General features: G+C 38.6%; 2 protein-coding genes across 2 annotated transcripts; one reads left to right on the top strand and one right to left on the bottom strand.

Moving 5' to 3' along the window:
- The first annotated feature begins 1,637 nt into the window (after positions 1-1,637).
- On the top strand, positions 1,638-6,659 carry LOC121523668 (kelch-like protein 10). Its single transcript, XM_041808600.1, has 5 exons — positions 1,638-1,774; positions 2,669-3,152; positions 4,459-5,064; positions 6,031-6,180; positions 6,300-6,659. The coding sequence occupies exons 1-5, from the start codon at positions 1,638-1,640 to the stop codon at positions 6,657-6,659; spliced, it is 1,737 nt and encodes a 578-aa protein (XP_041664534.1).
- A 27,535-nt stretch (positions 6,660-34,194) lies between these two features.
- LOC121524417 (transcriptional repressor scratch 1-like) lies at positions 34,195-45,628 on the bottom strand. The gene is made up of 2 exons (XM_041809792.1): positions 45,436-45,628; positions 34,195-35,610 (listed from the first exon to the last, which is right to left on the bottom strand). Exons 1-2 carry the CDS (start codon positions 45,557-45,559, stop codon positions 34,835-34,837), a joined length of 900 nt encoding a protein of 299 aa, XP_041665726.1. The 5' UTR covers positions 45,560-45,628; the 3' UTR covers positions 34,195-34,834.
- Positions 45,629-72,089: the final 26,461 nt, after the last annotated feature.

Below are 72,089 nucleotides of genomic sequence, written 5' to 3'. Positions count from 1 at the left end.
TGAATCTAGCTTTCCGAGGTAGAATCTGTAACATTGTTTTGAAATTGCTCTTTGTGTTTCACATTTTTAAGGAAATATCGCACAGAAGACATGCAGGAGATGTAAAGGAGTCCTGTCCTGACACAGGCAGCAGCTGCAGACCTGAAAACCACCCAAGAAAAAAAAGAAACACAAGTCAGATCGGCTTCTCCTCCGCTATTGTCAGAAGTCCCGCCCCTTCTTGATTTTGATTGGCAAGTGAGGGGAGAAGTGACATTGACGAGAGCATTGTGTTGAACAAGTTGAACAGTTGAATGCTTTAAGTGTGAAACAAAAACAGCTAGCTATGGACATAGGGCCTAAACTGACCTTTTTTTTTAGTAATTCATAGGTCAAGGTCATTATGACTCTTGTTCATCCCTTGCACAAGATTCCTTGTGGGAGTTTCTTCAAACTTTGCACAGATGCTCATCCTTGCTTAACGATAAACTGGTTAAATTTTGAAGGCCATAGGTCAAAGGTCATTATGACTCTTGTTCATCCCTTGCACAAGATTCCTTGTGGGAGTTTCTTCAAACTTTGCACAGATCCTCATCCTAGCTTAACGATGAACTGGTTAAATTTTGAAGGCCATGGGTCAAAGGTCAAGGTTGCTGGGATTGCATTCATCTCTTGCTTGTGATCATGATATTGTCACTGCCAATAAAAAGTTTTCACCCTCTGGATGCTTTACCCTTTTATTGATTTTATAGATCAATCATGGCCGATTTGACTTGGCTTGATTTGACAAAATAATAGAATAAGTGGCCCTTAGAGTCACCTTTGTTTATAAAATTTGTACTTTTTCTTGGCCTACCAATGTACCTTTACTATCTGGCAAATAAAAACTTGCAGATTATTGCCAGGTGGTAGTTTCCCTCTAACTGCACATCAGTAAGAGCACCAGCGTTTAGGAATGACATTTTTTTTTTTTTTTTTTTGCATTGAGTCTGATTTGCATTGAAAAAGGAAAACTTGCTCTGGATGAATGCTTGGCAGATCATTTTCTTGTGTCCAATCTGCAGAGCTCTCACAGAAAACGTTAGCTCTCCAGCACTGTTTGGGGACTGTTTATTAAATCTTTGTGTTTGTTTTATGAATAATATGGTGTATTTCGGCTCATTTGCATAGATTTATTGGGCGCAAAAAAGGTTCACAAACCTTCTGGAAATCAGACCCTCCTTTTTAATTTTAAAGAGGATATAAATATTCAGAACATTTGTAGAGGTTTAATTTTCAGTAGTGTTTACAAGAACTAAGATATCTATAATATGTCAGTTACACTTACAAACCACTTCATTAGGTATATCTGTTCAACCACTCATTGGTACAAATCTAATCAGCCAATCACGTGGCAGCAACCAATGACTTTAGACAAGTAGACATGATGAAGATGATTGGCTGAAGTTCAAAGTGGGGAAGAATTTGGAACGTAGAATGTGATGCTATGATCTCTGTTAGGTCATAGTAGTGAGTTCTAGAATCCTTACAAAGCCTGAGAACTCATATATCTTGACTAAAATTACACTCTAGAGACATTTGAGCCAAGACCAGCAACCCAAAAATACAGGGACACGGACTTAAAGATTTTGCAAGAAAAACAAAAGAAAGACATCAAGATGAGTGATAACAGTAAACTATCTTACTTTAATGATCTCCGTCTGGGGGGAGATTTCTGTGACGCAGTCATCAGAGTTGAAGATGTGGAGTTTAAAGTCCACAAAGTTATCCTCTGTAACTGCAGCCCATACTTCAGGTGAGTTTGTAGTTTGATATCAGAGAAATTAGAGAATTGTTTTTATTACTTAAATTGAGCAAAAAAACTCAAAACCAAGAAACAGCACAATCAAGTTAAATTGTTTGGGATAAAACAGCTTTGGCTTTTCAAAGATCGTAAAACAAAACTGAGTTTCACATTACAAAAAAAGTACGACTGTTTTGATGACATTTCAGCACCTAAAAGTCAACTAGTAGGGCTTTTTTTCCCCTTTAGATGTGTATAACCCCAAAATAAGAAAAAACAACTTCAAAGATGTTCAAATTTGGAGCAAGATGACTTATGATGGGTTTTAAAAGTTGGAAATACTTACAAATTAGTTATTCATTAAATGCATATTTTATTTCCATGCAACCTATGGATATGTCACTAGTATACTGTCCACTACGGAAACCCTGACAGGACTTGCATTCATATTTTTATTCACTCCATTTTACCAAGATCAGGAGTACATTTTTAATGTTCTCTATGGATTTTGGCCTAAACATGTTATTATCTCAGGATGATAATACAAGTTTTCCTATGATTACAAGTCAGTTTGAGAAATTATCTTAAGATCTCTACAAATACCCCATTTAACAGCAAACCAACATTGTTATCTCAGGATAATGGCATACAGTCATCTAGATGTAGCAGTAACAACTTGAAATGACTCGTAATCATGAGAAAATAGAATGAAATAAAGCTTGTGTCTGCTAAAAGCTTACGTAGAAATTTTTGCAAATTTATTAAAAATGTAAAAAACCTGAACCATCAAGTATCAAAAGTATCAGGCTGCAACATAAAGTTTTAAAAAAGTGAAGAAGGTCTGAATACTTTCTGAATGATCTATATCTATGCTGAACTGATACTATGTTTTTGGATGGTCCACAGAGCTCTGTTCTTACGCTGGTCGACCCCAGATAAAAAGATCTTCAACATACCTGACCTGTCTCCTGGCATGATGGAGCTCATAATTGACTTTGCCTACACCGGCTCTGTTTCTGTAACTGAGGAAAATGTGCAGGAGCTTTTCCTAGCAGCCGATCAATTCATTGTGATGGACATCGTCCAAACCTGCTGCGACTTCCTTGAGGAGCGACTCTGCCCAGAGAACTGTATCGACATCTGGCACTTCACTAACGTAGTCTTCCACATGGGGCTGCATTCCAAGGTGTACCGCTACATCATCGATCACTTTGATGAGGTCATTTCCTGTGAAGAATTCCTGCAGCTCTCCGTGGAGGAACTGGTTGACTTCCTCGAGAAAGATGACCTGAATGTGAAGCTTGAAAGATCCGTGTTTGATGCCATTATCCGTTGGATTGGCCACATACCGGAGGAACGAGGAGGACACATCAGTTTGCTCTTCTCTAAGGTAAAGAGATGTAGCTAAGGAGTTCTTATGAATACAGAATGAAACACTGCAGAGACATATTAAATCATATCTACACTACTCATACTAGGTCCTACCACTCCCTAAACATAGATTATAAGAGGGGGGGGCTGCTTTAGAAGGAAATGTAATGCAATCAGATGCACCACAAGCTCCCATCTAACACAGTCACACAGATGCAGAGTTTGCACACACCAAATAACATTTGAATGAACATATTCTCCTGTCTTTCATGTTGGTGTATTGATGTGGTTATACTGTATAGAGCGGCCAGCCAGTCTGTCCCAAAGCATTAGTTTCTCATAGATCTTTTCCTTACCTCTGTGTACATCTCTGGTAGAAGGGGCTTAGCTCCATGAAAAAAACCAATATGTTGTGTGCAATTGTAGCACACCTATGGTCACAATCAACCAAGATGGCTGCTACTTTGCAAATGTGGTTTGTCCAAAAGGTATTGCAAGATTTACTCAACCCTGGCACATGCTACAACAATGGTGCCTTTTCTTGGCCTGATTCCCCTCTTTTTAACCAAAGTCAGCAAACCTTGATGGTTAAAACTATTATCTAGACAGTTTTTCCGGTGGTGTGTGGTGTAGTAGTTTGATTTTTCTCCCTCCAATCTTCTTGTTACTTGTTATAAACATGTTTAGTATTTACCATGAAAAATTCTGTTGTGTGGGGGAACACCACAACCTTGCAAACTGGATGGATTTGCCATCAAGCAGCGTCCGTCATCAAGCAAATCCATCTTGCAAAGCTCAAATTTTCATTTTTTGGACCAATCAGCAGCGATGTGGTAGCTGGAGGTGGGGTTAAGTTGTACGGTGAGTAGATAGCAATGGCTGGCATCAGTAGAGCAGTTAGCTCAGATGTAGCTATAGTATAGTGGCAGTTTTATCAGAACTGGATCCCATTTCTATATTTAAGTGCCTGAAAAGTATTTTAGGTTTGTTGTATCACAGGGCACTGTGTCATGAACCACCAGGCCAAATTTAAGTCATGAAAAACATTTCTAAGTTTTCAAAATTAAGCTTAAAATCATAAAATGAGGTAGTAATATCTGTTCTGGTTATCTTTTGGTTATCTTTTGGTTAGTGCCAGGCTTAACATTTTTTGATTTAAAGCTTTTGCCAGTATTTGTTGACTTGATCAAATACACTCAATATAACCTCTTTTATGTAGTTGAGAACTGAAATGATTGAAACCAATATCAAACTCAGCTGAGGTCTGAACCTTGAACTAAGGTCAGTTAGCTTTGTTTAAGACATGTCCTCTTGTTGATGTCTAGGTGCGGCTGGCAATGATGAGCCAAGAAAGCATCATGCTTCATATCATGTCCAATGACCTGGTGAGAAACAACGCTCAGTGCATGGAGACTATTCAAGCCTTACTTTCCGCTATGATAGACGGGTCCACAATAAATAGTCTCTCCCAACCTTTCATGCGCCTCCGCCTTCCTTCTGCCATCCTTTTGGCAATTGGAGGGTGGAGTGGAGGTAATCCCACTAACGGCATTGAGGCGTACGACTATCGAGCCGACCAGTGGCTCACTGTGACAAACAATGCAGAGCGCCCTCGAGCCTACCACGGCACTGCATTTCTCAACGGGTACGTGTACTGCGTTGGTGGCTTTGACCGCTTAGAGCATTTCAACAGCATGCGCCGGTTGGACCTCAGCACATTTATCTGGCATGAGGTGGCACCAATGTACCATCGCCGCTGCTATGTTAGTGTCACCGTACTGGATGGATGCATTTATGCCCTGGGAGGTTATGATGGACATGCACGACTCAGCGCTGCTGAGCGCTACAAACCTGAGACCAACCAGTGGACTCTTATTGCACAAATGAATGAGCAGAGGAGCGACGCCAGCTGTACAACCCTCAACAGCAAGGTAAGTGAAGGGAAAGCAGCTTTGACCAATAGAAAGGAGTGTTACTGAGTTTGAAATATCGCCATCTGATATTCAGTTCCATTAAGAGCCTGTAAACAGTGCATTATAGTTTGTTTATCATGTTAGGTTGTATGAGGTACTTGTCGGTAGTAAGTTTAATAGTCAAAGGAGATGCTGGTTATTGTGGCCTCTTTGAGAAAGGACCAGCCGCAGTGCCAGCGAGGCAAAGCAAAGCTATTGATTGATGCAGACAGGGGCATTTGTACTTTGTAATTTACCTTATTTTTCTGTTCTTCCACTTGAACCAAACTGATCAGCTGTTTTGGTCTTTGGGCATGGGAACCTTTGGTGTTAAAACACTGAACATTTTCTCCAGAAAAAAGCCAATACATACCTTCAAATTGTAGAACCCCAATTCCAGAGAAGTTGGGCCCCTGTGTGAAATGTAAATGAAAACAGACTGCATTCATTTGCAAATCTGAAGGCTAAGGCTAAGAGTCACGGGAACTGAACTGTTAGATGAGGTTGAGGTTCACATGCATTTTTATGACCCTGTGAGTATTAGTTTAATAGGTAGGAATACTCACAGGGTCAGAAAGCATTGACTTTTTATTCAGCTGTACCAAAGTGAAGCCAAAAGTATCCTTCAACAAATGCTAACATACTGCACTGGTAACATAATTTGGAACAACGGCATGCATAGAAGGGAGTTAGCTGTTTGAATCAATATATTGGCTTCACTACCAGACAGCTCACACCCTGTTCATCTTAATTCATGGTACGGTCTGTGGGTTAGAGTCAGACTAGAGGCCCTATATGTAAATAATGATATACTATGCATTGAGATATTAAGCCATGTGAGTTGCAGATACTGTTGTGTGTGTTTTATGATTGTTTCTTAACATAATTATCTGTAAATGCTAAGAATGTAATAAAATATCATAATAACTTTCTTGTTCTTTGCAGATTTATATCTGTGGTGGCTTTAATGGAAATGAGTGCCTGCAGACTTGCGAATACTACACACCCGAAGCTGACCAATGGACGATGATCAGACCCATGCTCAGCCAACGAAGTGGAATCGGCGTCATTGCCTATGCAGGCAGAGTCTATGCAGTAAGTTCATACAATCTTTCATCCACTATATTTGATTTTTGCTGGAGTGACAGTCAGAATTTTGCATATCAATCCTTTAAACAACCAGTATGACTGATTATCTGACTTTCCTCCTGCAGGTTGGTGGCTTCGATGGCACCTCCCGTCTGCACAGCGCTGAATCCTACAACCCCCACACCAACACCTGGCATGAGGTGCCCTCCATGTTGAACCCTCGCAGCAACTTCGGAATCGAAGTGATTGATGACCATCTCTTTGCTGTCGGGGGCTTCAATGGCTTCACCACCTCGTATAACGTTGAATACTACGACGTATCAACCAACGTGTGGACTGTGGCCGCAGACATGGACATTTTCCGCAGCGCTGTAAGCTGCTGTGTGGTGTATGGGGTCCCCAACATCGACAGGTTCACTGTCTCTAGAGACAGCCTGCTTTCAGACTTAGAGTTTGAGACTGCTGAGTCAGATAACTCAGAATAGTCCTGAACTCCAGTCTTTAGTGCAGGCTTGCCTTTACCACCACCTGGCAAAGTCTCTAAATAAATTTTTGAGCATTAGCTTGTTGTTGTACCCAAGACTTTTTTTTAACTTTTCAGCTTAAAATCAAATGTGCAAGTTTTATATCCTATGAGAAGGTCGATGTGGTCAAGACTCAGACTCAGGGTCTGATTTAAATACTAATGCAGGATTAATCTGCATAAACTGACATCAGTATATTACTAGCCTCTCATTTCAATGCCTTATCTGATTTTATTGCTGCTTTTTAACACAAAATGAATTCAGATCAGGTTTCACCCCAGAGTCATTTTTAGGTTGAAAAAGCTGGTACACTATTCACTGAATTTTGGTAAACAAAAAAAACGTTTGTCTTTTATCATACTTATAATCAAGCCTGTATAAAAAAGAAATATCATGAGCATACCGTGAGCTCAACACTAAGCGGCGTTGGGCAATGTAGTATTCAGCAAGAAAAAGCCCCTTTTGCCAGGCAGCAACACCAGATTAAAAGAGATGCAGAAAGAGAGAGGAGCGAGATGCAGGACATGGGTGGGCTGGGTTGGTCTCAGACAGAACGTGTGCAGGCTTAGGGGTCAGGCTGGAAATTTTGGGCCCAATCTAAGCTCCAAGAGCAGTAGCAGATATGTGAACTGAGCTGCTGCTGCTCAAATCAAGCTGACAGAGTTTCCTTTGATTCAACTTGTAAAGTAGACATTGGCTAGTATTAGAAAAAATAAAGCTTGTTGTGTGTTTTCACAGCCATTCAGCACCTCAGCACCTTATTGTCAGTGCAAGACAGTCTGTCTGCAGACCATAGATCTCAGACGCCCCTTCACAGGCCGTGTCAGTTTTTTTATTCCACTTTATTCACAAACTAAATCTGTCAATTACATCAATGAATTAACTACATGGTGGCTAGTTCAGCTTTATTAGCCGTAGCTAAAGCTAATATTGCTATTAGAGCTACATAGTTAACATTACCAAGTCAGCCATTGTAGCTAAGTTCATTTTGGTAATGTGAGCTTTAGCAAACATCACTAAAGCAGATATAGCTAAATAAGCTATGTAGATATGTAGCTATGTAGCTTATGTAGCTAACATTAGCTTCATAACTTTCTTCGTATGGCTATCTGGAAGCTGTTTGGGTGTTAGCTTTAGTTATAATAGCTACAGAGCTCCACCAGTGTTAATTTTGGCAGCTATTTTTAATTTTAGTCTTAGTTTTAGTCTTTTGATTAAATTTATTTTAGTGTAGTCACATTTTAGTAATTTCTACCCTTTTTAGTTTTAGTCTAGTTTTGGTCGATGAAAACTCAAAAACGTTTTAGTCTAGTTTTAGTCCATAAAAAGTCCTCTCACTTTAGTCTTTACGTTTAGTCAAGGCATTTATTCTCTCATTTATTCTAGTGTGGTCTATGCACTCTGCCAAACCAAGGGTCCCTGCTTTCTACAGCTGAGAGGCTGAATAGCTATAGATGGTTCGATTTACCCACAGTGGAGAAATATCATGGATTTTGAATGTCCGACCAAAAACTAAATTACGTTTTTGTCTAGTTTTAGTCATCTTGACAAAAACGTAGCTTACTTTTTGTCAGTTTTAGTCATCGTAGATTTTTCTTTGGTTAGTTTTGGTCTAGTTTTCGTAGTGGAAAAAAAGGCTGTCGACAAATAGTTTATGTCATAGTTTTAGTCTCCAAAATCAACACTGAGCTCCACTAGCTACTCGGCTTTGGCAGATAACAGAGCTACATAAGCTAAATTTGCTATGTTAAAATTTTTCCATAGAGGACAAGCTTTTTTCCTATAAGCAGACAGCTTACTCTGTTTTATTAAATGTTTTGTTATTAGTTCAGCTTTTAAGCTTTTAACTTCTGGTATCCTAACTTTTACCTTAATCCTTATCAATCAATCAATCAATCAAACTTTATTTATAAAGCGCTTTTCATACATGACATGTAACTCAAAGTGCTGTACATGGACAAATTAAAAACATTCCCTCAAACCCACCCACCCCCACCTTTTGCGTAATATAGACAATTAGAGTACCCTAACATTACCTAGCCTAACTGAATATTTTACACAACATTTTACTGCTTCAGAAATATACTTTTCTGCTGTTAAGTGCAAAAAAAAAATGCTCAGGCTTTAACCAGTAAAATGTGATTGAGTATCTGCAGCCTCAAACTAACAGCAAAAAACAACATCAGCCCCTTAGCTGGTTTTGTTGATGCACCCACGGATGACTGAGGTCATCCTCTTATCTTCCTCAGTTTTAATTTTATCTGGCAAAAGCAGATTTGACATTGTAGCGAGTAACTCATCATCAATGTTCACAATCATATCAGACACAGTAACTTATATTCAACTATGACAGACCAAGAAGAAAAATACTTTGAGGCCTGTTTGACTTCAACACACCCTGTTTAACCACACACATTACAATAACTCATTATATCAAATCAATGACTTACAGCTAACACAGTAAGAAAAGTGAAGACAGGCCTGCTGACAGAAAGGGAGATTGACAAAAAATTGAGGGACTTGGTCAGAAGAAAAAGTTGGTGCTGTTACATGACTTTCTGTCTGATGTCAAGGACTGAATGTTCCACAATCTCCTCCAACTAAATTTGGACAAAACTGGGATTATTCAGGGGGAAGAAAAGCTTGAATGACTTCAGCCTGTCCTTCTCTGTTTTTACCGCATGCACCCTCCTCTCTCTCTCTCTCTTTTTCTTAATCTCCTTCTTCTTCTCTTTCCCTCCTCTCTGCTCTATCTTTTTTGTCTTCCTCTTCATCTCACAGACAAAGCATTGGTTGTTCATATTTTGGGCAGAGTCACCTTGAGGCAGAGAGTTTTCTTTCTCTTTCTCTACATCTGCACTGGAGTTGATGGGATGAATGTGTAAAGACTGGACATTTCAGGGGAACAGGGGAACCAAACATATTTTCTCTCTTTATTCTCCACAGGCCAAACTGGACTCTGCAATTTGCTCAGATTTCTGTCTTCTAAAAACATTTTAAAGTTTAAAGAGACCTGGTGAAAGGATGTAGTCACTCAATTATGCATTTGGCCCCATGTCGTCTTCAGCAAAAACTAAAGTATTACACAATTTGCTGCTTCACAAACAGACTTTTCTGCTGTAAAGAGTTGCTGTTTTCACAGGATGGTGTAGTCTAGGATAACTTTGATATACAGCGTTAATTAATTGTGGTGTTTATGGGGAGAATTGTATGTATCACTTAAAGCAACTCAACCCATGAAGTGCCGTTTGTAGCCGTTTGTTGCACCGTCATGACTCAGCAGTATTCACTCATATGAGCCTTACAGTCAAAGCAGAGGGATGGCACTGTCACAGACTTAAGATGTTTAAAGTGGCCATAGCATACCCATTTAAAGTGTATATTTTCACGCTGTGAAACTTTTGGCATAGAATTGAGTGACTTACAAAGACAACCGTCTACTAGTCCAAAGACTACTTATTTACAATCCTTTCTCCCTGCTGTCCCTAATCAGCCACATCATCTTTCAGTCATGCGGCTTTATCAGATTTGATTATTCATAATTCCATAACCATTTAGGGCAGACTTACCTCGGTGTGAAATGTTCATATGTGGCTATTTAGAAGATAAGGTCATGTGTTATTGAACTAATTTTGAGAAAAGTTTATTGGTTTAATCGTGTGCAACAGCACTACATTACCCACAATCCTGGTGTGTCACATTGACTTCACTGAATGGTTAATCCTGCCTTTGCACATAAAACTTCTATATTCTGCCACTACTAGTAAATTTAACTGTCTTTTTTTCCAACAAAAGATGGTTTAAATGGGGTAGTAAAAATCTTTGATCATGTAGAAGACAAGAGTTTGTGTATCATCCAATTACTTTTAAGAAAAACATGAATTATTCACCACCTCTTTGATTAGCTGATCCTGCCTTTGCCTGCAAACTTCAGTGTTCTGCCACTACTAATGAATTTAATGGTTGTTTTTCACCAAAAGAGGGTCTAAATAGAGAAATGAAGCTATGGTCATGCAGAGGACACAAGTAAGCATATGAATGACCTTTTTTAAGGAAAGACACAGCTCAAATGTGATAATGGGCTACATTACCCACTATCCTAGAGTGTCACAGCTACATCTCTGTTCCCCTCTCACGGACCAATCATGAGAGACGCTGTCTTAGTCAAAATGGAAATAAGTGCAAAAACTTCGCCAGTAAAATAAGAATAAATTTACTTTAGGGCTAGGGTAAAGGTCACGGTAAGGATCAGGATACCAATAGTTAAAAGTTATAAACATGACCCCCAAAACCTGATTACAAAACATTTAGTATAGCAGAGTCTGTCTACAGGAAAAAAGCTCATAAATGAAAACATCCTAATGCACCATTTTAGAAAAGAAGTGTTACGTTCATTCATTTACCTACTGAAATTTTGTATGAAAAATGTATGTCTGATAATGTGGAACAGCATACTTTTGAGTAGATATTCAGTGGACGCCAGGAAAAAAAAACAGGCCGCTTACCCTACTCCCCCACCCCTCTCTAAGTATTCTTGCAGCCATTTGTGTGACTGATCTCCCTTCAGAGTGGTTTTACATTACATACAGGGGCCTGATCCAAGCTCTCTTGATCCCAAAATTTGGTTAATTTCATCTAGGGTAGCATAAGGGTACCAGACTCAGGCACCGTTCCCGAGCTGGCTAGAGGAGGTAGTCTTTAAACAGACTTGTATACTCAAGCATGATACAAACACAGCTGTGCTCGAGTACAAAGCACTCATCAGCCAGTAGGGCTGTGATGATGTTTCTAAACCTCTCCTGTATCTTCAAAAAATGCAGCGACACTCAACCATTATGCCTTGTTTTTTTATAAAACGTTTTGACATAGAAATAATATTTCTTATTCATCTGTTTAACTCATGGTCTGCTTTCTTTAAAGAGGAAAAAAATATGTTCTGCATCCACTGGTACAATTTTTGTTCTTTTGGCACTTAGGATTTGTAGCATTTGTATTCAATCATACATAGACATAATGAGAAAAGAAAACAACGATAATAGTGATTATGCTGAATTATAATCCCTCAAATGTTGATGCTGCTGGTAATACGTGAAGGACAGAGGCTAATTATCTGTCTTCTTGTCTTTGGCTGGTGACAAGTCCCAATCCAGGAAGATTTCAAATCCAGTGTCTAATTGAACAACATGGCTTCAATTAGTCCTTAGTTCATACATACAAAAGCATTACTTGTAAACAACCCTAAGAAAGTGAATACTGTATTTCAGCAAACCCTGGCTGTGTTCAGTCCAACCATTTTTTAAACATCCATTTGACTGGATCAAGATTAGGGAAAGAGCTTGGTTACACTTCATAACAGATAACATTAATTTCAGGTTTGAGAGCTGATGCAAACTCTGGTCTCCTGCATGAAAGTCAGGCTTGAGCAGAGCTAAAACATCCCTGCTGTGGACATAAATATCAGAACTGGATGGATACCTTGGTCATGTACAATCTCAGTGTTTTTAAAACTCATTTTGAATCCTTTTTAGCTTTTAATGAAATAAATTGAAATAAAAATCCTTGCCTTTTATATCCACCTACAGCAGCACTGATTATACAGGGATTTTATTTGCAGTCAGAGTTGGTGTGGCAAGTAGTTACCATCACACTACCAAAACAACCTCCGAAAACTTTTTGCAAGATCAGGTCTGTGAATTGTACTTTGAAATTATTTTATAAAAAATAATGAGATTCTGGAAGAAAACACTACTTTTACATTAAAGGCCTGTTTTAGATGTACAACCATGACTTCTGGCTTTCTTTAGCTTCATTAGCTTTGGCTAAAGCTACAGTCGTGGAAACAAAAGGATTGGCACCCCTGGAATTTTTCCAGAAAACACACCATTTCTCCCAGAAATTGTTGCAATTACAAATGTTTTTGGTTTACACATGTCTATTTCCTTTATGTGCATTGGAACAACACAAAAAAGCAGAAGAGAAAAGCCAAAATTGACATAATTTTACACAAAACTCAAAAAATGGGCTGTCCATGATGAAAGTATTGGCACCCCATAACATTGCTACATAAACCAAATGTAGCAAGGTTAGCTTAAGCTAATATAGCTGCATAGCTTTTGTTGCCAATGTTACCTTTGTAGCTTAGCTAGTATAGATATCCATGATTTTCATGAGCTTAAGCTACGTTAGCTATGCTTCCATACCCATGTACACACCACTGATGGAACAGTGGGAGCAAATTGGGGTGAAGTGAATTAGCATTATTTACCTTTTTATGTACTTTTCCTTATTTCCCATAGTTTCCCATAGCCCATAGTTTTGGGGCCACCCCGGCATTTTCCCAGATTATAGCTGGCCAACCTGTCACTGTTTCTTGTACACAAGCATGCAGTAAATTTGGTGGCAGGACCGGGAACTGACATAAAAATCACACTGCTGACTAGCCCTAAAACGGACTCATAATGGTGCACGTCACTATGATGTAGATCCAACACAGAGGTCTTCACCAAGGATAATAGAGCAGGGCTTTTCCCCAAATACCTAATGCTGCAAGCATGCTAATTTCCCAAAGCATTCACCCACTGCATTGCATATCTTGAAGTGACATGTGTGCATGCATGTGTTCCCCAGAAGACGTGGAGAAAAGGTCTTATACAAACGCAGGCCGACAATCCCAACTGTTACACCGCCCACACACATCAGGGAGGAGCACTAACATGCACAAAGCTCAGAGGTTTTTAAAAAATTATTAGCTAAAGTTGCTCGGCTGATGGTCGATGTTCTAAAAGCCCTGTGCAATACAACTTTAATAGCACTGGCAACAGGGTACACTCTCACAGACACAAACACAGAGCCATTTTCTCCGTCCTTATTTGCAATGTCTGGTTTCTCTGTCTCCTCCACTTTCTGTCTCTGTTTCTCCTCCGCCTGTCTGCCTGCTCGGTTTGCCGAGGGCTGAAATACGGCTCTCCGCTCATAAAACGAGTGAAAAACACACAAGTTATTGTGTTGTGTGAGCGACTGTCAGCAAACTGACAAACGACACCAAATTAGCTCCTCACTGACGCGGTTATATCATGATACCAACAGCGGGGAGCCTATATGTGTGCGTTTGTATGCTTGAACACATGTGAGTAGATGTTTGAGAGTGTGTGAGCGGCCTCTATAGAGTGTGATCTGTTAATAATAAGACAAACACACTGTATTATGTTTTCCGTGTTATGATACACTACCATGTGAGTGTGTGAGGTAGAAAGAGGGAGGATGTGTGTAGCGCCTCAGGGCTTTGTTCTGTACTGGTGCAATAAAAGACACATTAGAGAAAGAGAGAGATTACAGAAAAAAAAACATTATCAAACCATAAATGGTGTTCTTTTTTTCTCTCAGAAAAAAAAAACAATAAATCCATGTGGGTGTGAGAAGCAACAGAGCAGAGTTTCACATGAGGGATTGGCCAGGAAACTCTGCAGATGCAACAATTTACAGCAATATAACCTACATTTTTTTGGCTTGTTCTAACATACCCTCAAATAAAGCAGAGAAAACATGAGGAAGAAGAGGAAATATGACAGTGAAGAAGAGACTGGAGGATGAAGAAAGAGGAGAAGAAGAAGGGAATGAGAGGAGGATGGTGGCTCAGAGATAAGAGAGGGGGAAAAGAGAGGGTTAGTGGTGTGTGTATGTATTGAGGAGAGAGGGTGGAATCAATTTCTCCTGTCATGCTTAACACCTGTCTAACCCTCCCAGTGTGTGTATGTGTGTTTAAAAGAGGATGAACAGACAATAGTTTCCCGATTGGAAGGGATTCAATTTATACTCAATTTATCCCCTGCCTCGCTCTTTTTCTCGCACACATGCCCGTTAAAGACAGCTCTTAACGCTCTCCTTCGACCTCCTTACGACCCCTGTCTGTTTCCTCTTACCTGAGTGTCAGTCATATGACATCAGACTGACAGCGCTGCTCTTCTGCAGCTCACGGTTACTGTCCTGATCACCACCTTATGGTTACGTCCCAGGTTTTACTTTCCCAGAAAGTGCAGTTTGAGATATTAAAGATAGAGCTGAGATGATTGCTGAGGAGTTTCTCAATAAAGTTAAGAGTGAGGGGAAATATCACAGGCAGGTGGAGAAGGGCCTTTCAGAAGAGTTTGGTTTAGTTTCTCTGTTTTAGATTTAAGGCGATTATATAAGACAAGTTTATTTTGAGGAGGAAAAGATGATAAATGGTGAAACATTCTCCCCATTGAAACAATCCAGCACATTTCAGTGGATGCATCATAAACAAGCCAGCCCACAGAATTGGCCGGGCCCCTAAAATCCAGTTGTGATGTGCTGAAGGTATAAATGCATGTGTTTTGGATCAGTAACATTGATGCTAGCATCCTGGCTAACAGTTACCTCATTTTGAAGCTGAAAAGTGTGTCAAGCTCTTACTGGATTCTGGTCAAATAACTTATTCATGCCCCTTTTTAACCCCTTTTCATCACTATATCTTTGTCCAGCTTTTGCCATGTATCACCCATTTTTGCCTCTGTAACCCGTTATTGCCACTTTTCATTTATTTTTGCCACTATATGCCCATTTTGACACTCATTATCCATTTTTGTCCATTTATAGCTGCTTTTCAACATTTAAACTATTTCTTTTACTCGTTTTAGCCACTTTTATCTGATTTTTGCTTCTTTGAAACCTTTTTGACATTGCCATTTTGACACTTTTAATCATTTTTTGCCCATTTTTAGCGGCTTTTCATCATTTTTACTTCAGATTTTTGCTTCTTTCAACCTATTTTTGTTACTATGTAACCACTTTTCACCACTTTTCTCCCACTATTTCTGCCACTTCTAACCCATTTTTGCCAGTTTTCACACTCTTTGCCCCTTTTATGCAATTATTCAATTATATTTTCCTTAGTGTTCTTTCAGTTCCTTCTTCTTCAATTTTATAAATTTTTTTTTTTTTTTTTTTTTTTTTGCACCCTGAATTTTATGCACGTCATGGTCAAACATTACTTTCCAAATGATTTTGTCCCTTGGATCCTAACAGGGTCTGGGCCCCAGGCTGTTTGCTCTGAGGCTGTTAAAACAAGATTTGCACATACAAAGTAAAACCATGATAAAACACCAATGAATAGTTCATGCAAAGACCTTTGGGTAAGATCACTTGTATTATGGGCTATTTTGTTTAGATTTAAACAGTACAAATTCAAATTGATATTATTTTTTTACCACAATATTTCACCTTTTCTGAGGGTCCATCTAGGGTGGGCTCAGATTTTCTAGGATACAGTGGGGGAAGGCTCAGAAGAAAAAATGGCTGGGAATCACTGGTTAAGCCAATGTGCCCATCAACATTGAAAACATTAAAAAAAAAGGTTATTCTGAAAATTACAGTTAAATCTGACCACAGGTTATGTATTTATAAGTAATCTCTGTATATTGATTAGACCAACCCTATGTGGCTCTGTTGTGGATGTTTATGATGAGCTTTGAGAAGAAACTTACCCTCAGTTTAGAAAACAATGTTCTAAAAAGAGAAAACTTAAAAATGTAAAGTACCGGGCTGCAAAGATTTTTTGATTTTGCTTATCTTAATTTCACAAATTAACTCAAACTGCTTACATTTGTTTTACAAACGTACTATCGGTACTCACGTACTCATTTACTGAAGTTAAAATTACTTTACATGCATCAGCAGCACTTCATGATTGATGCTGCAAGAACCTTGATATTATTTTGAAATAATCTATCCTTCAATTCAAAAAGGCTTTACAGATGTTATAAGTTTTCTAGACTTTTCTTTTATACAGTGAGGGATTATAATTGAAATCAGGAGATTACAGGCTCCATCAGCCACTTGCTCAGTGTGTATTAAAAGGTGTCCTTGGGAAGATACAGAACCCAAATTGCTCTTGAAGTCTGTGCATCCTTATTTCATAGAGTATTAGGATGGATCCTGATGAGCATGTTGGCACTCTGCAGAGAAGCCACTTTCATCAGTGGGAAAATGTCCGTACTAATGGATCAAGTGTAAAGTAATAAACGTTAACCGATTCATATGTTCAAGATCCCAAGTGTTTTGATGTTTTCACAAGGTTTCATAAAATTCCTTTAGGTTCAGTAGCCTACTTAGTTTAGGTGTCTTTGGCAAACATAATACAGTCATAATGACAGAAATAATGGCACATTTATGAAAAAAAAAACAAAAAACAACCCAAATTAGACTGAGCATTTTTCTTTCCTGATAGGTTAAAGTGACTCAAACATAAAGAGAGTTAGACTATTGGCCTGTTTAATTTTGAATGAGATTGTCAGACAGTTTCAAGGCTGACCAATGGTGGATGGAGGGTGGAGTGGGGCCAAGCCACAAGAAGGGGCCTATGGAGATCATCAATAATATGATCCCTGCTATATCAGTGTGATAACAGGCTAAATGTTGGATATCAACTTAGCTGGTGCAAGATAAAGAGTATAGGGTAATCTAATTAGCTACCATTTTCATGAATACAGGCATGGAATCCTGGTCAAATGCACTTTAAAAACAGTAATTATCCTTCCTGTCACTAGTTGCTGCTGTAGCTTCAGTTAATTGTTGCTGTCTTCCTGCCACAGCTTTCCCTCTGGCTCTTTGCCAGACGTCAACATGAGAAGTTAGCAGTTAGCATGTCATAGGAATAGCATGGTATTGCAGTATTTTTTATTAGCAAATACAATAACTTTGTAGGCTATGTAGGATTTTGAGGGTCGTGTTTAACTACTAAATCAAGTAGCCACATTAAGCACAATATTACTCTGGGAAGAGGAACGAAGGCTGGTGGGGCTAGCTGTTAACTTTAGCCAGACTCTACTCAGCACTCTGGCCGTACCATCATATACTCACACAACAATAATCCTCAATGACGCCGTGATCAAGTGGACAATTTTCTGAGCATTTTCTCCACTTAAGACTAGTGGGTTTAACACAATTTAAATGCATATTTAGTCGCATGGGAAAATAGCCTGCTCAATGTAGCAGTCTGTCAGGAGGCTTAACTCCAAGTCTTTGTCTGTCCCCTGAAGGTAGCTTGAGACAGCATTTTTCAATATGGCAGCTGCAGCGGATCGGATTCAAAAGCTTCTTCAATAACAAATTGGCTGACATCACTCAGACTTCATCCAATATTTTCTACAGTCTGTGATGTTAATTAATCACACAACAGGAGGGTCAGTCTGTAATTTTCCAGTACAGTGTATTTCCAGTTAAAGAATAAAAAACCCAACTGTATTTATCAACCAAGTCTGGCAGTTACATTCGTGAAATAACCACATTGCAAACATCACGGATTATGCAAAATCTTACTAATAAAATAGAGTAAAGGTCAAAGGTCTAATTACGGATTAAATCATCTTCTCTTTAGCTGTGTTAGCTAATTTAGCTACAGAGCTCTGTTACCTATAGCTAAATTAGCTTTGGCAACATGAACTTTAACAAACACAACTAAAGTAGATAACATAGATAATTTGTCTACGTAGCTTGCATAGCTGCTTTGTCGGCTTGTCTTTAGCAGCATTATCTCTGTTAGCTACTTAACTATGTTATCTATAGCTAAGTTAGCTTTAGCATTTAGGGTTTCAGCAAGTGTAGCAAATGTAGCTAAAGTAGATAACAAATAATGTGTCTAAGTCACTTACATAGCTCCTTTGTGAGCTTGTTCTTAGCTAATTTTTAACTGTTTTAATCATGTAAATGATTTTTTTTTTTTTTTTTTTTTTTTTTTTTATCCTGTATTGTATTGTATTGTATCGCTGCAGGGCACCCCTGGAAAAGAGACCTTGGTCTCAGTGGGTTTTCCCCTGCTAAAATAAAGGATAATAAAATTAAATTAAACAAACAAAAAAAATGTTACGTAGCTACGTTATCTATAGTTAAGTTAGCTTTAGCAACATGAGATTTAGAAAATGTAGCTAAAGCTCATGTCTGCTGCTTTGTGAGCTTACTTTTAGCTATGTTACATCTAACTCCACTATCTACATAGCTTTTGCAGTGAGCTATGCTTGCTGCATCAGAATGTTTTAGTGGAGAACAAGCTTTTTGTCCTGTAAGCAGACTGGTTACTTAGCTTTATGAGGTGTTTTGTAATCAGGTCTTGCAGAGCAGGTTTTTTTACCTCTTACCTTTGGTTTCCTAAACATGACCTTAACTCATAACTGGTTGTCAGAGATGAACTGTCTGAAGCCAAGCTGTCTTGGAAATCTTACCTCTATTAAAGCAATTATTTCTGGTCATGCAAACGCATGCTTCTTGGGTCATTTGAAGTACAGACGTGTTGAGTTATGTTGGCCATATGTCCACAGATCTCTGCTATAACATTTTAGTATTACAGACAGAAATAATGGCCCAGTCTTTGACCAAAAAGACCAAATTAGACTGAGTAAATTATCCTTCTGAAATAAGTTAATATTGTATAACCTAGAAAGACAATTATCTTGCAAAGCTGCCCTCCCTGTGGTGTCAGTATTGTATATGCAGCATGTGTCTGCTAGGAGAGGTGTCTGAAAGATTTCCTCTCCTCCCGGCCCTAAGCAGACTTGTACCCAGGGAAAGACTCCTCTATTCAGGCCGTCTGCGCAACAGCCTCCCCTGACAACCCAGGAGGTCAAACCACTGTCAGTCACAGTGATACGGAGAGAAAGAGAGAGAGAGGGAGAGAGGGGGAGTGAATATACAGAGGGGAGATAAGTAGAGAGAGAGGGAGAGTGAAAAGAAAGGGCACACACAGAAGGGAAGTGGTAGGAGAAGAGATGAGAATCCAAATGAATCTTCTTCACCCAACGGACAGACTGTCAAGCTCTGTGTGTGTGTGGGTGTGTGTGTTACCTACTAATTGAAATGCGATGAGGTGTGAAACACCCCTTTAAAAGACCTATCACCGCGTGTGAAGCTAAATGTGTGTTTGGGGGGTTAGACGTGCACGTGTCTCTGTGTGTGCAATGCATATCAACTCCTTTTGACCGCAGATACAATGAAATTTGTTCCACTGTGTTGGATGGAGTTCTAGGAAGGGATGTACCTGTTTGCATGCTACAAGGTTGTAGCACTTCAACTCGTGCATGAGAGCAATGTGAGCAACACCGAGTGAATTTGCATGTTTGTCCACATGAATACAATAATAAAGCATGAAAGCTGGACTCTCCCTGTGGCTGTCTGAGTGTGTGCGTGTGACTCTGAGTGTATAATTTCATTTTGCTGTCTCAGCCTCTTGTTAAGGAGCCATTTAGAGCTCAGGTTGAGTTTCTTCACAGCCTCCTGACACTTTCTTTCCTCCTCACTGCCTCTCTCAGCTTCCACCATCTTTTCTCTGTCTCTGTCTCATTATCTCTCTCTCTCTGTCTTCTTGTCCTGTCATCCTCGATCCTCTCCTTCCCCCCGCTCAGAATATGATTATTTTGCTACATGATATTTTGAATGTTAATCAGTGGTTTGCTTTATTGTTAATGAGCAAAACATTTAACTTGGATACGAACACGTCCTTGAAAAAGTGCACTGATCTTTTGGTTAAATTATGCAGCGAGTTAAACATAGCAGAAATAAGCAGTGAGAGCAGATTTGATTCAGCAGCCTGTTTGAATTTTTACACAGCAGTCAGAATATTTCGCCTTATTACGAAAACGTTTTTTGCTGCTGTAATTGATGATATTGAGTTGCAGCGAACTCCTCCAGGAGAATGGACTATTTATGTATATGTGTGCATATCTGTGCACTTTCTTTTACCACTAATGCATTTTTATATATGTAGTTCAATCTGTATATGTAGTTCAATCTGTGTTGTTAAGTATTTTTATCCATGTGTCCATACTCACCTACATACAGTCTTTGTGCTGCAAGTGTTTGCATATTGATGTTGCTGAGTGTGTGTGGAGCCCTCTATATGTTCCCTATCAGATTGGTGAACCGTGATATTACACTCTAAGCTTATATACATATTCATCCATTTACACACACATAAACACACCAACAGGAGAGTCACTTGCCCTCTAAGGCCCTATTAAAGATACACTCTGATATCATCAGGCATAAATATCCATATTTCCTCACAAATGTATGTAAAGATTATTTTTTCCTTTACCAAACGAGACCCAAGGCTGTGTAGTCATCCAATACATATTACAGACAGAGTCCTGCATGAATCTAGCTGTACAAATCCAAATCTGCCTATACCCCTACCTAAAGTGGCTTTCACACTGAGGGCCTGGTCCGTGATTCGAGTGCACTTGAGCCCAAAGTTCATTTCGTTTTGGTTAGAGTGAATGCAAACCAACTGCGCCTGGGCGCCCGGACACCGGGCCTGGGCCCACTTGGGGAGGTGGTCTCGGCGCGATTCAAGTGGACTCTGGCACGGTTTGGATGAGATGTGAATGAAACTGCGCCCAGATATGGGACAGGGCGTTGTGTCTGCTTTATGGCGTCATGATAAAAACTAAACTTCTTTACACAGCGTGGCAGTTTGTTCACATTTTTCCTCAATAAAAGGTGGAAATCATCTGAATCTAGTCAATAAACGGTGTGTTGTGACTCACCTTACAGATAAACACAAATTGGAGTCAGTAAGATGAGATGCAAAGGCAATTAAAGTCTCCTGTCACCTTAAAAACTGTTGAATCTGTCTGTATCTATCTAGATGTAAAAGCTGCTCCGCCATGGAAACCCATTCCACGAAGCTCTCGTAAAAGTTTTTGTGTTTACATTGATGCCAGTGGAAGTTCAGAACTCTTTAACTGTAGAATCAGCAGAGTGTTGTGATCTGTATGCACCATGTGCCTTTGCGGTCCCAAATCTGCCATTTTACATAGTATCCACTTGGTGGCTGAGCTGCTGTTGTTCCTAAATGTTTCCACTTTCCAATAATGTATCTTACAGCTGACTGGGAAATATTCAGAAAGGATGATTTCAAGATCTTGTGCCAAGCTCTTTGGAACAACTCATTTTGTACCAGAAATGTTTGCAAATGTAGACTGCATGTCTAGGTGCTTCATTTTATACAACTGAGTTAAAAGGTCTGATTGAAACACCTGAATTCAATAATCAAAAGTTGTGGGAAAATACTTTTGTTTAGTGTATCTTTGAGAGTGTTGCTAAAAACCTTTTATTCTCCTTCTACCATAGTAAGTGTCTTTTAAAAAACAAGCTTAATTAATAAAGAGTTAAAAATGACCTTAACCTTTTAAGGTTTTCACAGGTAGTTTGGGGCCCAAGGCGATTGCCGACCTTTGCCTAATGGTAACGTGTACCGCTGTTTGAAAGGCAACATAATCAATAATAAGTAAATGAACCTCTGTGAAGTGGTTAAGCCACATTGAACAAAAAATATTTAACCAAGGTAAAAATATTCTCACAGCTTCTCCTCCTAACCAGACAGATCAGGCCAAACACAGATTGAGTCCTTTCCCCTCTTCTTTACACCTCTGTGAAAGCAGACATGAATAAATATGAGACAAATCACCTGAGAGCACCTGAAACCCATTTCACTGTGGGATGAGCTCTCAGCTTTGAACCACAGGGGATCTTACAGGTGTGAAGACACATCTACGGTCAGTGATGGCGAAATCAAAGATTGCTTTGGGGAAAGATACAAAGTCATAAAACTGAATGAGAGCGTACTTCCCAGAAAATGAAGCTGTGATTTATATTGAACAGGCTCATCTTCATTTCCATGGAATCATCCTTCAGTCCAGATTATTTTCTATTCTCACTCTTGGTCATGAGACAGTTTATTAGTGTATGTTTGAGTTTCATAGCCCTCCTTCTGCTTTATGAATGATTTAAAGTCAAACTACACAGGGACTGAGAATAAACTATTTAAACCCTTCACCTTCTGGAGGCTAGAAGGTCAGACATCATGGGAAACAGGAATTAGCATATTTAAATGCTTTGGAGCAATAAATAAAATATTCTCTATATGTGTCAGTCTTTGTCCTTCCTCTGTCTGTGTTACACTTAAAGTCTGTTGTCTCCCGACTTTATGTTTTATTTGTTGGTAAGTTGTATTATCTGATTTTCAGACTCAGCATGTTTTCATCCTGTGGTATGACTATTTTTCTTCTTCCTTCTTTAACTGACCCCACTGAAGCCAAGGCAGATTTATTTATAAAGATCTCTTCATACGTTTAGAAGCGTAATGTGCCTGCATAATCTTTTATTAAGCATTATTTACTAAGTGATATGGCATTTAGAAATACAGAAAGCTTTAGTGATGCATTATAGGGCAAAGTTAGGTTAAGGTAAGGCTTAAGCATTACTGATGCATCTGTAAAGTGTCTATAGCTAAATGACATCAAAGTAATTGTTAATGCTCTTTAGATGATGAATTCAGTATTAATGAGTGTGCTAAAAGTGTGTAGTTGCTCAATGTTATTAGACATGATGAATTCTTGATGTGTTGGAAACATGACATTATGTTTGATATTCTATTACAAAAAAGGTCAAAATAAAAGAAAAAGATTGTATATTCAGCAAAAAAAAAAAAAAAAAAGAGACACAATAACGTTTGACAGGTTTCAGTCTGGTTCTTGGAAAAAGCGCTCTATTGAGACTGCTCTATTTGGGGTGTCCACTGACATTTTAACATTGTGTGATTGATTCTGCCTGATGTTAGTTCCTTTTTGACACTGCTGATCACAGTTTATTGTTAAAGAGGCTTCATGATAGGGTCGGCATTTCAGGCACAGCGTTAGAGAGATTTTCGTCCTATCTTGCTGGCAGAACTTTTTTTAGTAAGTCTTGTTGACCGTGAATCTGAGTGTTCTCTGCTATCATGTGGGGTACCACAGGGCTTTGTCCTGGGGCCCTTGGTTTTCTCTCTTTATTTATTCCTTGGACAAATAATACAGGTTTTTAATGCAACATATCATCTATATGCAGATGATTAATTACTTTTCACATTTGAGTCCAGTGAAGCCTCAAAGTTGTGCAACCTCCTCAAGTGTGTAAATGTTATAAAGCTCTGGATGGCTGACAATTAGTTCCAGATCAATGCTGAGAAAAACAAGGTTTTGGTCGTTGCACAGGATAATCCTGCAGAATTTGTGACGCCTCTAAGATGCTGTTCACCCAAGTCTTGCCAGCTAGATGTTATTTTTGATCAATCCTTTTCATTCAACGATCACATGAATCAGCTAACAAAATCATTTTTTCCATCTTAGAAATATTGATAAATCAATGTTTATCTAGTTTATATCTATCAAGATCAACAAGCATGTAACAGATATGGCAATATCGCAACAAGCTCAAGCAAGAAGTGACAAGAAGATCATAGAAATTACCTTTTCACCAAGCAATTCCTATTTACAATTAATTCTTTAACTCTGTGAATAGATCACATGTTGCAAGGTCTATGAACTGTGTTCTTAGAACAAGAAGTAAGGCAGGCAGAATGTAAATGATGTTCTGAAGTGATGAACAAATCTTTTGCATGACAATCCAGTCTGACTTTTAGATTCTTCTGTGACTTCTCTGTCTCCACTGAAGATGAACTGAAGAACAATCCCCCTTCTGCCTATCACTAAGAGGCTGCAGCACTGTAAACAACATTTCTGGCAAGCAATGGAGCACCTAAAAGACCCGACTGTGATCCAGTAAAAGAATTATAAACTAAGAGGTCAAATATTTGTGAAGTTCGTCCTCAGTCAGAAACATATAAGACAGGACATCTACAAACTTCCTTTTTACCCAGCACAATCAAAGCTTGGACTGAATGGGATTTTTAATTACGATTTTCGCAAGTTGTTATGTCATAAATTAAAGTATTTATTTGTGTTAAAAATGCACCTCTTGGGACCTCGGATTCAAAAACATCCAGTAAATCACAGAGGTGATAGTCGACCAAAAAACATCTTTTTAATTGGACCAACCAACCAACAGACCTACAAATGACTAAGTTATTGTAAACATTAATTTTGCCATTGGTTTCACTTGAAACTTCAGTCAGCTCTAAAGAAACAGATGCCAACAAGTCCTGGCTGTGCAGGAGCAGCTTTTCTTTGTATTTCTCTCTGGTTAGACTCAGCACTGATGCTCCATTTGTTGTAGTGGATCCATACCATAGACTGTTGCAGTCTAATGTAATATAAAGTATCACACAAAGTAAAATAATGCTCGTATGGATTTAACAGATGTTCTTGCACAATCCACACTCCTCTCCCCACACACAGTGACAGTAGCTATTACAGCTAGGAAGCCTTTCTTTCAGGTCCAGTGAGTGTTAGAATTAGTATCATTAGTGGACAAAAGGCAATATGAGAAAATCTATATCTTTAGTAGGAATAGGAGAAAATCAATCACCTTTTAATAGAAGGTCATTTGTCTTTGGAAGTAAAGTACTGACAGATGGTAGCCAATTACAGTCAATGGGAATCTCAGTATGGCCAATAGTAGTCTGAGAAACTGTGTGGAGACCGGGTCAAATAATCCAATGAGAGCATGTTTTAGTTAGTTATGCTAGCTAAAGTCGATGTTTGCCCATAATGAAGTCAGGATGGTGGATAAATGTTGGTTACATACAGATGTCAGATTTTGGCTTTTTTTTGCTTCAACCCCGAAAATCTATTTCACCATTCCAGTAGCCACCTTAAAAACACAGATAATAGTTCCTTAATACATGCAAAAGCACACCATAAATCTAGCCATGAAAAGTAAAAAATGTAGTGGTTGAAGACATTTATTTAGACATGCAGAAACAACATCTGTGAAATAAAGTAAACACAGACACAGGAACCATGGCCTAATTAATTAATTATTTTAGTGTCTTGTGGTATAATTGAAAAGCTGACTCTAAGCCAAATGTTGTTTTGGAAAACAAGCTGTTTTTATTGTAGGGGAATTATGATGCATGAAGACCATCTATGCTGAGTGGTAGCTACAGTCTCGGGGGCCCCTATTTTCCCCTTTTCATTTTATAAAATCTAATTAATTAAAACCAAGCTTGTACTTCAGCATGAACATGCCAACAGTAATTTCACTGAAATTTATTCCTACCTTTTTATGGGTTATGGTTGTACAGGTCCGTGTAATTTATGAACATTAAATGTACATGTTGCATCCTTTGTTAGAAACCTTTACTTATTGTTTATGTTGAAAGTTAGCTCATACTGAGATACTATCTTCTGTCAAGAGGTTCTGGTCAAACAGGTAGCAGAAAGTAATATGAAAAAGGCTTACTGAAAATTAATAAATACACATCTTTTTTTAAGTTTAACCCTAATAGCTAAGAACATTATAATACACATTCTACTAACTTTAATGCTCTTATGTTACTCTTTTCAATTTGTATTGGCTCAGCAGACTAACTCAGGCATTACAGTAGTCAAGCTGAATTGAGATCAGCTGATCTCACGCAAGCCCTCATCAGCTGATGGCTAGCTGATTTGCTCTGAGCACTCTATAGGCTAATTGTACTCATGCTGCCATATTCAAACTGCTCTGGCTGTGCTTTGTTGCTCTCTCCGCAAGCTCCTTGTACAACCTCCTTCACCCCAGCTCCTACTTTATGCTACATCTGATTCAGTCCATGTCATTCTGTTGTCATTGATGGCTACTCGGGATTTTTGTTGCTTCTCTCCCTGCCTTTGGCTTTTCTAATTGGCGCAGGAAGAGCAGGAACATGTGTTGTTCCTGATTGAAGCCCTCCATGTAGGCTCATGGAAGGGCAAGGAGATCCCAGAACAGTATTGTTGATATTGTTGTATTGTATCATTTCAAATTGTACCATGTTTTTGTCCATATTTTGTTTAATATTGTATCGTATTCCATCATATTTTAAAATATTGTATCATGTTGCACTGTATCATATTGAATCATATCATATCCTATTGTATTGCATCACATCGTATCATGCCTGTCATATTCAATACTAATATATAGAATGTAACAATAATATTGAATATTAATCATATTCAACTGTGTCTTATTTTACCCTACATTACGTTATGTAATGTAACATAACGTAATGTAGGGTAAGGTGATGAAACCTAATGTCACATAACATAACGTAAGGTAAGATAACGTAATGTAACGTAACGTAACAATGTAACGTAACATAACAATGCAACGTAACGTAACATAATGTAACATTACGTAATATATAACATCAGCCAAAGCATTATGGCCATCTTTATACAATTCACTTTTGGTGCACAGTCTCATGGCTGGACTATGCTCCTGCTGATCCCAGTGGCCCCCAAGCATCGGACCCCAGAAAGTTCTCCCATTTTCGCCCTTATGGGTGGCGATGGTATCTATGTCATTACCTCCACCAAGGAGGTTATGTGATTGGCAGGGTTTGTTAGTTGGTTTGTTATTTTTTTAGCAATATAACTCAAAAAGTTATGGATGGATTTTGATGAAATTTTCAGGAAATGTCAGAAATGGCATAAGGAAGACCTGATTAGATTTTGGGACTGATTCGGATCACCGTCTGGATCCAGGATTTTTTTTAAGGATCCTTTACTATTGGGAGATAAGGCTAATGGCGGAGGTCTGCGCTCTCCGAGTGCTTTTGTAGTTCTACATGCTTTAATTTCAACCAAACACAAATAACAGCTCACTCTGATTACATGTTTTGGTTTCAAAGTATTTCTGATACACAAAAATGGTGGACATTTTGGACACAATGACAGAGTCAGGTAGAAGTCATGGTGTAACTGTTAAGACAAACATCAGTCTGCTCTAGAGCTACAGGAAAAATAAGGATTCCATCTCTTGGCGTTAAAGATATTAGTATCAGCATTCATGGATACAACTCATTATGGACCAAAAAGCTGCTCTGAAAAAAAAATTCAAAACCATCCAAAGAGGCAAACCACTCATGTGGCTAACAAGTTGTATTAGAGCTGAACTCAGATGACGCATTACACAATTGTTTTCACTGTTGAACAATTCAAGATGGGTCCTTGGACTCTCATGTGTAAAATCAGTGCAGTGACCCTTTAAACAATGTACTTATGTTTATGTGCATGTTATCAGCTGTTCTGCAAAGGTCACAGAGTCCGTCAGCACGGTCTTTACAGCATTCATACATAATTATGTTAGCTCTCAGCTAACAAGGAGCATTTTAAAAGAGCCCTTCAATACAACAAAGCTTTTAGTGTTAATTAATCATAAACATTTATTAGTCATAATGTTAGAAATCACATGGTTTATAGTTAAAATAAAATAATCGATTAAAGTTTCATAAATAATGTTTAGGCCTCTGCTTTCATTACTCATTAATCAGTTAATTAGTGTTGGTAAAACATTAATTAAGATGGTTTGCCTCCAGTATTAAAAACAGCAAGTGATTATTATTTACAATGCTCCCTCTCTTTTTTCCTCCCTATGGCGACTGTGCAGAGGTCAGAATGTTGACTACATGATTTCATTGCTTGTGGGGAATCTCATACATGAACAAGAAGCTGATGTCAGGGCAATGTCTTTAACCTTGATAACACTGCTGCACTGTGTGTTAGGGTGTGAACATACATGACTGTGAAAATGAGTACTTTGTCTAATTATATAAGGATATCATTCATTTTCGTTACAATGCAGCTTTGGAGAAATGAGTGTTAAGGGTGTAAATATGCAAATTGTTGCCATTGTAGATTAAAGATAACAAAAGGAGCTAAATTTAGTTTTACCTAATTATACTTTATTTTAACAGGGAGAACCCACTGAGACCAGGTGGGCCACATGCTGGACACATTCATTGTTTACATCATCTAATGTGGTCAACACAGTATTCATGGGCTTAGTGGGAGCAAGAGCTTGCCTGAAAAGTTAAAATCAGTCTGCAGCTGTGACAGGACTTGACCATAGGAAGGTGAAGTGGATTAGAAAACTGCATCATCTGCATAAAGATGCATGACGGTCTTTATTTCGCAAATATTAACTTGACCTAACTTTTAGTCAACCCAGACACTGGCAAAGAAATGGTGCTGAGGAGAGCCTTGAGCCCCCTGGCAAATAGCAATGACAGCGTTCCTGTGCGAAGTTCTGATTATGACCCTTATGGCAGGATCCTTATGACAATCAAAATGGATGAGTAAATAAACATGTAAGCTATTCAGACCAATTTTTTTTAGCTGGGCTGTAAACATTTTTATTTCTGCTGTAAAAAATGGTCGGTGTGGTTGGTAATATGAGACCTCAGAAAGAGTCCTTGGTTGTTGCAGTCAGCCTCAAGTGGACACTCATGGAACTGCAGTTTTTTGCATCCTTTCAACAACTGTGTTTCCCGCTGAACTTACTTTATCTGTATATCTGTTGTCCCTCAGCTCCATTTCTACAATACCACATCATTTGATTATAGCTCAAAAGTTGTAGGACAAATAAAGAGACCTGATAGATTCCTATTTGTCGAGAGCGGACTGTGTCTAAAGATCCCAAATTACAGTCCCTTTGAAAAGTATTCACCTTGCTGTATGTTTCAATTCCTTCTCTTGCTGTAAAAAATATTTTTGCAAGTCACAGTTCTCTTGCAGACTAGAGGATTGTTCTCAAGGATTTTCCTGTATTTTGCTGCATTCATTTTACCGTCTACCTTTACAAGCCTTCCACGGCCAGCTGCTGAGAAGCATCCCCACAGCACAATGCTGCCACCACCATGGTTCCCAGCGGGGATGGTGTGTTTGTAGTGATGTGCAGTGCTTAGTATATGCCAAACACAGCGTCTTGTCTGATGGCTGGAAAGCACCATTCTGGTCTCATCGGATAAAATAACTTCCTACCACTTAACCATGGAGTCTCTCACATGCCTTCTGGGGAATTCTGGTGAAGATTTGTTATGAGTTTTTGTCTTCAACCAACCCAAGGCAGCTCATGTCACTCCTCTTTTAATCTCTCTACGCTGGCTTCCAGTTGCGGCTTGCATCAAATTCAAAACTCTAATCATTGCCCACAAAGCAGTAACTAAAACTGCTCCTGTTTACCTAGAGTCCCTCATCCAGGTCTACACTCCTTATCGCCCACTACGCTCATCCAGCGAAAGGCGCCTGGTACTTCCAGCACATCAGGCCCCTAAGTCACTAGCCCGACTCTTCTCTTCTGTTGTCTGTGGTCTGTTGTCCCTAAATGGTGGAATGGTGGAATGACTTACCCAACTCCACTGGATCTGCAGAGTCTCTTTCTACTTTCAATGGAAAGCTAAAGACCCAGCTCTTTAAAGAACACTATTCACTTAGCTAGCTTATTCTCCACTGTTGTCCACAGTGGTCAAATGAGTCTCCCAGCTACAGTTGGATTGCACTGTCCTGCTGTACTGCTGGGATTTTTGTGCCCAGCTCTTTGTGAGTGACCCAACAATTGGTGCATTGGTCTTTATTTGTTGTGAAGACAATTTAATTGTTGGTGACGATGAGATGTCTCACATTGATTTTGATTGTTTCAATGTTGATTTTTATGTATAAAAAAAAACAAAACAAAACACTTTAACACTTCAAGGCACCAAAAGCTTCCTTTGGACATGAAGCACTTTGTGGCACTTACTGATGTTGTTTCTTCTTGTCTTCTCTTTGCCACTCTCCCATTAAGCTTGATGGGGGGCATCCTGGGAAACAGTTATTGTATGATGAGTCTCTCACATCTCAGCTGCTGAAGCTTGTAACCCCTCCAGAGTAGTCGTAGGTCTCTTGGTGGCCTCTCTCACAAGTCTCCTTGCAGAATCACTCAGTTTGTGAGGACGGCCTGATCGAGGCAGATTTACACATGCTATATTCCTTCTATGTTGTTGATGATGGATTTAACTGAACTCTGGGGGGATGCTCAGTTTTTTTTAATCCGTCCCCTGACTTATACTTTTCACTAACATTTTCTCTGAGTTGCTTGGAGTGTCCTTTTGTTTTCATGGTGTAATGGTAGCCAGGAATTCTTATTAACCAGTGACTGGACCTTCCAGACACAGGTGTCCTTATACCACAGTCACTTGAGACACATTCACTGCACTCAGGTGATCCCGATTACACTAATTGTGAGACTACTGGCACCAATTGGCTGGATCTCTGTTGAATTAAGTCAGTCCTTTTGAACAGGGTGAATATTTAGGCAATCTTTTTTTTAGTTTACATTTTTTGTTTAATTAATTTTGTAGAAATCTGTCTTCACTTTGACATAGGTTTTCTGTATGATTTCTTTTATCTGTCAAAAAAGCCAAATTATATTGACATGATTGATTTATAAAATCAATAAACAGGTAAAACATCAAAGGTGTGAATACTTTTATAAGCACTGTACTTGCATGATTGTTGATTGAACAATGCTCATAAAAAAGGGAAAAACATCTTTAAATAAACACACAAGTCTTGATCATGGTGCTCACACTTGTCAATACAGAAAAAAAATCAACTTGGCATGTTTTTTCAAACTAGTTTTTATTTAGGAAGTGAAACAAAATGCCCAGTGTTGTCTTTGTGCTTTACAATATTTGGAACCACCACAGGAGGTCCCAAAAAAACCTCAGAGGAAGAACTCAAAACAAAGCAGGAAGCTCCAGAAAAAAATCATCACCTTCATCATCCTCATCGTCAACTGTCACTCGATTCAGATCTGTAGAAAGAAGTGTACTCCAAAGTCACACATCAGTGCTTATATACAAGGCCTCTTGCCGCAAAATAGTCGAGTTTTCATTTGTTCTTAAAAAAGGTGTGTTGGTGAAGATGTTCTCAAACAAATATATGTAGGAAATAACACAACATGTAGTGGAGATGTTGATTTACACCACATGTCACACATGTACTGTGTTATTTCAGCATCTGTTTGTTTTTACCTTTAATTCATCATAGTAGAAAAAGGAGAAAGAAGTTTATATCTCTACATACAAGGCGATTTCTACCTGAAACTAAACTCTTTCATTGTGCTACTATCTTTGAACACAAAAAAAGATGTAAGATATAATCCGTAAGAGGAAGTGCTTTTATATAAGAATAGGTAAACTAGCTTGTGGCTATAGTAGGCTACAGTAGTTCATAGTAGAATCTAAGTGGTTGTTGATGCGCTCTGGTGCTGAAATATTGACTGAACGTCTTCCCCTTCTCTTTGACTGTCTTTTAATTGCATCGAGGATCACCATAACAAGCTCACAACAGCCGGGGATGATGGGAAAGAAGCAACTAAACTGGTGCAGTGAGCAGGTTAGCTTCAAATTTCACAGATGGAGTTTGATTGTTAATGTCTGTTAAGAAAGCCAGGAAAAAAAATGATATTTGTGATTGGATTAACTGGCACTGCAGTTGCTGTAAAGTTGAGTCCTTCCAGAGATGCACCAATTGTGAATATTTAGAGCCTATACCAATCTAAAATAATAATCAAGCTAATTGCCAATATCCATGTTTATTTATTTTTTGGTGTAATAGTCCTAATGTGCCAAAGTTTTTCCTCACATTTGAACATGAAAACAGATCTGAGTTTGTCTAACAGGGGACTTCTTTTGCTCTGTATAAAATAGAGATGTGCACAATTACCTGACTTAACAGCTAGCACCAGATTTTAATGTTTGTTAGGCTAATTGTTAATATTTTTATAAGTTCAGGCTAACAATCCTGGTCATCACGCCATCTTAACTGTAATGCTGCCACTAGAAGCCCTGTAGCTTTTCTTCATGACCGCCCCCATGCTGCCACAATGCTCTTTAATCCTATGTAAACAACGGTGAACAGGTAACATCGATAGCAACTTGTAGGAGCAGCTTGGTTTAACACTATTTTGACCTAGAAAACAGCGATAAAGTTGTCCAGATGCTGAGCCAAATTATACGCTGGTATAATTGAAGCAATGAGTGAGGATATTCAACACAGGAATGTTGACATCAACCTGCAAAGATGATCAGAGGTCGGTGTTACACTGCTAACTTTAGCCACATTCTGCAACTTTGGACCGTTACGGTGTTGAGTTGGTTTACAGAATGTGTTTACTTGTCTTTTGACTTGTCAGCAAAATGCAGTTATAATTTTTTGTAACCAGATGTAAAATTGAATCCCTAGAAAAAAACAAACAAAAAAATCAGTTGTTTGATTCAGCTGTAAGGTATGCTACATGTCTGTATTAAATGAATTGGACACAACAGGCAATCACTGGCCAACAATATCTGTTCATCTCACAATATTTGCTGATACTGGCTAATACCGATGCTGAACTGATGTATTGGTGCGTCCCTAATTTTACCCATCAAAATTATTTGGGTCCTACATTTCATCCATGTTTCAGCACCAGAGGCCTACAGTAGTACCTTCTACTTTCTACAATATTTTAGAATAATAATACGAGGCAGGCAGTGCATAATCCATGTACAAAAAGACCCGTCCCGACCCAACCCAGAACCCTCCACCTTGAGGAGTTGTGCCATCTGTGTGAACCCTTGGAAGCTCCTAAAGCTGATACAGTGTCAACATGCTAATGAAGCCATAATGGAGATTTTACTTGGAGGCAGCTGTTTTTGATAATGTTAAATATTAAATCATCAGAAGTTAGAAACTTTAAATATAAGCGTTTTGCTCATCAGAGAAAGCCACAGAGCTTCACAACAGTTGCACAATCCCTCCAAACCCAAGCGCTCAACCCAACACTTCGTATTTAACACTAACTTGGTTTGCTATCTCCCTGAAATTTCATTTTTCATAACTACATAGAATAGTACTTGAAAAAATCAAGGTGTTACAAGCAGTTATGACTCGCGTCTCTTCAAAAAATATCATGCATTATTGCTCTATCGGATATCGATGAAATATTGCCCAAGACAAAAATTTGCTTAATATGCCTGTTTATCTACGAGGTTTGGCAAAATATCCCAAAGATTCATAAAATTGGCATAGATTCCATTATTAGGCTATTGTTATTTTTTGCATGCAGTAGTGTTTTTTTTTAATTAAAGTGGCGGACGAAAGTAAAAAGGTTTTCAGTAATTAGAAAGTGTCAAATGCTTTGGCATATTTGTAACAAAGGCAAAAGTAATAGAACAAAGTAAAGTGCAAAATCAATATATCTACAAACACAGAGGAATAAATAAATAAATAAGGAAATAAATAGACATAAACATTAAAAAGTAAGACTGTGTGACCCATGTTGGCAAGAAAAATACCATGATAAAGGTTTAACCTTTTGAGGAAAATCAGCACATTTTCAATGTCTGATTTCATGTCTAACACTGACAGGTACAAATAAATAACATCAGATTAAGGTTGTAGAAAAACACTGTTTGTTAAGGAATACCCTGGTGGCTCAGTGGGAGCTTTCAACTGTTAAAATCCTAACTAATCCTTGCTCATTTTCCATTGTTTACAGTGAACTAATGCTTAAAATCCTCAAATGCCAAAACAACAAACAATAACGTCCATTTAAGACATTGCTTTAAAGAAAAATCACATAGGAAATCATTTTTTTCTGACTACAAAGATATAATATGACAGTTCTGGATCTAATACAAGCCATAGTTGACCTAACACAGCAGACAAAGAATGTCACCAGTGTAAAGGAAAACAGTATTTTGTTTGCTTACAGGGAACAAATGCTGTGTCATTTCTTTGTCTTGTTGCTTTAACTTCTCACAAGTTTAGTCCAAGGTTAGTTTCAAAAGCAGGATACTAGACGTACCCTTAGATTAAATGTTTGTTCTCTAAAAAAGCAGTAAATACAAAAGTTCATCGAATCTCTTTGCAAGAAAACTGACAGTGTGGTTCATGCTTTAAAGTCCCGTGACATTCCTGTCTCAGGAAGACAAAGAGATGGGAGAGGGATTGTGCTTCAGAGTGGTTTTGTCGTGGGACGGGGACAGATATGGACGTAAATAGATCTAGGTATCTTCAAAAGAGATGAGCTAGATGTGCTGTGCTTTATTTATCTTCACAGATACTCAAAACAGCCTCAGAAAGGGATGTATTGTATTGACGCAGGTGGTTATCTAAATCAAGCGTCGAAAACGCTTCACTCCACTTCCGAATAAGGAAAAAGGAGACAAAGGAGGGATTGGAGGGTCTTGATTACAAACAGACGTGTCCTCAAACTATCTATTTTTGTCGTTTGCTTCATGAAAACTCCTCAATTTAGTGCTCAGGCGTACTGGTTTCCTTGTTGGGAAAGCAGAAAAAAGGGAAATAGACCAGTAAAATCTGATATTAATAAACTAAAAAAGACATTTTCTGGCTCCATCATTCCCCCAGTGAGCTCATCGGGGAGAAAGCCCCTTTGAAACACGCTGACTCGTAGTGCTTGTTTAGGTAACTCTTGAGTGCAAACGTCTTGTCGCAGCGTTTACACTTGTAGTGCTTGAAGGCCGAGTGCGTCTGCATGTGAGCCCGCAGGTTTGACCGGTCAGCAAACGCCTTGCCGCAGTGCGCGCACCCAAAGGGCTTCTCCCCAGTGTGCGAGCGCATGTGACCCTGCAGCAGCCACGGCCTGCTGAACGCTTTGCCACATACATCACACTTGTGCTTAAGGTCATGGGTCAGCAGGTGCATGGCCATGGCCGGCATGGAGACGTAGACTTTACCACACGTGGGGCATTTTTTCGCCATCTTGCTGTCTATGCTCCGGTGCGTCTGCTTGTGCCGGCTCAGGTTGGAGGACGTGGCGTAGGTTTTGCCGCACTCACTGCAGGTGTGCCTCTGCGTGGCTCCTCGAGGGTTTGTGGTGGCTTTTCTCCTCGATCGTCCATCCATGATGAAAAAAGCATCAACTGTGTATCCTTCACTCACCGCCGCATCCCCATTGATGTATCCACCAGCTGATGATGACACCTCAGACCGCGGGCTGTCCGGCTGGTCAGAATCTCCATGGATATCCCCGTGAATACCAGAGTAGGTGTCATCAATGCGCCCATAGATGATTGACGGATGGCCGGGGGAGGGTACTTTAGAGATGACAGAGGCGTCACTTCCAACCACATCATCATATGGAGATGGACTCAGATAATTGCTGACATAGCCTGAGGAGAGACAGGACAAGGTCAGTCATTTGAAAATGACAGGAAGATCAATTGAAAATTAGAAACTGATTGGATAAAAAATGTTCATAAGAAAGGAAAAACGGATGATACTAAAGGGAAACCAGAGAGGAAAAGTACATTCCTCAAAAAGATTCTTAATTTTATAACAAGATAATCAGGGACCAAAATCTCAAGCCACATTTTGTGAAGTTATTTAAGAGTGACATAATTTTGTATCCTTCAGAGCCAACAAAGCCCTGGAAAATCATACTTGTTGCAATTTGCATTGCATCAGATACTGCTTCTATAACGATGGCAACACAGAGTAAGTCCTGGTGCAAATCTCTGAAAAGTAACTGAACTTTTTGATTGTGGTTTTATGGATATTTTTAGTCATGCTAAATTAGTGATAAATCAACGTCATTCTCTAATATCTCACACACAAGATTTGAGACTTTTGCATTGTGTTTACTGCAGATGCTAATACTGTGATTATGGTAAATGGGATTAATTGCGCATACATTAAAAACTAGTAAAAACACTGTTAAGTCATTTTAAGTTACAAAACAAAGTTTAAGCTACTGTGGTAGACCGTGTACTCTATTTAACATCATCTAAAGACATCATCTAAATCATTGTTGCCGGAGTGTAATTTTTTTGGACAAACAATGATGGTCCCTACACTGAAAATGCTGTATTTACCAAACTTTTGGTCAGCCTATAGCAGACATAGATGTGGCTAATCTAATTTTTAAGTCTCCTAGCAAGCAGCCTTATCAGTCACATCTCATCATTTTTTTAATTATATAACCAATATAATTTTAAAAAGGATGCGTTATAAATTGATGTAAAAGTATCTTTAATTGTGCTGTATCAGGATGTATATCTTTTCAAGCCTAATGCACACCTATGGTACTTTTTTTGCACATATTGTAATATTTAAAGTGCAATTGTTCTTTAATAAATGCCAAAACCTCTTTTTTCCACAAGTCTTCATTTGTTGTTGAGGGGTTTTTTTGGTTGTTTTTTGATACTGCAATATATACCATACTGTGGAGTTGTCACTGAGGTGTTATCAACTGTGAGATTTTGATACCGCTACATCCCTAGCTATTAATGACCCAGTGTGTGTGCTAATAAAAAATACAACTCATCAGCCAAAAAAACATTTTCTTGAATCAAGCTGTAAACATGTTTATTCCTGCTATAAAAATATGCCTTGTATTACAGAACCAACTGAAGTTATTGGTTTTTGAATTGTTTTCTTGGTTTTTGAAGTGAGCCTCAAGGAGACACTTTTGCTCTTCGGCATTGACTCCCTTTTTCAAAAGGCTGCTGCTTGAGGCAGACACTTGACTTCAGGATGGGCTAGATTAGCTCCCATTACTTTATGTGCTGCATCACTTCACACTGTTCACAAGGTTTCTACTCAGAGCCAAATTCCCACAGTACCTTTTAAAACATACAGATAGGTCCAAATGTAAAGAAATAGACTGCATGAAAGATGTTTTTTGATAAATCATTGTCCTTTTGAAACCACACACAGCTTAGCTCACCTTCAAACGAAAATTCTCTTTTTCGTTAAATGGTGTAGGCATAAAGCAGCATCAAGTAACTTTGAACACACTTTAAAAAAAGTCAGCTGTAAATGTCTGAATGCTTGCACCGATGTCAAACTCTGCTAAATGTTGAGTTTAAAACATCTGGACAATTTTGGGATGGCAAAAGGCATCTGTAATTGAAAACAGAATGAAAATATGTAGCGTCAATTTAACAGCAAATTGCTGTTGGACTGAAGGCTCCAGGACAGTTCATGAAATGACTGAGTCATTTCTATCATAATTTACTTAAAGTTTAAACTTGCAAAGCAGATGGATTCGCCTGTTTCCGTGTTTCTTACTGGCGAATCCATCTTGCAAAGCTCCCGTCTGAACCGTTTGGGCCCGGTTAGAAAGCGACAGGACCAATCAGCATTGAGGGGCAGTACTTTCGGGCGTGGCAAAGAGTGACGTAAGCAAGCAGCAACAAGAGACCGGTGCAATTATGGTGGAAGAGATTAGCATGGATGCTGCTAAAGCACCAGTTTTATCAGAACTTGACAACATTTCTTCATTAAAAAAAGAACAAAGAACAACAGTGAGTTATTTTCTTTTCAAAGATGAAAAAAGTCATGTACTGACATGTCTACAGTCGCCATGGTTCGGGTTATGCAGTTCTCTATTGAGTTTAGTCCACGGTAGCGGTGAACCCCGGGATCAGCGACGACATCATGTGTTTTTGTTACTCTGATTGGCCCGTAAAGATGTGACAGAACGTTCATCCAATCACCCTCCAAGTTTTTTTTTCAAAGGCTCTGCCCTTTCCCAAACACTGTCTATTCGAGGTTTCCCAGATGGATATGTGAAACAAATCCATCTGGCATGTCAGGTTACTTTAAGTTATAACAGAGATTTTAATTAAAGTGAATGCCTGGACTACAGCAAACATCGGATACCAATGACCTAACACAGGAATAAAATGTTTATTTCCTGAAAGGCAGCATCCATCTGAGAGCCTCTTTAAAAAGTGCAGTGATTTGCCCATGTTGTGCTGTTTTTATGTGGTCTGTGATTTTGTATGCCTGCTACCCTGGTCAGGTCTCTCTTGGGATTTTTGTCACTTATGTCAATGTTACTTCCTGGTGAGAGAAGGCTTCAATAAAATATAATCATGGAGCAGTCATGAAAAAGAGGATGGCTTAAGAATCCACAGGAAAGGACATCAAGTGGTTCTAACTTGTGCAGTTTGTTTCTGTGGAGGGTTTTTGAGTTCTCTTAAGGACCCCAGGAGATCCACTGCCACCAATACAATTAAAAAGATTTCATATAATTGTAAAAACACAGGCCACAAATCAAACTCATACACTGAGGCTCATTCATTATTCAGAGTGCTGCTTCACATGTCTCCTGATAATGTTACTGATTACAGCCGGGCGTCTCTGGTTTCTAAATATCAATTGGACCGCCCAGGATCACATTAACAACATCTGCATTATGTTTGGAGATTGTTTTCGTTTTAACTCATGTCTTTATCTGAGACAAAAGCAGACACAGGAGACACTATTATAAGATTGCTTAAAACACAAGCGTTTTTAGAGCTGGTATAAAACAGAGAGGCAGAGTTGAGGTATTTATAGTGGCAGTAAAGTGCTTTTATGTCTTTCCCAGCCAGGAGGAGACACTTTCCCCTCAGCAGGAAATCTTTATTTTTCATATGAGGGTTCAGTGAGCACACTCTCTCCTCAACAACTGCACCTATCCTGACAGGTCTACAGCTACACAGTCACACCTCTGAGCTGTCAAAACATCTACTGCTGTACACAGAGCATCTCTATTACAGCAGCTGGGATCAGCATCATGCTTTGCTCAAGGGCAAACTGACTCTGACTGCATTCAGCTGTGCATTGGCCTAACATTTTTCAGTTTTTCTCAGGCAACCTGCTTCAGAAAAACCCAAATGAATTATTTGTTATGAAGTCGGCAGCTTCATTATTTCTATTATTGGCTTTTGCACTCAACAGGCTGAGCTCCAGCAGACACAGGGAAAAAGTCTGGTAGCTAAAACCCCACAGCCGTGACTCCTGTGGATCCATGCCGATCAATAGCTCTCCATTTCAATTAGCACTCTGCCAGCATTCAGACACAGGCAGCAGAGGAGATACTATTGCTGGTAATATAATTTCATGATGCAGTTCTGAGAAAGCTCAGAAGTTGGTCGATAATATGATGAGGGCAAGAGATGGAACAGGAGGGAGGAAAGAAGTGGAGCAAGCAGACAGACAGTGATAGAAAAGAAAGGAAAGAAGAAAAAGGCTGGGAGAAAGGTTTAGCAGGGTTAAAGCTGTGGTACGACCAATGCAACAATTGTGGTTAGGTGGTTCACTGCTAACAGCTCTCATGCTAAATTAACATTTTGAATTGAATTAAGACAAAGTGACATAGATAAGGTAAGGAAAAGAGAATTGGAAAGAGAGGGGAATGGAGAGAAAAAAAATCATGAATCATAAATATTCAATCATTGTACTCTAGAACAAAGTCCTATGTGTGTGTGTGCCCCCATCTGTGTGTGTGTCTTGTTTTATAGAGCATGAGTAAAGCTTTGAAACATGACCAAGTGTTCATTTTTAACCATTAGTACGTCGAATAAGAACAGCTCTGGCCTTTCTGATGTTGAAGTACGTCATAATCAGTCAAACTGGCAGCTTCCCAGTCAAACTACAGAGAAGAGCCAGTGGGCAACTCCGCTCCTACAGGGATCACTGCAGAGCAGACACTGAAGACGCTGATGTTTTGCCTTTAAAAGCTTTTAGAAGGGTTAAAATTTTCAAATACTTTCATCTTTCTGCAAGCCAGTGGTGGGAAAATGTGTGTAGATTGTTAAGCTTAGTAGGAGGGATGCATAAAGTGTTAAAATACAGTCTAAGACTTGATAATAATAGAAAAAATGTTTTATATTATCAGAAAACCCAAAGTATGACATTATTTATAGTATGTTATTTGTCATGTGAAGCCATTTGTATACATTTTATGCCTTACTGATAAGTTTAATAGAAAGCAAGATCATGTATTGTACTGAAAATCTTAGACTAGGAGGCAACTAATATTCAAAGCTTTAAAAGTAAGACAGGGATAAGATGTCCAGTCGCATATATGAATTATTTGGAAATATTCAGCCTTCTTTCTGAAGAGCTTGCTTATGTTTGCAGTTCATATAGAATGATCAGTCTTAATCGTTTAATCCTTATCTAGACTTGAAAATCATTGAGGGTTAGCCCTCATTTACAATGACATCGAGCAAGATCCATGTCATTACTAATTTGATCTGCAAACAGGAGCTTTAGTTGAATACATCAGCAAAAGGTTTAGTTGCACACAGTACACAAATTGGTGTTTATTAATTAACAGTGTTTGTTTCAACAACCCATCCAACCTGAACTCTTCCCCTTTATATTCAACATTTGACTGGACATTAGTAGTAGTAATGAATTTGCTTTTCTTTAATTGTAAGGATTGACAGACTCATGACCTAAGTTTGCCTTTTGTTGATAGTAGTTTGTGCAGCAAAAACATCACTTTAATTTTAGTTGGTGGTGGGAATCCTTTCCCCCTTCTTTGGCTTGTTTTTGTCAGTCCTTCAGTGAAAATACTCTGGCTGAGACTGGGTTTGTAAATGTTAATGATAGGAAATAACACAGAGATAAAAGCAAACTCTATCCCTGTTTTTTGGATATTAAATTAAGCCTTCTCTATGCCTATTAAACTTGACCGCTCCCCAGTTTCCTCTCTATAAAAACTCTTTGTTCTGCTGTAGGTCTCTACATCTTCATACTGTCTCTGTTTGTTTGTGTTCGTCTCTCTCCAGCTGTCTCTGCCTCTGTCTCGCTATGTCAAGTCTGTATTCATTTCAAGGCACTTTAGCAGCATTAGAGTTGATAGCTCTTCTAAATGCTTATTAAAGATTAAAATATTCTGCCAAACCGAAGCCGTCCTTCTTTTATGTGTCTTTGAAATACAGAGAACAAGAAAGAGAAAGAATAACGGAGAGTAGAAGAGTGAGAGAGAAAAGCTGCAAGCTACAATTTAATTTTTGATCCAAACCAGCAGTAAGTGACGCACACTTGTGTGCTTTAGACACTTGTAGGTCACTGACTGCTTCCCCTATGTCTGTGTGTGAGTGTGTGTGTGTAATGCAGTGCACTCAGCTGTGCAGGCTGCCTGGGAAATGTGCCGAGTTGACAGAAACACAGCAGAGCGCGTACGTCCATGTGCATTTTTGTGTGTATGTCAGTGTGTGTGCAACAAGCTGCAGCTGCTTCAGTCAAACTCTTGTTATATTTATATCAAGGGATAGAAGTCTCGGTCTTTACATGCCTGCCGCACTGCTGCTGCTTCTGCTGCTGCATGTGTTTCTGTTCGCTCTGACATCAGAACACCTGGGATCTCTTCATCACACATTTGACCTTGTGACAATGTGAAAACCACCAGGCTGCACTAACACGTTACTCACCTCCTCCTCTGCTGTGGCAGCTGCAATTTTTCCTCTCATCTTCATAAAGCTCATTTGATTAAACATCCACCACTAGGAGGTGGAAATAGATGACCCCAATCTAAAAATTACAGTAGTTTGACATTTTAATGCAGGGAGCAAAAAGGGCTGCATGTCCATCCAATTGGAGTTGGTAATTTGGCTACTAAATAATGGGTCCAACACATGGAGCTCAGTGTAAGTTCAAGGCGAAAGACTGTTTCCTACTCATTCATTAGTCACCACTCAGTCATATCAATCCCTCCTGTCATTCCCATTCTTTTCACTGTTGTGTCTTGCTGATTGCAGGCAATCCCTCCCTTCACTTCTCAGCTAATGGGGTTCCACCACAACCTCATTTTACCAATCATCATGCACCTGTTATGTTTAAATCTGTCATCCTCTCTTCTATAGCCAGTCTGTTGTTTCATTGTGGACATTTTAACCCTCCTCCACCCCAGCCACCTCCATTCCAGTTCATCAGCATCTAGTCAAGATCCTCACGGTGCTTCTGCTCATCTCATCCTGCAAACCTCCTCCTCCACGCCACCTCATCAGTGTTCAGTCCAGCTTCTAGGAACTCTACTTCTCATCTGATCCTGCATCCCTCATCAACACCACTTCCAGTGACTAGACTCCATAGGGGTACTCTATTCCTGCTATCAGCCTCGCTACTCCTTCAAGTACATGAAGTCATCACAATGGAGTCTAATTGCCAAAGACATTGCACATTTCTCTTTTATCAGTATTTGTAAAATAAATAATTGTTCACTGGTATTTAAGTCTCTCCTGATTGAAATAGTCTTCTTTAGTTCCAACTCTAGAAACAAAATATAAAAGGCATCTTCAGCTCAAGACAGGAATATTGTTGTAGAAGTGCCAGGATAAGCAATAGTTAAAAAAAAAAAAAAAAAAAAACACAAAGCTGTAACACTTTATCAGTGTTTCCTACACGTAGACAATACTTGGGTAGGCCACCAAGGTATATTTACAGCCACCCAAGTATATTTGACATCTGTTTTTCTGTCTTTTTTTTAATCTATAATCTTTGCTTGAGCACAAAAGACACATCCACTGGTATGTTCATCCTATAATAGCACTAATTGAGAGGCAAAGTCTAATGTTAAATATTAAGCTCCACAACATTTCATCTTTTTCTTCAGCTTCTTGCCTTACCCTGTACTCCTACACGCTAGGATGATACCTGTCTGTGTAGGTTCTTATTCATCTAGATCCTTGCTTCCCAACCTGGGATCCAGGACGGCCTGGGGGGGCACCTGAGATCTCGGGAGGGGCACAAGGTTTGGTCTGCTCTAAGGTTATCAAAACTAGATTTGCACATACAGCACTGTGCAGAACTTTTCGGCATGAGGCTAAAGTTAGGCGTAGAGAAGTAAGCTGCCTGAGGGCACCATCGAGTGGGAAAGAAGTATTCACACAACCCCAGTTGTACTCTGGATGTTCCTACGTATTACCAGGTGCATGGGAAAACAATCTGTTAAAAAATAACACGCCATGAGCCCCTGATTGTGCTGTGGATATCCAAAGGGCCTGACAACCAAAGGGGGTTCCGGGGTATTACTAGGTGTGAAAGACCCAGACAAAAGATATACTGTTAAGCTTGACCTTGGCTTTGACCCTGTTGAGATTCAAACAAGGAAGTAAGAATAACACATTCTTTTATGTTTTGTCAGTAAAACACTTAAAATTCATGTTGATTTTTGACAGCATGGTATCTATTTTTTGCGTGTGGGTCATAGGTGGCTCAGCAGTTACTAGATATAGATAAGAGGGGCTCCAAGGAAAAAGCTTGGGAACCACTGATCTAGGTCATTCTTATCCAAAGCCTGATCTAAAGGGGAAATAGACTTGTTTAAGATTGTTGAGCACGTTTAGTCTTGAAATGTCCTGCAGAAGATAACTGAGTCGAGTTTCCCCTTGGGATAAAGCTTTGAGATACGCTTCCTCATCAACGACAACCCGTTCAGCTCACCTGCTATCATTACAGAATTTTGAGTTAAGCATTTCAAAAAGTAAGAGATGATATTTTAGGGTATTCATACAACATATTTTTGATGAATAATCAAAAAGAGCAGAAACACAAAAAGTTCAACATCTCAACCACCCAAGTACATTGTCCTTCAGTGGGACAGACTGACTCATGCTACTGCAGCAGAAATACCATTGAGTAAAAAACTACTAGATTTTCTAAAGGTTTACTTTGAACTGTTGTCGTTGTTGGTCAAGACAGTGGACAGGGCTGGAAACTGAGGAAAGGTGCCACCAGCCAGGCCACCCACCTCAAGGACATGGAGGCTCTTGTACGCAACCTGACTACTGTGTGAAAATTGCAATAAAACACTCACCAGAAAAAGACTGGAAAACTTCATCAAATCAAAGCCATTAGCTAAGAAAGGCTTAAAGCTGAATTAAAGTCAATAGTGCAGAGCAAGTGCACAATTGTTCTCATTAGGTCCTTGAATGCAAACAATGTAAAAATTGTAATTATTGTAGTATGAAAGCATCTTTAACACAAAAAGCTGCTATTTTTCACAAAGTGTACACCACTTCTTTTAATGTGGTTGTCATACAGTCATACATTTATCTTAGAGCACAGAACAAAAGAATCCTTGAAGATCTAATATTACACTGTAAGCCCCTGTTCACAGGTGTTAGGTCAATATTTTGTCAATAGCTGAAAAAATTCCTTTGAATATTTGACCCGTTCCCACTGGCTCTGTATTGTATTTTGCCTGCGAATCCAGGATTATGCACTGTGTGGGAACCATTTAGCATCAATGTGGCAGTGTAATATTGTTTAAATCTTGTAGAGAGACTCACAGCTGCTAGAAACAACATGATTTGAATAATTTAGAGGGCGACTGAACAACAGAGAATCCCAGTGCATATGACATAATGTAATTAATGAGCATGGTTTTCCTTCATAAAATCTCAGCTCTCTGGCACCCTGTTGCATTGCAGCATATTTTCATATCATTATAAAAAATATATTTTTTTTTTTCCTCTTTGCTTGTGTGTGTCAGCATTTTTGAATAGCTTGGCCATGAATACAGGATGTAAAAATACAGAAACAAGTACTTTTATCTATTTGAAGTGCAGCAAACCCTATCAGGATGAATGAGCTTGTGAGCAAAAGGTGTACAAACGTCACACTTGACTTGAAAGATAAGTGGAGTTTATAGCAGCTTTATCAGATGTGTTCAAGCAGCCTTTGAAAAAAATCAACAATTTGTAATACGAGTTGCAAATTAGAAGGTTTCAGTCCCACGTCATTTGAATTCATATTTTTAGATGTATAATGTGATTTCTCAGGTGTTAAATGCCATGTCTCCAATCAAAGATTAAGTTCTTAAAAGAAAGACTGGCTGTGACCTTTCATTTGTTGTGTAGCAACCCACTTTGATCACATTACATTTGTGTATTTTTCACAGCTTTGATCATGTAGGGCTCTTGGAGCTTGATTCATCTGAATATGATTTTCTCACCTCCTCTTATCTCTCTGATCTGTTTCTCCACATAATACAGTTTTATGCAAATAATCTCTGCAAGAAAAGGAGCATCTTAATGCCTGTGATTGGAATATTTTTGGGTTGTGACCGCAGTTTGACCCCATAATTCCCCCTTTTCCTTATCCTTCCGAAACAGCCATGACTAAAGCTTAATTCTGCGGGTAAAGAAATGCCCCCTGGATGATTTATGGCAGACTGTGAGTGTGTGAGTGTAGGTGGGAGGGTGACAAACCTTTGTCATGATGATGGAATCGCAGACTGAGCTCTTCTCTTCTGCTGTGACCATACGAGCTCTCCAGCTCTGCAGCGGAAAAATCGTCAAGTTTCACTTTCTTCACTAAGAAGGAGCGAGGCATGATGGGACACTAGTTGTTCCTACAGTCAAAAAATAAACACTTTTCTTCTTTCTTCCTGGTCGTTGAAACTCTTTATCGCCTGATGTAAACCTACAACTTGATTCAGCTCCTAAAGGTGCGTTTGCTCCCTCCAATGAAACTGTCTCTTTTAAGGAGAGGAGACATGGCTTATAGGACCGGGCAGATCAAACACTCCTCACGTGCTAGCAAAACAAGAGTTTGTTTGTACTCAGGTGCGTAACATACTAACTTTGGGGTAAAAGTCGTCTTTTCGTAGGATAATTCGCTCCTGGAAGACCTGTAGAGCTCTGAAAGGTGGAAAGGGATTAATAAAATAAATCTACTCCTGCGTTGGCTTCTGTTACGATGATACTGAAGGTCATACGTGAAGTAAAACGTTCCCCTTTTCTGTTTTTTATTGTGTTACTCCGCTGCTTCATGAAGAGAGTCGACCGTTTGTTTCGTCACCCAAGCCGTTGGTTTCCAGCACGCAGACAGTTCAAGTCAACAGTTCTCCTCGTGCCCCTGCAGCCACTTGATTTCAGCACCGGACAGCTCCGCGCGAGCCTTCACTTCTCTTCCAGTTCTCTACGAGCCACAGCCAATCACCGCAGTCCGTTCAGCACCGAGGGGATGAAACAGACAATAAAGAAGTTTCCGACGCTTTGAAATTGCTCAGCTCGAAGTCAAACACGGTCCTGTGAAAATTCCCACCGGAGTGAGTCAAAACAGTCTGAATGTTTGTCGAAAACAAGCTGTTAGATGTGCCGGCGCCTTTAAAAGAAGTGTACAAATAACAGGTGTAACGGTCGTCTACCGGTCAGAGAGCAAGTGAAGGTTAAAGGGGTTCAAAAAAAGAGAACCGTTGCGTGTATAAAACGTCTCGAGAGCAAGACTTCAAAGTCGGACAAAATGCCAGCACAGTTTCTTAAAATATTGCTCAAAACCTGTCCGAAAACCTGCAGTTGGAAGACAACGGCAGCTCATCTCTCGGTCGTTTTCACTCTCTCTTTCTGACTCTCTCCTCTCCTCCGCTCTTTCTCCTGTCCTCGGTGCGCGTGCGGAGCTGCGGCTCTTTCTGATGCACGAGATCAGCTGTTGCGGCTTTATAGTCCGAGAGAGAGAGAGAGAGAGAGGGAGAGGGAGAGATGGAAGTGCTTAATTTTATTCATCAGAAGAAGAAAAAAAGAGCATCTTGTCTTGTGGGACCAGTAACAGCGCACGAGGATGGCCGGGCAGGGATTTAACGAGTTGGTTTGAAGTGCACGCTTACGCTGATTTTTAACGCAAAGGAAACAGGAGAATACAATCACAATGACAAACACATTTTTTCATTTATATGACTGCACTCTATTTTATTTATTTATTTATTTGTTAAATATTAAGTATTGAAGCACAACTGAGGGTAAGCTCATTTATTAAAAATAACCAAAAGTTAGTGTGCAGCTACATCATACAGTTTATTTGTCCCATAACTACAGACCTGAGGTACAAAAAAATAAAAAAGCAAATGAGACCGTCAGCCAAAGTATGGTCTATATAGCATTTTTTAATGTTTGAAACTGTAGCCATGGTAGGTGTCAGACAAATAGTTCAGCTGCAAGGCTAAAATGGTGTTTTTAAGATTATTAAAGATTCTTGCTGAGTTAAAAATCAAGATGATTTTTTTTAACACTACCTAAACTCATACAGGAAAAACCATCAAAGAGGTGCTGCTTTGCCCACAAGAAACGTTCCCCAGAGGAGCTAAAAAGGCATGACACATTTAACTGCAGCAAGCTATACACATAAAAGGATGTTATTAAAGTTATTACTTCCCAGAAATTAGGAAAATAAGATATTCTCATGAAATAAATCTCTTTATACATATGACGAATTCATAATTGAAAACCAAGCCAATTAAAATTGTATTTGAAACAATTTAAAAACAAAGCTTGACCAAGGTGTTTTGGAATGAAAAATTAAAAGCAATAAAAACACAATTAACCACAAAGCCATTATAAAAAAAAAAACAAAAACAACAAAAAAAAAAAAAAAAACAGGACATAAAAAGTTAAAATATTAAGACCAAAAGAAAAGGATAGGATAAAATCTATTATTAGGGAGCAGCCAAAACCCAAGGACTAAAAGTGCTTTTTAAAGTTTGATTTAAAACAGGCAGCATGGGGGAAAGCTGAACATGTGAAGGCACAGCATTTTAGAGCTTCTGCCCTGCTAATGAAAGGCTTGATCAACCCTGAGCTTCAGCTTTGACCTTGGAGAGTCTGAAGCAACTGACCAGTAGATCTCAGTGTCAAAATAAAAGGCTGAAAAGGTCAGAATTATGGGAAGGAGACAGTTTATTTATATTATTATTATTCATTAATCCATAATGCAGTTTTCAAATAAATTTAAAAAAAAAATACACAGAGAGACAATTAAGGGAGGCTGAAATTGGGGAGATATGCTTAAATTTGTGAATGCCGTTTAAAAGAACAGAACAGCTTTTTACATTGCATTTTTGCAAGTGGAAAGTAAATCTACTGCTGGGCAAAATCACCCTCCTGCCTGATCATTCAAGCCTGTCTCAGAGACTAGAAACCATGCAATCAACCACTGAGAACCAACTTCTTGTGGCAGTGAACACAGGTCAATGCTTTTACACTGCAGTCGACCAATTGAGTTCCCTTTATGCAAATAAGCACTACTCCTGGGCCAATCATGTCTTCTGTGCATAAATCCAGACTCAGCATTAGCCAATGAAGTTAGTAAATGTAACTGTGTTGAAGGTGTTTTTGCTGAATGGTCTCTTACAACCACAGAGAAATCCAATGTCAGAGCTTCATGTTACCTAATATTCATTTGTGTGTGCCTGTGTATGAGAGGGGAGACATGGTGCAGAGTCATGATGCACTTTTACACTCAAACAAACAGATTTTTCCCTCCAGCCAGCAGACAGCAACACACATTCTCATCCCAATCCCTACCCCCATTCACACACAAACACACACATGCACACACACACCAGCAGGATGATGATGTGTGATGTAATTTGGTGACGTGTGCGTTTATGTAAGTTCTATTCAGTGAGGTCCTTGGAGTTAACCTATTTTTATAGTTCATTGAGAAAATGTTTGAGAGAGACAGAGGGAGTATGTCTGTGAGTGTGTCTTTTTTTAAACCTGTGTGTGAGAGAGTGTGTCTAGTTAAGTGCATTGCAGAGTAATGCTTTTAAACTTACCAGTCTGTCTTTTTTGTCAACACATTTGCTGTTTTATTTATGTGCTGATATATTGAAGAAATTTCTTGCTCTCTTTCAAATGGACTGTATAGTATTTGATGTGCTGCCTGAACATAAGCTATTTACACATATCTGCTGCCAAATATTTCTTGAAAATTTCCAACAGTTGCTCACTGGTTATGCACAGTTAGCAGGATATGAATGTCATTACCCTCTCTAATTCCTGCTGGTACCACTCATTGGCTCACCCCAACTTAACATGAAGTATTTACTCGATGGCTGGCAGAAAAAAGATTCTGAGCCAAGTCAGGGTGTAAAACTCAGGCATTCTGTTAACACACAGTAATGTGGAGAACTTTCAGGCATTTGTGGGCCAAAAATTGATGCTGGAGTAAGGTGTGTAATTGTAAGCATGGCTGAGGGCACCATTGGGCAGGAAGGCAGATTGACGCAACCCCTGTCACTCCCTGGATATCCTTGCATACGTACAACCAAGAACATGGGAAAATAATCTATTGAAAAAATAAAGTCCACACCTTTGGGGTGGAGTAATGTAGAGGATATGGCGAGTAAGCACCGCCTAGGGTACCGCCCAGGCGGGTAGGATTGCCATGAGCAGCTGGCCATGCTTTGGATGTCCAAAGGGCCCAAAAACTACCGGTGGTCTCTGGGCATATCACCATGGATGGAAAAGCCCAGAAAAGAGAGATGCTGGCTGCCAAGCGACACCAGGTGTAGACATGTGTTGAGCTTGAATCAACACGTCTACATCACGGACCCTGTGATGAATCCTCTGTGCCACACATGCCTAAAACTTATGCACATGACTGTATATGGTATTTTCAGTTTTGCTTTTATTTGACACTTGAGCACTGAAAAAATCTAGATATATGCCAATGTGATGTCTATTCAAACATGCATGAAGTTATCTGCTGCTTTGGCAAATGTTTTTTTTTTTTTTTTATGATACCTGAGCAGCACAAAATGGCTGCATAAAAAATGTATGACAACACTAAAATTCCAAGATATTCCAGTTACTTATGAGATGGGTTTTTTTCAGGTCATCCAATGGTAGAATTCTCATGTTCACTGGAAAGTTTGTGCACAAACACACAAACAGCACCAAAACATAGCAATGTGACCACAGTAAGGGGTGTATTTAACCTTCTGCATACATTTTGTGACAAAAAAAAACTAATCTTGTCTCATTGCACAGGTTTAGTATGTGCAAAAGTTGTGTAATCCTTTTACAAACCAGGTCTTGTGGTAAGAAAGATTGGATATGGAGAAAAAAAAGAACATTTTGAGCTATGAAGTCTCAATTTACCATTCTTAAAAAATAATCAGATAATTCATTAATATTTGATTTTGTTGGTCATCTACTATTAAACACATTTGAGGAAATTACTGACATGGACTTGCAGTCATAATTCATTCACAGTTTTTATCAGGATTATTTAGAAGATAAATATCATTTTCCTTAAAATACATTCAAGCTAGGCAGGTTTATTTACATACAGTAGCATTATTTAAGCACACAACTCAAAGTGCTTTTAAGAATAGAAAGCCTTACATTTTAAGCATTAAGACCGTTAAAAGTCAGCTAAAGGGCATTACAAATAAAATATATTTAGATTTAAGATGAAAATAAATAAATACATATACATCAAGGAAAAATTATAACTTGAAAAATAAATAAAAAATACAGTTAAGCGTAAAAAAAAAACACTTGTTAATAACAGATTCAATTTTAATATTAGCTCCTCTGATATGGTAACAAATTCAGGACAGTCTGGCTGCAGACCATCTCAGAACAGAAATACAGGCTCAAACTTTGAAAAAAAAAATCAGATGAATCTTCCGTTTAGGGTAAGGGTAAGGCTTGAGGTAACAGTTAGGATATCAAAAGTTAAAATTCTGACATGAAAAACCTGATAAAGCCGAGTAAACCGTCTGCTAACAGAAAAACAGATTGTCCTCCACAAAAACATCCTAACGCAGTAAATGTAGCTTGCTTACCTCAGTTAGCAACCTAAGATTTGTATGTAACAAAACTATGTAGCTACTTAGCTAACATAGCTAAAGCTAAGCTTTGCATCATTAGCTACAGTGCTAAGTTAGCTTAAGCTAAATTTTCTAAAGCTAATTTAGCTATAGCTAATGGAACTATTTAGCTAAAGTAACTACATAGTTAACATACAAAAGCTAAGCTCACATAGCAGCTATTTGAGCTGCAGAGGCACATTATCCAAGTAGCTACATTAGCTGTAGTTCCCATTGCTAAAGCTAACTTGGCTACATTGGCCTATGTAGTAATATTAATTATGTAGCTAGCATAGCTATTTTAGCCTAGCTAAAGCTAACAAAGCTTAAACGAACAAATGTTTGTGTAACTACTTCTAAAGTGGGTATTTTCATAATTTTATTTTGGACCATTTTCTGTTTTATTTATCAGATGTTGCTTATTCTGTAATGTTTGTAATGTGTCATTAATGTAACTGCCAGACTTTGTTAATAAACAAAGTTGACTTTTTAGAAAAATCTAAAATTGGAAATACGCTGTACCAGCAAATAAAGACACTTCCTTTCTGAGATATACAGTGTCTCCTATGAACAGTCTGTGTGAGTGGCTGTCAAAGATGAACAGTCTGCAGTCAGACCCCTCTCAAGAAATAACCTTATATATCCAAATTTCAAGTTGAATTCCTCTGCCGTCTGAACAATGAAGTAGTTTAAATTGTGTACTTTTTAAAAAAGAAAAAAGTTAGAAAATGTTATCAAAGTCAACAGTTTGATCTGTGGCATTGAATCCATATGTCAGCCGATGAATAGTGTTTTCAATGTATCATTTGTGTAATTAATTTACTGCAGACAGCAAGCCAAACGCAGAGTGTCTCTCTTCTGTGATTGATGACACACAAGGAAGTACAAATTCTGTCTGGTCTATTTCTATGATGGTGACATTGTCCAGCCCTGGTTATTTTTCCTGCTTGCCTACGAGTGCCGCTATACTGCTGAGATCAGCGCAAAAATCTGTGTGTGTGTGTGTGTGTAACATTGTGCGGCGAGGCTGTGGGGACATGTGGAGACTGGAGAGTCATTAGCATAATAATAGACTCAGATGCATGTAGACAAGCAGGCGGTGTGGGAGTGTGTGTTTGTGTGTCCTGTCAGGAAACACAATCGAAGGTTCCTTGTTGACTTTTCATTCCTCTGTCTTTTAAAGAGCTATTTAAATGACAGGGTTTTAAATAAAACTCCATTCAAATAGAAGGGTTTTACATATAAAGCAATATCCAGATGAAGGGTTTGTAAACAAAAACTGACAGAGAGAAATACAGAGCAGAGAGGGCGGAGAGAAAACAGAAGGAGGGGGTAAGAAAGCTAGAAAAACAAAGAGAAGGAGCAAAACAGAGGAAAATAAAGACACAAACCACTTATAAAGGACAAATGGAAGGTCAAACAGGTTTGTATGAAGGAATAGCAGCTCTTTGTAACAGAATTATAACACTGGATGGATAATAGTGAAGATCACTGACCATGAAGAGGATTTTGCAAACACTATTCATGAGATGCAATTACTCTCAAAACAAATATTTTTAGTTTGAGTTGAGCTATCAGAGGTGTTTACTCTTGTCGGGTCAGAGAGGCATGGTACACCAGTCCCAGTGAGTCCAGTTCAGAAAGTTTTGTCTGGAATGAGACAATACAAGCTTACATATAGTAAACATGGATGACACACGCAAATTGAGTGACTGTGCAAGAAGAAGACTAGTGAAAGAGGACACCAACACACCTATGACTACTCTAAAGGAGTTACAAGCTTCAGCAGCTGGAATGGGAGAGACTCTGCACACAAATGTTGCCATGTTTTCACCAGTTAAAGATTTATGGAAGAGTGGCAAAAAGAAGCCAGTGCTGAAGAAAATTCCTATTAATCTTGACTAGAGTTCAACAAAATGCATGTGAGAGACTCTGTGTTCAAGTGGAAGGAAGTTCTTTGTTCTGATAAGACCAAAATGTTTTTTTCAGCCTTCAGACAAGACACCATATCTGGTGGACACCAAACAAAAATTCAACCCAAACACACCATCGTGACTGTGAAGCACGGTGGTGGCAGTATCATAGTGTGGGGATGCTTCTCAGCAGCCAGCCCTGGGAGGCTTGTAAAGGTAGAGGGTAAAATGAATACAGAAAAATAAAGGTAAATCCTGGAGGATAATCTTATTCAGTCTGCAAGAGAACTACAGCTTGGGAGGAGGTTTAATTTCCAGCAAGACAATGACCCAAATCATTAAACGAAAGCTACACAGAAATGGTTTAAAGACAACAAGGTGAATGTTCTGGAGAGACCGAGTCAAATCCAAGACCTCAGTCCAATGGAGAATTTGTGGCTGGACTTGGAAAGAGTTGTTCATGCCTGAGCCCCAGCCAAACTGACAGAGCTTGAGCAGTTTCACAAAGAAGAAATTGCAGTGTCAAGATGTGCAAGCCTGACTGAGACCTATCTACACAGACTCAGTGCTATGATTGCAGCTAAAGGTGCATTTACTAAATATTGACTTGAAGATAGTGAATACTTAGGCAGTCACTTATTTTACATTGCTTGTTTTTTTTATTTAATTGTCATTGCTTTGTAGAACTCTATTTTCATATTGACATTAAAAATGATGTTTTTTTGTCAAACAAGCCAAAGTATATTGATCATAATTGATTTATAAAATCAATTAAAAAGGGTAAAACAGCCAATGGGTTAAATACTTCGTTTAGGGAGCCTTTAGGTACACATGGATGCAACTTAACAGACTTAGGATGTGCTTTGTGTCCCTGAGTGAGCAGGACCACCTCTTGTCCCATGTGGTGACAGAGCTAATAATTACAGAGCAAAGAATCCATATGAAAAAAAAAAACAGTGTGAAGACAGAAAACAACAAACCCAGTGGAATTTTAATGTAAAATTGTTTTTAAGAAAGTCTTTTGCTCTTGGATATGTTTAGTTTGGATAAATTTAATATCTACCATATTAGCGTTTAAAATGTTGCATATTATATCCTTCAACATTGTTGAAGCGAGTGTGATGTACGCATAATTAGGTGGGTTTTTTTTTTTCAAATGAAAATAATGATAGACTTGTTAATGATGGCCAAGAAAAAAACATTGTCTTGATAAGCATCTTTAAGTCAACAGAAGTACAGCTGACCTGTCATCGTCTTCAACAAAACACCTGTGTCTGCTGTTCTTACCTGACAGATCAAAACTGTTTGCCTTTGCCTTCTACACCTGTTCTGACAGCCTCTGAAAATCCAGAAATACTTTTATGAGGTGAGCAGAAGGTCATGAGGGTTAGGAGGAAAACAACATCATCTTATTTGAGGAAAAAGAAAGTAAGGTAACACCTTTCACATAAAGTTTTGATTTACATTGCTTGTAGCAGTTCTTCTCAGGAGTTATGTTTTAAAGAAAAGGATTGAGTGGATACTCTTTGTTTTGTTCATTCATCACTGACATGGGCTCAATAAAAACTCCTGAGAGGTAAATGTCATTGTCACCAAACATATCCTCCTCTTGTTTAATCATGGCGCACAGAGTTGTCAATGTTAGGACTCTCAAGGGTGAATGAAAGTAAATGGATGTTGTTTTTTCTTTTTTGGAGATGTCCCTGTTGTTGCTCCTTTTTTTGTCTTTGAACATTTGGGTTAAGTGTTGTCTTGCTATTTATTTTGCTTCAAACAAATCCACTAAAGACCCTGTTCAACCCTTGACCTCATCCATTCAACACTTTGTTTAGACTTGAGAGACTTGCTTTGATCGTCAGAGAAACCCCAGAACACTTATTGTCTTTGAAGCACTTTGTAACTGTGAAACCCCATTTTCTCCTTTACAATCCCCAACATAAAACAATGACATTTTTGTAAACTGCTCTGAACTTTTGTAAACACAGGCAGACTCTGAAGAGCTTTCAGGGGTTAAGAATGACAGTTTTTATTCAGAGCATTGCAATACAGTGAAACCTTACACAATACATGCAGCTCAATACAAAAAGTAGCCAGGGATTTGTCATATTCAGTGCATTAGCAAGTGAACAATGTAGGAAGAGGAGAAGCAAAATACATTATAATAGGAATATAAAGAGAAGCCCACAGCTGGCCATAATAAAACAAAACAAAGAAAGATCATAATATCACCAGTAAACCCGTCATGTCCGTGTCATTAAGATACATATACGACCCGGCATGTGTGCTATGAATATGTATGTTGTATGTATAAGATGTGACCCTGGACATTAATATGTATTGGGTGGTAATGAGGCGAATGGGCAGATCAGATGGGTCCTTTTTAACTGGTCACATGTGGCTCATTAGGATAGGGCCACACAAAGCACCTGACACCCTAAAGATGACGACTGCACCCGAAGAATGCTTTTATGTCATTTTTGTTTTTATGAGGGAGGGCAGAGCGAGGGGAGATCAAAGACAGAGGGGAGATAAGAAGCAAAAGTCGACATTGGGATCTGAACTAATTTGGCGGATGTGATAATACACTAAACAGAGAGGAGGCAGAGAAAGTTCAAACATGAATGACAGAGCAAGATTTTCATGCATCAGTGCAGAGAATGCTGCTTCTGTAGCTGACCCTGAGTGTTGACATTTGTGAGCACATGAGGGGTCAAAAGCAGAAATTGTCCAACAGGAATTGTCATCGAACAATATCAACATAAGCCCCAACTTTATTTTTGAATCTTTTTTTACAAAGCCCCAATTCACCACTTGCCTCTACCACTTACCCCTTGTTTCAACTTCCATATGGTCACAGAGGTGAGTGAAACTTAAGTCCATTCATATGAATATCCAACATGACAGTGAAACTCCTCCCCATTTTATCAGTAGCATGCCACAAAAAAACAGAACTTTTGCAGTGGATTTCAAAAATATTGTATGACTTTGCTAGTTTTGCAAACAAGCTGCTAACAGGCTACAACGTCTTACATTTATTAGCTTGATATAAAACATGCCAAGATTTATCAGTTGATAAGAAGAACAGTAAGATCTTCTTGTCAGTTTGATAATTTTTTTTATACATTTATGTGAAAAGTTAGAGGGCATAGTACAATTTTTAAAATCAAGTTACAATGGCTGAACAAGTTAGCTTAGTAATTCAGCCATTTTTGCATTTTTAAATTAAACATTTCTTAAAACAAGTGAGATAAGTTCCAAGCCAAGGCTGCCTGTAAGGGGGGATAAAGGGGAGAGCTTTTTGGGGCCCCATGAGGTGAGGAATATTATGGTCTAGTATAAAGTTAATGTGTGATAACTATATTTTATATTTAACCTTAATAATAACGACTTATCAAAGACACAACCGTTAATTTTCTATTTATTTATGATGTAGTACAATAAGTACAAAGGAAAACATGGGTAGGAAAAATGGTGAAAAGCGGTCAAAGAGTGGCATAAATTAGCAGGAAAAAAAGGTGGAAAGTGGTTACAGTGTAGCAAGAATGAAAGTGGTGAAGAAATAGTCAAAAATGTGTAGAAAAATGGTGAGAAGTGGTTAAACAGAGGCCAAAAGGAGTAAAAAGAGGCTAAAACTGAAAATATTGTTAAGAGAGGTGAAAAAGAGCAAGATTTGGCTAATAATGGCAAAAATGGGAAAAAAATGTGAAAAGAAGTTGAAAAGTTGCAAGAAAATGGTTAAAAAAAATTTAAAATGCCAACTAAAGGTGAAAATCAGTTAAAAAGTGGCAAAAGCAGAAAATACTGAAATACCAACTGTGTGCAAGTGTACAAATGTAACTGTTTCTTTGTAAATAAGATCTGAATTTGTGTCAGCAATCTTGTAAAATAATCTAATGTTGTTCCAATGCATTTTGGTCATTTTCATTTCAGACAAGCACTTTAGATAAAACTGTAAAGTAGTAATGTCTGGTTTAGTCATTGTGTATGTTAATTTTTTTCTCAACAGGCTTTATTGAAACATTATGCACAGTACAATATAACATATTAGTACAGTGCTATAGCAATCAAACAAATAAAGTGCTTTTGTATAAGACAGAAAATACAAAAGAGAAAACTGACGAGGCAGTAACAGAGTAGTCAATGGTTAAAAGGGTTAGAGGCAGTCAGGATTCAATTTATTAAATAAATCTTTAATCAAGTTTAATGTGTGAATAGAGAATTATTATAAATCATTTTAATGGACTCTGTGTAATTTTTACATTCAGTTCTAAATGCTATGAAGTGTGGGTGAGTTTTCTGGAATTTAGTTTTATAGATGTGAAATTGTTTGTCGTAATTTTTTGTGTTTTTTTTTTTTTTTTTGTGTAAGATTTACTGTGCAGGTCATATTATTTATAAAAGAATTTAAATAGCCTTCCAGAACAATTTAATTACCGGACATTCATAGAATAAATGCAATATAGCACAGCACTAACTGAAATCAAGTGTTTGCAATGACTGGTGATGAGTCTTTTGCATCACTTTGGACAGATTTTGGCCCGCTCTTCTTCGCAGAATTGTTTTAAACCCATATTGGAGGGTTTCCCTGCATGAACTGCCTGTTTAAGGTCACATCACAGCATCTCAATTGGATTTAAGTCCAGACCCTGACTTGGCCACTCCAAAACCTTAATTTTTTTTTTTTCTTGAGCCATTCAGAGGTGGACTTGCTGGTATGTTTTGGGTCGTTGTCCTGCTGCATAACTCAAGAGTGCTTGAGCTTGAGGGCACGAACTGATGGCCGGACGCTGGCCTTCAGGATTTTCTGGTAGACAGCAGAATTCATTGTTCCATCAATCACAGCAGGTGGTCCAGGTCCTGAAGCAGCAAAGCAGCACCAGACCATCACACTGCCACCACCATGTTTGACTGTTGGCATGATGTTCTTTTTATCAAATGCTGTGTTATTTTTACACCAGATGTAACGGGCCACACACCTTCCAAAAAGTTCAACTTTTGTCTCGTCAGTCCACAGAATATTTCTCCAAAAGTCTTGGGGATCATCAAGATGTTTTTTGAAAAACATGTGAGATGAGCTTTTGTCTTCTTTTTTTGTCAGCAGTGGTTTTGGCCTTGGAACTTTCCCATGGGTGCCATTTTTGCCTTTGTCTTTCTTATGGTTGAGTCATGAACTCTGACCTCAACTGAGGCCAGTGAGGCCTGTAGGTCTTCGGATGTCTTCTGGGTTCTTTTGTGACCTCCTGGATGAGTCATCGTTGATTGGTTTTGATGGTTTGATGATCCAAAACATTTAAGTGTGATAAATATGCAACAAAAAAAAAAAAAAAAAAACTCAGGGATCAGGAAGAGGGCAAATACTTTTTTCTCAGCACTGTATATAATTTTAAAAGAATATTTTATCTTTGCTTGATGATTAATTTCAACGGTTCAGTTACAGACGATACACCCAGAAAGGAGCAGATAGAGAGCAGCAGGATGGATAGTTGGGTTGGAATTAACAAGGCACATGTGTGCCATTAAAGAAGGTTGATATAAAGCAGCTGACACCCATGTGGGGAGTGTAGGGTTATGAAATATCACTGAAGCCATGTGTCTCGCTGTGCACCATACAAGGTGGGTTTTTTTTCCTTTTATTGACAATACACACAAAACACAGCACCTATGTGACACCTGACTGGATTTCAGAGGCCGTAAACTGCCTTTATTTGTTGCTTGGATCTGTTTTGGTTAATGATAGGGCTTTAAGATGGGCTGTTATGAAGAGAAGCAGAGGCAATATAAAATTCAGACAGATAATTAGGCCCATATAAATGGAGCCACCTGACACCCCAAAACCTCAAACAAGTGATGATGCATGAACCATTTGCCGTTCATTTTTAGCATGTTGACCTCTGATGAATTCTCTATAAAAAGCAAGATTACATTTCCGGTACACTTAAAGGTTTGAAACCACTTTTTACTTATATTAGCTGATTCATTGAATTTGACAAAAAAAGAAAGTTATGAAATTGCAATCTTAACAAAAGCAATACTATGACAATAAATAGGAAATCCAATCAAAATCCAGGAAATATGTCTCTGCCTTGAATGTGCAAGGACTGATATTAAACTTTGAACACATTAGTCACACTTAATCCTTGGTCGTGCAAGAGAATCTTTGTAATACTTGAGAATTATCTGGAACAATCTATCTTTAGTTCTCTGTGCAAGGACAAACTCTGTACTTTTCAGTGATAACACTAAATAATGACAGTGCTTTAACTCTCATCTCTTCAAAACTTTACAAAACAGCAAATTCAGAGCCTGTTTACACCACTTATTATGATCCATGATTATGTGACAACCTCTTTTGGAGTAAAAGAAGGAAGATGGCTGATACAGTATCTGCTCAATGAGGAGAGCCCAGATGGATGGATGAATGTATGTTTGTACCCTATGAACCAAAACTCAACACTGATGTATTTTTTTAAGTTTTTAAGAACAGATGGAAAAGGTGGGCTTTTGCACTGTATGGTGGCTTACAATGTACCACTTAGCATGTATTTTTAAAGGACTATATCTGACCAAAAAATGCAAAAGCAGTTACAAAAGCAATGGCAACTAAAATCATTATTTCTATAGAGCAATATATAATACCTGTAAATGCTGCCACATGTTAGATGTTAGACAGTGAAGAAAATATAATTGTGGTAACTCATTAACTGAGTGATATGTGGTATCTGATTTAGTAAGATGTTTTTTTTTTTCTTTTGTGAGGAAACACTACAAATGCATGGATAGGACAAGAGCATAGACCAAAGTAAAAGTTCAAGAAGCACTTGAGTGCTCAGTCTTTGTTCATGCCTATTACTGAATGGAATAATCTTAGAGTTATATCATTTCTGATGTTTAATGGTAAGTTATGCATCTCTTGAGACTCCTATTTTGCCCTTGTGTTTAATGTTTTGGAAATGATAGGTAGATAAGTTTTCAATACCACATTTTTAAAATAATGCAAACCATTCATTTTATGTTCAATAATACCAAAAGTACCTAGGCTTAAAAAAAAAAATCTACTATCAGATTTTTCTACCCAGGGCAGCAAAAATGAATGACAGGGAAGGAAGCGGTCACAGATTGTGCATGTGTGCCGGAGATGATGCTAGACCACATTTTGCATCCTGGTACCGCTTTCAGCAGGAACCTGGAAGTGCCTTTTTCAGTGCATTTCTGGCATATTATGAGAAATGTATGAATGAAAACAAAACATAAATTTTCTGTAAATTCATCTTATGAGAAGTAGTTTTATTGTACAGTCAGAGATTGAACAGAGTCCTCAATTTAAAACAAGAAGTATTGAGAAGGTGGTCATGGAGGTGGGCCAACCTGAGCAGTGCTAGTCTTTACTCGCTGGAAATGTTGAATGTGGGGTGGATCCGTGTTACAGAGGTGTGTTTGGGCAACTGAACTTGCAATAGCAGCCTCAATAAAAAGAAAGATTGTCAAGCTGCACACCGTTCACTCTAACGAAATGCTGTAAATTTACGAGGAAATTTCAACAGCAAGATCCCATTATGTTAAAATACAGGACAACCCTGTATAATAATGGTTTATAACATTATTTTACTGTATTACTGCTTCAAGGAAAGAAAACAGTAATTTCTTGTATTTTTTTGTATGCATTTTAGGAACAAGAAGGTGAGAGCACATGCTTGGAAGGAGAGTGAAGTTAGAAATCACATTATTATCCAACTCCATCCTAACAATAAACAGGTTAATGCCTTACTGCTTTGCTAGTTAGAAAAAAACATCACTTACTAAGTTTGAGGTCATTTGTAAGATTAGCATTAGCTAGAGTTTGACATGACACACAAACACCGCAGGCACACACAGTGAGTAAATTCTTTGCCAGCTAACATTAGCTTGATCTTAACAGTTGCTAAAAATTGAATTCAGATAATTCATTTAATGTATTATTACCTCTGCCAAGGAGGTTATGTGATCGGCAGGTTTTGTTTGTTAGTTTGTTTGTTAGTTTGTTTGTTAGCAACATAACTCAAAAAGTTATGGACCGATTTTGATGAAATTTTCAGGAAATGTCAGAAATGGCATAAGGAAGAAGTTAGTAGAATTTGGGAGTGATCCAGATCACCATCTAGATCCAGGAATTTTTTAAAGGATTCTGTACTATTAGGAAATAGGGCCAATGGCGGAGGGCTGCGCTGTTACCACTTTACACCAGGAGATGAAGGACATGAGTAACTTCAATCCCAGCAGCATTCTTGGGTGTGTTTCTATTCAAAGCTTTGGAGTCTATAGAGTTTGAAAGACGCACGCCCGGTCGAGGAGACGAGTCAGAGCGTAACAGAGAGAAAGACAGCGAATTGTAGCGAGAATACTCACAATACTGGGAGGAATAGAGGAATATTCACCCTCTGCCATGACTTCCAGTCGTCCAGTTAGGCCATGGGTGAGACTATCAGTGCATCTGATGGCACTGGCAGGCAATGCTTCCACCATGACAGTCCACCCATAGCAAAGCTAGTGCTTTGCCTCACCGTATTTCCACCCCACTGGGGAGAGAGTAATTGGTGAATGCCATGGTGGGGGGCACATGGGGCCGGATCTGGGAATTCTTTTAAGGATTCTGCACTATCAGGAGATAGGGCTAATGGCAGAGGTCTGTGCTCTTTGAGTGCTTTTTTAGTTTGTCAGTTTAGCTAGAAGGGAATGAATTCAAAGCAAGGTGTAGTATTTTGCTATAATTCACAGTAAAAATCTGCAAATATATCTCTTAAGAAAAAGTGTAAATAAACGATAGTAAACTGCTAATCTTTTCAACAGCATTTTACTGTTAAGGTTTAAAATAACTGCTTTTTGCTGTATTTATAAGAACAGCAGCAAACTGTAAATTTCAGCAACGGCAATATACCGTTATTTTTACAGTAACTTCCTGGCAACCCTACTGCCAGTTTTTTTTTTACCATTTTTTAACAGGGGGAATTTCTAAGAGTGTTCATTTGAGACATTGTTGATCTCAGAACAGAAATACACACTAAAAATTTTAAAATCAGATTAAACTTCCATTTAGGGTTAGGGTAAGGGTTAAGGTAGTAGTAAGGGTACCAAGTGTTAAAAGTAAAAAAAAAAAAACGAACCTGCAAAACCCAGTTACAAAACATTTATTTTAGCAGAGTAAACAATCTCTTTACAAGAAAAATGTTGTTCTCCATGAAAACACATTTCAACAATCCAATGTAGCTTAGGTAGCTCTGTTAGCTGCATAAGCTATGGGCATAATGGAGCTACATAGCTAATGGAGCTAAGGCTATTCTCACAAAGCAGCTATGTAAGCTACGTTATCTAAGCAGCTAAGTCAGCTTTATCTCAATTGATTAGGCACAAATTGTTTAAGCTAACGTAGCTACATTGGTTTATGTAGTTACGTAAACTTGTAAGGTTAAACTAAAGCTAACTCAGCTAAAATGAGCCACCGTTCGTGTAGCTACTTCTAAAACAGGTCTATACATAATTTATTCCCTCTGAACTTTTCCCGTTTGATTTATGAAATGTTTCTTAGTCTGTAATGTTTACAGTGTTGTTATTTCATGAATATAGCTGCCAGACTTTGTCTTTGAATAAAGTTGATTTTTCTTACTGGAAATATGCAGTACCAGCAAATTACGGCACTTCCTTTCTGAGATCAATGGTGTCTCAGATAAATGGTCTTTAAGAATGTCTAGAACTGTACAGTCTGCAACCAGACCCCTTTCATAAAAAGACTTGTTCTGTTACAACTATAAAAATTAAGAATTTCTCTGTCTTTGACAATTTTTGGAAATATCCAAGATAGTGTAAAACCTATATTTACAAATAATAATATAGAAATGATCACATTTTAGATTAATAAAGATATTTTTGAACCAAAATTCTACATTAAAAACTTTTATGATTAAAATAAAAAATCATAGTGAGCTTTTATCCCCATGTTCGACTGTTTGCTATTCCTTTATCCTGAATCTTTCTCTGTTAACAAATCTTTCAAACAATGATTCTACATGTACGACATATTCCTCTCAATTATCCCTATCTGTGTACTAAATAGCTTTATAAAGCTGCGTCTGGGGCGACACATGTTCACCGACAGATAGATAGATGAATAGACAGGTTTATGAGTCATTAATTCAAACACAGACGGCTTATTAACCAGCCTGTGTTCACAGCTGGCTTACACCTGATACCGTCAATAGCCCCTTGACTCCTTTAACTATGTGTGTGTGCTCTGGTGTGAGTGTGTCAGTGCATGCCCCTATGGTGCTTTAAAATGATCTGAAATGCTTTAACAGTGTCCTCTCTGATGTTCCCTTCCCTCCACTTCACTCCTCTAGAGGACAGATTACATTATCATAAGAAATTTAAACAAGAGAGCAAACCTTTTATTTAATATGTTGATTTCCACTGGAAACACCACACAAGATTAGAGTGCACTTAATGAATCATGAGTAGACACTGTAGTGCATTTGTGGCTTTAATGAGGAGATAAAAGTGATCATACATATTATGCTTCTAACATGCACATCAAAGTGGACATATTAAAGGATATGGATTGTATGCTCAAGAATGGGGCTTCATTAAGTGCAGTTAAATCTGCCTAATGGTGTGGACGTTTTCTTTTTTTTTTGTACTTTTTTTTCCTAAATTGACTCGCACTAACTGCTGGATATTTTAGGTAAGGCAAATACTTTGGTCTACTTGAGAATGCACAGCTTGTTCGCATTGCAGCACAATGAATCTTGGAAAATTCTTGCCAACATAGGATGGATCTTTTGATGTTCTACTGTGACTTAATTGGTCCTTAAATGTGCCCTCAGAAGGATGCAGGCCCTGAAATGGGACACAGCTTATATGTTTTACTTGAAACCCCTCATGAAGAAGTTCTATTAAGTTTGTGTTCATCTATTTAGAGAGAAACGAGACTGTTTCCTCTGACTGCTTCTTTCATTTTTACCTTTCCACTTCTTATGAAATCTGTGTTTTTCTATTTTCTAATCAGAACGAAAGCAAGCAGCAGGAGTGCCAGTGATGCGGCCCATTTATCCTCCCAACTGGTGTGTAAATTAAGACATCTTCAAAGGCTGCTTCTGATGGAGTTATTCGAGTGTAGTCCATGTCACCTCCCCAAAATTCAAAGGGAAGAAGATGAGTTACCGAGAATCAGCTAAAATTAGAGAGGCAACAAGCAAAGCGAAGCCTGTTTTGATTGGCAGTGATGTTCCTGTGATGAAAAAGATATCAAACTGTGTTATTTGTAAAAGCAATCCACTTCTGTTTGGAAGCCACATGCAGATCTATTTTAGTTCAGCTGTGTCAACATGTTGATCTTCATGTGAGGAGAAGACGGTGCACATGATGCTCCGCCCGTGATCTTACACAATTAAAACTAGCTTTGCTAACACTAAAACATCTCTCCTTAAGCTAGTTATTTAAATTGTCTCTCATTTTGTGCAACAACTCAGCAGAAGGAAGAGATTCAGGGGGTTAATTGGGTCTAGGGACACAGCATACTCGCACAAACACACACAACCAAATCCTCTTAGCTTTATAATGAAGGAAGTAGAGGAAGAGGTGAAGAGAAACAGGGAGAGAAATGCAGGGAAAGAGAAGAAAAAAGGGGCGAGGATGGAGAGAAATAACGACAGCGAACAAGACGACGAGAGATGCAGGTCAAGATAAAAGGATAAACACTAAGGGATAAAAAAACGAGGGGATGCTGTGATGGAAGCAACAGAGAAATAGGAGAAGGAAAAAGTTGAAGGGGTGACAGTTAGGAGTGGATTGTAAAATAACAATGCTTTGTTGCCATGGAAACAAACATTTTTATCAGCCCGAGAGGCAGGAAAGTAACCTGCTTGTTAAACCTTTCTGTGCTATCTTGTTAAGCTGTTGTTGTGTTTGTGCCAGCAACAGTATGTCTGCAGTCGTGGTGTTCCCTAATGAAACACTGTGGGCACATGACTGGATGCTCTGGTTTCTGGTTTTCTGTTCTCACCTGATTTTTTTTAATTTCTCTCTCCTCTCTTCTGAATGAATGAGGTTATAATTTGTATCTTCACACTTAGGCCCCATTGACTTAATGAGGCTGAACTTTCAAACTTGATTTGTGTTGAACCCTTGGCTCACCTTTGGACCAGGAATGCAACTGTCCAGCTGAACGGTTAGTGTCGGATCCCTTCACAAACTAATTACTAATTTAATTTTAGTTTAAACTCAAGTAAAATTATTGATATTTTTATCAGTTGAGGCCCAATATCCTGGTCAAAGGCTCTGTCATAGCTGTAACACAGCCGCCTGCCAGAAGTCACTGCTGTAGCTGTGCTTGATGACTACTGCCGGGCTGCGTCATTGCTCTTTAAACTGATGGAAACAACAATGAACTGATAGCCCCAGTAACATCTCATAGGTACAGTGCAATTTAGCACTGTTTTAATGTATAAAACCAAGCCAAATTGTATGAAAGCTGTGTAAAGTTTTTTTCACATATACATTGCATATAAAAAGTATTCACCTATTGGATGTTGTACTCTTTTATTGATTTTATAAATCAATCATGGTTCATATAATTGGTCTTTTTATTTAAAAAAAAATGAAAAGTATAAGTCAGGGGATGGATATAAAATATTTTCTAATGTATTGAACATCCCGAGAGTTTAGTTAAATCCACCATCAAGAAATTTAAAGGAACATGGCACATGTGTAAATCTGCCTAGATCAGGCCGTCCTCACAAACTGAGAGGCGGTGCAAGAAGGAGAGTAGTGAGAGAGGCCACCAAGAGACCTATGACTACTCTGAAGAAGTAACAAGTTTCAGCAGCTGAGATGGGAGAGACTCTGAATACAACAACTGTTTCCTGGGTTCTTCATCAGTCAAAGCTTTAAAGCAGCACTACATAACTTTCACTTTTTGTGTAGTTTTGACAAAAGCGGTAGTGCTTTACCGGAAGGAACACTCAATTACCCATGAGCACCAGCGCATACTGCCGTAAAGATCCTGATCTCCCGGTCGCGTGTATTTGTTTTGGAAGCGAATGAAAGAAGACGGGACTTACTTTCAAAACTACTCTTCTGTCTTTAGCGGCTGTCTGCAGAATGGATAGTGAAGAGATAATGTATTTATTTTTGGCTAAATGACAATGTTGAAAATCACTCGGTTCAACTTGTTTTTTTTACCGCAAAGTCGCCCCTGCCCCCCATCCTTTTTCAGCGAGATAGTGAATAAACTGATGACGAGATGGCCCTTAAAGACACAAAAAGACACATTACACACTCAAGAGTACTGTATATGGATGGTAAGGAATCAACATATACTCACAAGTCCAACAATAACAGGGCCAAATCAGCATCAGTCGGACATCCCTCCTCGTCTTTCAGCTCACGCCAGCGAGTGAACGCCGGGCCAATGTTTATTCTTGTCCGGGCATTTATCTTGTTACTCTCCCGCTTTCTTTTTTTTGTCTCCTCTGATAAAACTTTTCTTTTCTTTGGGTTTTTCGCTGCTTCTGCCATGATAACAACTCTACATTTAGTTTTCGTCTCGACTTCCGTCTTTTCAACGAATCAGGAAGGAGGGGGAAGTATGCCGTAGAGCAGTCAAAGCAGTAGAAATTTGTAGTTTTTTTAGTGTGGAAGGGTTCCTACTATCCACCTAGAAGTTACATTGTGCCAGTGAAGGCCATACAGACCCCCCCAGACCATGACAGAGGTGTCATTCAACCTGTTGTAAGGTGATGTACCATCACAATGACTCTCGAAATATTGTATTAAGGTGGAAAAACTACATAGTGCTGCTTTAAGGGAGAGTGGCAAAGAAATTATTGGAAAAAAAACCTTGACTTGACTAGAGTTTGCCAAAAGGCATGTGGGAAGATCCATGGCCCCTCTGATGAGACCAAAATTGGGCTTTTTGGCCATCAGACAAGACACTTTGTTTCTTAGCATGATGCTGGTGGCAGCATCATGCTGTGGGAATGCTTCTTGGAGGACAGCCCTGGAAGGCTTGTAAAGTAATCCAGGAGGACGATCTTATTCAGTCCACAAGAGAACTATGGCTTGAGAGAAGATTTACTTCCAGCAAGATATGACCCAAAGCATACAGCAAAAGCTGCACAGACATGTATTTTATTATTATTATTTTATTTATTTTATCTATGTTTTCACAAGAAAAAAAAATACAATTTGTGTACACAGCTTTCACAAGGAAAGTACATATGAGAAATTGTGCAGGTGAGGCAAGGAAACCTGAGAAGGGCTTATAATTAAACCTCACCATGTTAAGTGATCATCATTACTAACCAGTAGTGATAAGGGTAGATATAAAAACAACAGATATATAGATACCAGAGATGGTAGAAGAGAAAGCAAGGTGAATGTTCTTGAGTAGCAGACCTCAGTCCAATAGAGAATTTGTGGCTGGACTTGAAAAGAGCCATTCGTACTTATTCCAGTGCAACCTGACATGAGCCTGTTTTGCAAGGAAGAATGCATTGTTGAATGCATTGCATTGTCAGGAAGGAACTTAATTTATCTCATATATCTTTTTATCTAATTGGCATTACTTTTTGAAAATCAGTTTTCAATTTGGCATTTAAGAAGTTTTTTTGTAATTTTTATTTTTGTCAAAAAAAAAAGAAAAAATATATTCACCATGACTGATTTATAAAATCAATAAAAGTGTAAAACATCCAAGTAGGTGAATACTTTTTATAGGCCCTGTAACCAAAATGTTGACAGACATCATTCAGCACAGGAAAGTGGACGTTAACCTGCAAAGAGGATCAATGGAAGGTTGTGCTAACACTGCTAAAACTCTGCTAGCTGTGTTTATTTTATGAATAAAATGTGCACAATTTTGACTGTTTTCTGGTTATTTGCCTGTAGACTTGTCAGTTAAGTAAAATAATCTTTTGCATTGAGTCAGAAGTGAATTGTATTTGCCCATAGGAATATCATTTCAGCCAGCAGTACATCCCAGAATCGTGGTTTATTTTTCAAATGTAAACAAACTACATTTTAATATTGAGAAGACATTTTTTATGTTTGAAAAAAAACACCTCTTAAATATTCATCCATTTATTTTTCATCTTGGTCAAAGCACACATCTGGAATCAAACGTGGCATCATTAATAGTCAATGAAACTGATTTGGCCTTTCTCGGCACTCATTGGATCAGTTACTTTTAAACCTGTTTTTATGTGATAATGGCAGAAAAATTGGTACAATTGATAAAGTTGACAGGCGCAGCAGACTGAACCCAAAAGAACCAGAAATAACCGAACATAAACATGCTGTGGCGTTTGTATTGGGATCTTTTCTTTTTTACAAACAGCAAGGCATAATAGAAGCAATTCCTATTTTTGACAATGTGTCTGCCGCACAGAGTTAACAAAAATACCACCCCATTTTTACAAAGAAAAATATGTCTTCCTGAAGCCTCTGGGGAGCTCTCTGATCACAGACAAAATGCTCAAATCAGGTCAGTTCATATCAGCCGCTCACATGCCTCCTCGCATGCTAATTCAGCACATCCCTTTTTCAGCAGAAAGCTCTGTCAACAAAAAGATCACATCTAAGTCCTGCACCTGATGATTCGACAGCAGCAGACTGACAGCTTGTTTGATGGCCTCAGAGCAGCCACATGAGATCAGTCCATTTCAGAGTCATGTTGTTATTTAAAGGTTATTATTATTCTACAGATCCACAGTTTATGAATAGAATTTTTGTACATGGCATTTTTCTTATATTGTCGTTCAAATGCATTAATAATAAGCTAAACCCCAATCCCCAAAAAATCTGGACATTGTGTAAAATCTGAATAAAAGCAGAATGCAGTGATTTGTAAATCATATTCAGACTTAATTTAAATGAGGACTTCAAAAAAGCCATTAAATGTTTAAACTGATTAGATTTATTCTTGTTTTCTAATATACATTCTCTAAATTCGATGCCTGCAACATGTTCCAAAAAAGTTGATACAGGAGCAGGAAATATACTCAAAAATACTGAAACATCCATGTGTAAGTAGGTTAAATGATAACAGGTGTTGGAGCTATGATAGGAGTATGAAAGGAGCTCAGCCCTTCACAGTCAACAATGGCACAAGGTTCTCCAGTTTGTTAAAGGCTGCATGTGCAAATAGTCCAGCGGTTTAGGAATACTGTTCTTTAACATGCAATTGCAAGGAATTTAGAGATTTCACCATCTACAGGCCATAATATCATCAAAAAAGTCAAAGAACCTGTATAAAACTCAAAGTTCAGTACTGAATGACCTTTGACCCCTTCACACTGTGTTTAAAAACAGCATCATTCTGCAATGGATATGACAATGTGGGCTCAGGAACACTCTGGAAAACCACTCAAAGTCACTTAAGTATGTTGCTGCATCTACAAATGTGGGTTAGTAGGTAAGTTAGACTCTACCATGCAAAGTGGGCTAAAGAGGATAAGGAGCATTTAAAACACCTCTCTATAGAAAGCCTTACAGCTGACAATGCATATCACAGCAAAAACCAAGCCATGAGGTCAAAGGAACTGCCTGCATAGCTCAGAGATAAGGTTGTTGCCAGGCACAGATCTGGGGAAACCTACAGAAAAAAATTCTGCTGAAGTGAAAGTTCCCAAGAACCCAGTGGCCTCCATAATTCTCATATGAAAGAAGTTTGGCACAACCAGGAATCTTCCAAGAGAACCGCTTAGCAAGAGAGGTGACCAAAAACCTGATGGTCACTCTGAGTGAGTTCCAAAGATCCTGTGTGGAGACGGGACAAACTTCCAGAAGGAGAACCATTACAGCAGCCCTCCACCGATGTAGGCTTTATGGCAGAGTGTCTCGACGGAAGCCTCTTCACAATGCAAAGCACCTTAAAGCCTGCTTTGGGTTTGCTAAAAAGCACCTGAAAACTCTCAGGCTGTGAGAAACAAGATTTTCTGGTCTGATGAAACCAAGATTGTACTGGAGAAAAACAGGCACCGTACATCACCTGCCCAAAACCATCCCAACAGTGAAGCATGGTGGTGGTAGCATCATGCTGAGGGGGTTGCTTTTCAGCAGCAGGGACTGGAAGACTGGTCAGGGTTGAGGCAAAGCTGGAAGGAACAAAGTACAGAGATATCCTCAATGAAAACCTGTACCACGGGGCTCAGGATCTCACTGGGCCGAAGGTTCACCCTGGCACACAGACAAGACGACACAGGACTGGCTAAGGGACAACTGTGCATATCCTAGAGTGACCAAGCCAGAGCCCTGACTTGAGCCCTATCAGACATCTTTGGAGAGACCTGAAAATGGCTGTCCACTGACAGTCCCTATCCAACCTGGCTGAGCTTGAGAGAATTAGCAAAGAAGAATGGCGGAAAATTCCCCGGTCTAGGTCTGGCTTGTTGCATCAAAGTCAAAAAGACTCTAGGCTGTAATTGCTGCCAAAGGTGCTTCGACTACGTACTGAATACTTAAGTCAATGTGAATTTTTTTTTTTTTTTTTTTAATGATTTGCAAAAAGTTCTGAAATTCCTATTTCTATTTGGCTGATTGAAGTAGTTCAAAGAAAATTATAGTTTTGATTAAAAGTGAAGACTAGAATATAAGGACTTTTCATTGACTAAAACCAAAAGTGAATATAATTCAAATGTGACTAAAATTAAAAGGCATTTTAATCTGAAGTCTAAATTTAAGATGAACACTGTTAGGATGTTACAGTTAAATTAACCAACATTAACATTGACTAGCTGGGGGAAATTTTATCTCAAGGTCTCGAATTATATCTCAAAGTTTCAAATTATATCTCAAAGTCCTGCTTCTATGCCCAAATTTAAGAACAAAAAATGCTTAAGAAGCAACTTGTGCCCACTCACAGTGATAGATGATGGATCAGTATTACATTCTGTCAGTGTCAATTTATTTAAAGAGACCTTTAATCACATACACCCTCTAGTGAGCATATTATTACTCAGGAACTACTTGGTCAGCTAGGACCATAACCAGATCAGAGGAGGATATCATATAGAAGAACTTTGGAGCAAATAAACATGCAGCGGACAACCCTGCTCCCTCACTTTTTCCACGTTTCGAGTGAACCTCTCTCTCCCTCTCTGTGATACTGCTGAGTCCAGCGTCACAGAGTTGCAGAGCCGTGCAGTTATTCCATTGAGTTATATTATAAAGGAGAGGCGAACAGGATCATATCTTGGTCGTCTTAGACAAAGATGAAAGGCAGCAGTTATGTGCGTAATCGCCAGAAACCACATGGACCACACGGACATTTTTTTAAGACTGAATGATAAGAGATGAAAGGCTCTGATGCCTTTATGAATCAGAAATCTTTAATCTTGACTTTTTCATCATTTTGATCAGGGTATTAATGTTAATATCTTTGACTATTAAAAGAAGAAAACACACATTTTCTCTTTTTAAAAAGCTTTTGGATAAGATTTATTTATTTTGTTTTAAATCAAACAATTTGGATTATTTTGACACAAATCATTCCTCTCACTTTTCTTCATTGTTCAGCAACAAAAGGCTGAAATAGATTGACTCTCTCCATCTGTGTTCATGTATGTGTGCATGTGTTAGAGGACGCGGGGGGAACAAAGGATTTCCGTGACACAAGGGGCCCCGGACAGGACTGGAAAGGGGGTGGAGGAGGTGGAAGAGGATAAATTAGGAAAACGTAGCCCAGCAGAGCTGAGGACTGCCTCTGGAGCAGTGAGGACACCAGAAGAAGGGATCAGAGGATAAATGAAGAATAAATGACAAGGAAGTTTTAGGAAGACATGCTTTAATGGTTTTAGGCTTGAGCACTTTTCAGGGCTTTCATTCTTTGCAGTTTCTTAGCTCATAGTCTTTCAACTTTGTAGCACAAAGCTCAGTGGAGGTCTGGTTAAGTCAGCTCAGGTCTGCTCTGTTAATAGGATGGCTGTGTGGACCACTTAACTGAATTTTTGGGCTTCAGAAGTCAACTTTAACAAGCAAAGTCACTCTGACCTTGGCCAATTTTAATCCTTCTTTGACTTTTTCTCAAACTACAGTGAGGCTACACCACAAAGGAAAATATGTAATGTCTAAACTCAATAAGCCATGAGCTCCATTCATCACAAAATGTTAATACAGGGGGTAGGCTTTTATAAAATTTGTGAAAATTTGCCAATATTAATTTGCTAATTATATTTCTGAAAGGAATCTTTTGTTGAATAGAAATTAAATAGAAGGAAAAAGGCAGTGTTGCCTCTTTATAATCTACCAAACAGGACCATCAGGAAGAAGATTCATTTTTTCTATGAAGTTGTTTAAATCTACAAAACAGCCATGAGGAAGGTGTCAGATA

Source organism: Cheilinus undulatus, linkage group 16 (assembly GCF_018320785.1).
Source record: "Cheilinus undulatus linkage group 16, ASM1832078v1, whole genome shotgun sequence".
Taxonomy (NCBI): Eukaryota; Metazoa; Chordata; class Actinopteri; order Labriformes; family Labridae; genus Cheilinus; species Cheilinus undulatus.
The sequence above is the reverse complement of the archived record's forward strand: the minus strand, read 5'-3'. Positions and strand labels throughout refer to the sequence as shown.

Excerpts from the sequence above, each read along its gene's own strand:
- LOC121523668 (XM_041808600.1), top strand. The coding sequence starts at position 1,638 with ATGAGTGATAACAGTAAACTATCTTACTTTAATGATCTCCGTCTGGGG. Across the intron at positions 1,775-2,668 it reads AACTGCAGCCCATACTTCAG|AGCTCTGTTCTTACGCTGGT; the intron begins GTGAGTTTGTAG and ends GATGGTCCACAG. Across the intron at positions 3,153-4,458 it reads TCAGTTTGCTCTTCTCTAAG|GTGCGGCTGGCAATGATGAG; the intron begins GTAAAGAGATGT and ends GTTGATGTCTAG.
- LOC121524417 (XM_041809792.1), bottom strand. The coding sequence starts at position 45,559 with ATGCCTCGCTCCTTCTTAGTGAAGAAAGTGAAACTTGACGATTTTTCC. Across the intron at positions 35,611-45,435 it reads ATTCCATCATCATGACAAAG|GCTATGTCAGCAATTATCTG; the intron begins GTTTGTCACCCT and ends GTCTCTCCTCAG.